This window comes from Stegostoma tigrinum, chromosome 21 (genome assembly GCF_030684315.1).
Source record: "Stegostoma tigrinum isolate sSteTig4 chromosome 21, sSteTig4.hap1, whole genome shotgun sequence".
NCBI classification, from domain to species: domain Eukaryota; kingdom Metazoa; phylum Chordata; class Chondrichthyes; order Orectolobiformes; family Stegostomatidae; genus Stegostoma; species Stegostoma tigrinum.
The window spans coordinates 55,222,558-55,294,646 of record NC_081374.1 but is presented as its reverse complement, the minus strand read 5'-3'; the positions used below and the strand labels follow the sequence as shown (position 1 = coordinate 55,294,646).

Sequence of the window (72,089 nt, the reverse complement as noted above, 5' to 3'; positions counted from 1 at the left end):
GGCCAAGCAACATCGGAGGAGCAGGAAGGCTGACATTTCGGTCCGAGATCCTTCTTCAGAAATGGGTACTCTGCTGTTTATGATCCACCTAAATGACTCGGATGTAGATGGAAATGTGTGGGTTATGAAGCTAATGGATCAGACAAAGATCAGTGAACAAAAAGATACAGATGCATGGGATCCGCGGTGACTTGGCCACGTGGATTCGGAATTGGCTTGTCCACAGAAGATATAGAGTAATGGTGGACAAACAGAAACAGAAGTTGCTTGAGTTACAAAGTCTTACACTGAATTCCTAGCTGGGCAGGAAGCTTCAGGGCAGTGCCTGCATCCCTATGTGTAGGCAGATAAAGGACATTAATTGATAGAAATATAGAAATCAATGGGATATTATCCATAACATCTCACTATCAGATCTGTTCTTGCAGTGTAGTGGATCTGCATTAATATCTAAGATGTTGGTTCAGAGTTAGAGTCGATAATTTATTCCATATTAATTCCATAATGAATTCACAGTCAGTTAACCTGATGGAGACTCTCATCCTGAATTGTGGTTTCTTGAAATCTATCACCTCTTACCCAATGGTAAATGCAATGGTCTGTGTTGTGTATTTCAGATTGAACTGAAGCATCCCAACTTATTCCAGATTTATTCCTGAATTGTATGCCAACACAATATTCTTAACTCCTTTACTTTGTTGTCACATAGTATCATGTTTTGGTGGCTCATTTTCACTTTTACCTTTGATTGATTTGAGGCTATTTGTTGTCAGAAGCTGAAAGCAACATATTGCACTCAGCAAGTGTCAGGACCTAAAGAAGAGAGGGTCGGGGTCGGGGTCGGGGTTGGGGAATGGGGGTGTCCATGAACCCAAACGGCCCTTCAACAATGACTGGGTTTTCTTTGGAGCAGTGGAGACTGAGCAGGGACATGGCTGAGATCTATATAAAAATCAGGGACACGGATATGTTACACAGGAATAAACTTCTCCCCTTTGTGTACGGATCAAAAATGGCCAGCACAGATTGAAGGTCACAAGTAGGAAAGTTTAAGAGGAGAGGAGTTTGAATGTTGTCTTCAATGGGAGTGTGGAACTCACAGCTTCATTGAGAGGTTTAGTCATAAACTTTGTTATATGAAGAATTATGTAAATATTATATCTGTTGTCCCACTGGGCAATGGGCCAGAATGTGGAAAATGTGTTGAGGGTAGTCAGATCGTTGTCGACCAGCAGATGGGCCAAATGGTCAGGGTGTACGCTGTGAAAGCCTATGCATCTCCCAGCAAGAGCTGTTAGATTTATATGACATAAACAGAGGCCTGAGCATTAATCCTCTCATCACCCAAACTCCCTTTGTTCAGCAACTGTGATTAATACCAGTCTCCATGGATTCTAATTCTGACACTGGAGGGTTTCCCTCTTCTCTTAAAAAGGAACTGTTCTCATCATGTTATCCCATAGTGTCAGCAGGAGCCACACCTCCAACAGGGATCAGCAGGTCCAGAGAGAGGGACATGAGAGATCAGAATCTGAAAACAAGGGATTGGAATTTAGGCTTACAGTGTGTTAGGTTTTATTGGTAGAGGGATTGAGATCTGGAGCTGTGATGTCATGCTGCAACTGTATAAAACGCTAGTGCGGCCTCATTTGCAATATTGCATACAGTTCTGGCCGCCCCATTACAGGAAGGATGTGGAAGCATTGGAAAAGGTGCAGAGAAGATTTACCAGGATGTTGCCTGGTCTGGAGCGCAGGCCCTATGAAGATAGGCTGAGGGACTTGGGTCTGTTTTCGTTGGAGAGAAGGTGAGAGGGGATTTAATAGATACGTACAAGATGATCAGAGGATTAGATAGGGTGGACAGTGAGAGTCTTTTTCCGAGGATGATGACTTCAGCTTGTACAAGGGGGCACAGCTACACATTGAGGGGTGATAGATTTAAGACAGATGTCAGAGGCAGGTTCTTTGCTCAGAGAGTGGTAAGGGTGTGGAACGACCTGCCTGCCAATGTAGTTAACTCAGCCACATTAGGGGCATTTAAACAGTCCTTGGATAAGCACATGGATAATGATGGGATAGTGTAGGGGGAGGGGCTTAGATTAGTTCACAGGTCGGCGCAACATCGAGGGCCGAAGGGCCTGTTCTACGCTGTGTTGTTCTATGTTCTATGTTCTATAAGTAGTCGCCTTACACTCAATGCAACCTGAAAACTGATGATGACTTTCCTTACAAACAAGGCAAAATCCAACTGCCACATTGATCACCCAACTTACCCTTAGGAATAACTGTATGTTCTTGCAAAAATGTAAATCTATCCTTATCCAAACCCAGCTGTCAACTAAGCCACTGTGCTCACTGTAACTGAAAATCTAAGTTGAGCCTGATGCTAACCTAATATTAATTGTAACACTGCCCCAAAAGCAAATGCTGAATTTCATGGTTAAACTGGTCAAGGATTGTAAAGGGAATTTGTGAACAAAGCCTAAGGAGATAGGAGAGGTCCTTAATGAATACTTTTCTTCGGTATTCACAACTCAGAGGGACCGAGTTGTAGAGGAGGACAGTGCGAAACAGGTTGGTCAGCTAGAGAAGGTCGATGTAGTAAGGAAGATGTGCTAGGAATTTTGAGGAAGTTGAAGATAGATAAGTCCCCTGGAGCTGCTGGGATTTATCCAACGATTTCATGGGAAGCAAGGGAAAAGATCACACGGCATTTGGCGATGATCCTTTTGACCTCACTGTCCACGGGTCGAGTGCTGGAAGTTTGGAGAGAGGCTAACGTTGTTCCCTTGTTCAAAAAAGGGAATGGGAATAACCCTGGAAATTACAGACCAGTTAGTTTTACTTCAGTAGTGGGCAAATTGTTGGAAAAGGCTCTGAGAGACAGGACTTATGATCACTTGGAAAGACACAGTTTGATTTGTGATAGTCAGCATGAATTTGTGAGGGGTAGATCATGCCTCACGAATCTTATTGAATTCTTTGAAGAGGTGACCAAACACATGGATGAAGGTAGAGCAGTGGATGTGACCAAACACATGGATTAAAGTAAGGCGTTTGATAAGGTTCCCCATGGTAGACTCATGCAGAAGGTAAGGAGGCATGGGACAGGGGGAAATGTGGCAGATTGGATTCAGAATTGGCTGACCCTTAGAAGACAAAGTGTGGCAGTGGGTGGAAAATATTCAACATGGTGCTCGGTTATGAATGATGTGCCACAAGGGTCTGTCCTGGGTCCTCTTATATTTGTGATTTTTGTAAATGATTTGGGCAAAGGAGTGGAAGGGTAAATGTTCGGCACAACATTGTGGGCCGAAGGGCCTGTGCTGTGCTGTACTGTTCTACGCTCTAAACCGTAACCTAAAAATGAACCAAAAAACCAATCAAACAACATTCCTAATTGTGATTATATCCAAAATCCGAAATATAAAAACTCATCCCAACTCCTGCCTGACTCTCAAGTTAATGATGACATTTATCCCACTGACAATTCTAAATCTCTGTCAAAAATTTTGTTAAGCTTGAACAGTGTCCATGCAGAACTCTCCCGCTAAACCTAGGGTATTTTATTGTGAATGCTAATTGGAACCCTAACCAAGATGGAACACTAAGCTTAGCTATTAACTACCTTTCACCCAATCTTACCCAAACTCTCAGTGATCAAACTGTCAGCCTGGTCTAACAGCAAAATTAGACTTTAGGACAAAGTATCCTCTAGTGAGGTATTGAATCGGTGCCATTTAGATTAACCCTGAGAACTTCCGTCTTGAAACCGTCCCTTGTCTTGTAAGGCCAAGTGGGAGGGATGGCCGATGGTGGAGGCTATGAGGGGCACAGCTGGAGAAAGCATAAACTGTCTGGGCTTCACATCCTTAGGTCAAATCACATTGCACAAATTAAACACACTTTGCCCCACACTGCCACTTGAGTCCCTGGTTGGTCGTTGTCTCAGGAAGCTATGATGTGTTGAATGTGGATCCTTGACAGATGAAGCACCTTCAGTGAAATATCTGTCTATGGAACAATGATGAGGGTGTAAAAATCTGATGTACATGGAATAGCTGGGGGATTTGGAGAAAGGAACAGTCCGCGAGATTGAAGGCAATTGAAGAGCTTTTTAGGTGAGTGGCTGAATGAGCGTGAGATTTGACTTGAACGTCTGTGAGTCAGTTGTGGAAGCAACCCTTTTCTTTACGATAGTTTACATACTTACAATGGGAGAGGGGCGATTGAAAATGTAACGTTTGTGCTGATTCCACTGTGGGCACGTGAAGGGCTTAGTTCCAAGGCAGAAGTTCACTTGTCATTTCTACTGTTATGGACAAGAGAAGCCCAGACTCCCACCACACCCTCTCCCTCAGCCCAATAAAATGTATCTAATGGAGATAGCATAGAGCCTAACTTGTATATTTTTTTACAGGCAATTATAAGCTGCTATGTTCCAAGTCTGATTCTATTTGTCCAGCACTAAGTATATATAAAACACATGGTATTCTGATTATACAATTAAAACACATCAAAAAGATTTAATATTGCTTTACCCTATTGAAATACTTAATAAGAGAATGTGTTATTTGACCACTAATCACGAACTAAGCGGCATCATTTAGGCAGTGTGTAATAAACACAACTGCTGGCAAAGGGAATTCACCAGCACAGCCATTATTCTCACATTTTGTCTCCATCCAGTGGAGTCGAAAGAAACACCAAAAGAAACAATCTGCCCCTTGTGATTTCTAAGAGGAAGCCTCTCTGTCTAAGCCCTCAAACTCTAGCAACAGGGAACTGAAACTTTAAGCTCCAGCAGCCAGCAGAAACCAACAACTTACTGACAGCAAAACCAAACCGCCTCACCGTGCTCACCCATGATTCTAACCCAGGGAGAACTCAAAGCTCTTTACCAACTGCCCGTCTGAAGGAGGCATTTCGACACCACTGCGACAACACGCCTCTACACGAGGAACAGCACATCTCTTGAAGGCACAGTATCAGCACACTATTCCAAGCTGTCAAGATGGGAGTGTTGACCAATGAGGATTAAGTAAAAAGAATTAGTCAGCGATTTGTGGATTGTGGAAAAAGAAAACATGATATGTTCTTTTTTAATCACTGTAACTGGCATTTACAAAACAACAGAAATTGCTGGAGAAACTCAGCAGGTCCTTTGAAACGTGTTCAACATTGATTCTAAGAGTTTTGCTTGCTGTTAGCAGGATAATCTTGACCTTGGGTGCTACATTGAGGGGTCAGCAAATATGGGCTGAGGGAATGATAAATTTCTTCGTGCAGATTAGTGTTAGTACTTAGGATTTGTGGACACTGAGAGATTTTGCGTAATTTTGTTGTAGCTTTCTGGGAAGGGTCATATTCTGTTCATAATATTGACATGAGGTAAAATCTGCATCAAATTTAACGGCACTGCTTATTATTTTGAGGCACAATCATTTTTATAACAGAGAATCCATGGGATCAAATATTGGAAGAGGAGAATCCCAAAACAACTCAATGAGGTAACAATGAAACAAACAGTTTTCCTTTTCAGATGATGTTAGTTTTGCAATAAGTAAGGGTGGTGACACCGATGAGAACTCCCCTCTGTTATTCAGTTCAGTGTGACCTCAATTTTGTTTTAGGACTGTGAATGATATTAATGCATTTGTTGGGCAACTAAACTTCAAGTTGGCATTTCCCTTCAGTTTTAGTGCATGGTAATGATGAGGATTTCATGATGTAGTAAAAGGTACGTGAGACATCAACTTTGACTGACATGAGTGAGATTAATCCATGAGCTGTACAAAATGTCACATGTTTTGTCTCAATAATGCTTGTAGTGGAGCAGTACAGTGTTTTCCATTTGTGGCCCAAAGAAGGTATATTGATACTGACCTCGAACAATGATACAGGTGCAGGCCTAATGGAAACAGCTGGAGACTGCAATGGTGCACAGAGCACCAGGTATTAGGAAATAACACCCGTCGCAATAATATCCTATCTGAACTGTAAGAAGAAATTACAAAGCGCTTAAAGACAGCATAAGGAATAAAATAATTTGAAACCAAATTACACAGGCTGTTATCAGAAGGAAGTGACTGAAGTGCTCTCCAAACATTTCTATTAAAAGACCCATCTAAAAAGGTTGGAGAGCTTGTCAAGTGGGATTGTAGAGGAACTTGCACAGCTGATAGCGCCATGAAGCAGAAGGTACCAACTTCAATGATGGTTTGTCCAACATCGTACAATATCCTTGAAGTTGCGTTTGATTGATTGGGAAGTTCTGATTTCTTGAATTTTTTTCCTGCTTCAAATAGTTAAGTGAAGGAGACAGTCGAAACCACACTGAATTTTGTGAACAATATCTAAAATTAGCATATGACATCCCTGAGAGACATCCTGTCAATTGGAATTATGATGTAATGAAGGATGGTGTAGATCCTTTGACATGGAATGATTTTAATGAATGTAATCTTGATTTGATTTGATTTCACTTATTACTGTCACGTGAACTCAGGTACGTTGAAAAGTGTTGTCTTATATGCTTTACAGACTGTACATTACAAAAGCATCAGGGTAATAGTGCAGTGTGCAGGATAGAGTGTTACAGCAGCTGAGAAGGTGCAGACAGAGACTAACATTAATATTTAACAGGTCCATTCAAAAGTCTGATAACAGCAGGGAAGAAACTACTTTAATTTGTTTGTATATGTATCAAACTTTTATATCGTATGCCCAATGGAAGTGGCTGGAAGGGAGTATAAACGGGTTGGGAGTAGACTTTGATTATGTTGGTTGCTTTCCTGATGTAACAGGAAGTATAGATGAAGTCAATGGACGGGAGACTGGTTTGTGTGATGGATTGGTCTGTGTTTACAACTCTCTGCAGTTTCTTGTGGTCTTGGGATACGCAGTTAACATATCAAACTCTGATGCAACCACTTGCTTTCTGTTGTGCATCTTAGGCATGCCAAATTTCCTTAGCCTCCTGAGGAAGTAGAGGCGTTGTTGTACTTTATTGACCGTGGTGTAAATGTCGGTTGACCAGAACAGATTCTTGGTGATTGTCACTCCCAGCATCTTGATGGTCTCAAACACTTGCATCTTCCGACACATGGAACTGATCTGTGACCCCCTTCACTCTCCAAGAAAGAACTGAACGGCCTGTAATCTGCTCAATTCATTCTGTCAGATCCTCTGAAAGAAGAAAAACACAATTATTATTTACACAAGTAAGGTGTAAAATGACAGCTAGCAGATAAAACAGTTAAATATGAACTGCAAAAATGAAACAAAGAACTGTAAATGCTCAAAATCTGAGGCTAAAACAGAAATTGCTGATGTTCCTGGACCTAATGTATTAACTTGGTTTCTCTCATCACAGATCCTTCGAGACCTGCTGAGTTTCTCCAGCAATTTCTGTTGTTTTGTAAATGCCAGTTACAGTGATTTTGCATATGTTGCATTATGTTTGACACTGAGTTAGTAAGAACGAAAACATTTCACACTAATCACCAGCAAAATGCACCAGACACACAGATAACTGCCAGAATCAGATATTAAATTTATTTTAATTGCACAATCGCTGGTTGGCCCATTTTCTGTGACTGTAGAAGAATTCTGTCACAGTTAAAGGATTTATGCATGGCCGACCGTTTATCAATCTTTTTTAGATTGCCTTCCTCACAATTGTCAGTGGAAATAATTATACTGGACTTCATCAAGGTTCTGCATTCAAAGTAAGAAATAAGCCTCTCCCTGAGTTAACTCACTTCCCAATATTGTGACACCCATTGACGCAGGGTATAACATTTTCATCATTATGTCAGCTGACATAACATGCTTCACAGACCGTCTACAGCAATCATCTTTGCAGCTTCTCTCTATCATTCACAAAAGCTGCAGGATGAAGTGATGACTTGCTTCTAACTATGGTCAAGCAGGTGTGTAGGCAAAGAACCTATTCAGTTCTGAGATGTATTGGTGATGTCAGAAACTTTCTACTTTCGGAGGCAATAAATTCCCGCAGGCATTTTCTAATTCCGATCCATTCAACGTGACTTTTTTTTTAACAAGTGACACAAAACGGCACAACTGCAAAGCAAAATTTCAGACAGCTTGAATAATCCATGATCTGCAACACATCAGCTGAGCAGCTTTTGCTTTTGTACCACGTTAAATTGTTTTTGGAATTCGTAGAAAAATTGCCTTGTGAACCAAACAGAATAATCTACAAAATATGCACTTGCCACTTTTGGCAGTTGGATAGATGAATTTGAAAGATTTACTGATGGCTGTTGCAAACGCAGCGGGAAAACCAGAAATATTGTTCTTTGTTACAATAGTGCTCACCATAGAAATAGTGACATCATGAGCATCAAGATAGCACACAGCCTGATGGGTGACTCGTTGATACAGCATGGTGTTAATAGGCCTGTGGACCTTGGGTTCAACACTCATACAGACCAATGAGCCTGATTTTATTTTTATTTTTTCTCCTTTTCATTCAGCCATACTTTTGACTCCTTGGCATCTATTTCCTAATATCCATGCAATTAGTACTGGTGTACTAGTGGCCACAAAACACTCTGCTTTATTTTCTTTTTAAAATCATGCACCTTTATCTTTTTCTGGTTGGGGTACATTACTTCATTTTCTTGGAACATCCAAGTTTGTTGTGAGAAGACTGGAAGCCTGGATAGACTGAATGTAATTCAGCGCACATTCAAATGCAAATGGCACAGGATTTTGATAAATTACTGAGCAAAATATCTGTGAGCTGTAATAAACTGTGCTCTGTGACCTTTGAAACTGCCAGTATAAGGATCAATGACATATCCATTAGCTGACCAGGTGGTGTTTTTTGCTCAATGCCTCCACTGATGAAGGTCAGTTTGCGAAATGACTTTTTCACCACCTTGTCCACCTGTGACACGACTTTCAATGAACTACTTACTTGTACTCCTTGGTTACTCTGTTCCACAACACTCCTCAGGACTATACCATTTACTGCATAAGTCCTACCTTGGTTTGACTTTCCAAACTGCAACACCTCATATTTATCTGTATTGAACTTCATATGCCAATTGTCATCCCACTTCCTCATCTGATCAAGATTTCTCTGTAATTTTTGATAATCTTCTTTACTATCAACATACCTCTTAATTTTGTATCATCCGCAAACTTACTAATTATGTCTTGTACATTCACACCCAGATATTTATGCAAATAACAAATAATAAAGGCCCCAGCACTGGTCATGTGGCACACCACTAGTCACAGGCCTCTGCAATTTCTTCCCTAACCTCTCACAATATCTAAGGATGAACTTGATCAGACCCAGGGGATTTATCCATCTTAGTGTGCTTTAAGGCTGCAAACACCTCCCCTCTGGTAATGTGCATGTGATCCAAAACATCCCCACTTGTTTCCCTTATTTCTACAAAATATGCACTTGCCACTTTTGGCAGTTGGATAGATGAATTTGAAAGATTTACTGATGGCTGTTGCAAATGCAGTGGGAAAACCAGAAATATTGTTCTTTGTTACAATAGAGCTCACCATAGAAATAGTGATATCATGAGCATCAAGATAGCACACAGCCGGATGGGTGACTCGCTGAGATACAGCATGGTGTTAATAGGCCTGTGGACCTTGGGTTCAACACTCATACAGACCAATGTCTCTGGATCCCATGTGACCTAACTTTCATAACTAGCCTGCCATGCGGGACCTTGTCAAAGGCCTTACTAATGCACATATAGGCAACTTCCACTGCCCTACCCTCATCTATCTGCTTGGTTACCTCTTCAAAAAACTATAAATGATTTGTCAGACATGGCGCCCCACGCACAAATCCATGCTGACTATCCCTAATCAGACCTTGATTATCCAAATGTTGGCTGATCCTATCCCTCAGAATCCTGTCCAATAACTTGCCAACCACTGATGTCAGGCTCACTGGCCTATAGTTCCCTGGCTTGTCTTTGCAATCTTTCTTAAGCAATGGAACAACATCAACCACCCTCAAGTCTTCCAGAACTTCACCAGTGGCTAAACAAGAAGCAAAAATCTCTGAACAGGCCTCTGCAATTTCTTCCTTAACCTCTCATAACATCTGAGGATGAACTTGATCAGACCCAGGGGATTTATCCATCTTAGTGTGCTTTAAGGCTGCAAACACCTCCTCTCTGGTAATGTGCATATGATCCGAAACATCCCCACTTGTTTCCCTTATTTCCTTAACATCACTGCATAATTACTGAGGAGATTTATTCATTAAAGATCTCCCCTATCTCCTGTGGCTCCCCGGTGGCCGGGGTTAAAAACAACCATGCTATCTTTAAGGGACCAGTTCTCTCCCTTGCCACCCTTTTGCTCTTAATGTAGCTAAAGAACCTCTTGGGATTGTCCTTAACCTTATTTGCCAGATCCAAATCATACCCTCTTTTTGCTCTTCCAATTTTCCTTTTCATTGTGCTCCTACGCTTTTTTATAATTATCTAGGGATAACACTTGAGCCCAGTAGCTTAAACGCAATGCATGCCTTCTTTTTTTCACCTGGCCAGACCCTCAATATCCCACATCAGCCAGACATCCCCAAACATACCAGTTTTTCCCCCTCACCCTAACAGGAATGTACAGTCCTTGGACTCTTGATATCACACTTTTAAAAGTCTTCTCTTTTGCCAGCAGTTTCTTTTCCTTCAAACAGACTGACCCAATCAACCTCTGCTAGATTATGTCGAATGGCTCCAAAATTGGCCCTGCTCCAGTTTAGCCCCTTAACCTGTGGATCTGCCCTATCTTTTTCCATAACTATCAAAGCTAAGAAAATTATGGTCACTAGATCCAAAATGCTCTCCGACTGACACTTCAGTCACTTGCCGGACCTTGTTTCCAACTGAGATGTTACTGGGATAACATCCCATTGATTTCTATACTTCTATAAATTAATGTTTTTTATCTGCCTACACATAGGTATGCAGGCACTGCCAAGCTAGGAATTCAGTGTAAGACTTTGTAACTCCTTATCTTCCCACACATCGGTATGCAGACACTGCCTTAAGCTTCCTCATTGAATAAAATTAGAATTAGACTGTCTCAGATAAGGTTAAGTGAGGAACATTTGTAAGCATGTGAGTCTTCTGAAGTATGTATCTTCTGTCTCTAACAAAGGGGCCAGGGCACTGACTTTGTTCCAGCCAGACACATCGTAACTTGAAATCATAATCTGTCCCAATAACAACTTGAAATCGCCTGCTGCCATTAGCAGCCACTTAAGAACATAGAACATAGAAGAGTACAGCACAGTACAAGCCCTTTGGCCCACGATGTTGTGCCGTGGAATAATCCTAATCCAAAAATAAAATAACCTAACCTACATTCCCCTCAATTCACTGCTGTCCATGTGCATGTCCAGCAGTCGCTTAAATGTCACCAACGACTCCCCTGTATCCTGTCTTTGTCTGTTGTAATAATTGTTTCATGTATCATGTCATTGTGAGATGTGAAATTGTTTTATGTATTATATACATAGTAAAGTATAAAAAGCGGGGACTGTCCGCTGCTCGGGGAGAATTACTTACGAGACTCAGCAATCTGTGCCGGGTTAAGTACAGTGATCCTCCACAGCTTGTACTTGCTTTGTAATAAAAGGATTTGTGTTTTTCCAAACAGGTCAGTGTCTTGTTATTGCATCAAGTTCGTGAGGGTCTCCGAGAACGAACCTGACACTAAGAGGGGGTCCAGTGTTGCACCCTCCTGAATAGGATAAGCAGACATTATAAACAGAGGCCAAAGCAGCAGCTACACCTGAATACTTACCCTCATTTTAAAAGTCTGATGTGTTACTGACTAAGCTCCCCAGGCTCCCTGATCTTCGAAAGTGTCTGTCAAAGACCCCATCCAGATGTCAAAAATCCTGACCAGAAGGCCCCCATCTGACCTGTTTAAAACTCATTTGTGTCTTCTCACATCAACTTCCACAGTGATGAAACTGCACACCTCTGGATCTGGCGGGACATGACCAGAGGGCTCCTGGTCTCGGGGTAGGGACATAACCGCTTTGCCTGATCCTGTCTGTCAAAATGCCCCTATCCTGCGATACAAGCATCTAACCTCTGAAAATAGTCACTATTCAGGCTGACAAAGCCCCATGTCTTGACTGTCAAAGGCCCCCATTTGGTCTGTCTACCCTTATAATGACACCATCGGAACTGAAAAAGACCACCATGTATAGTTTGGCAAAGGCCCACAGACATCTGTCAAATGTTCCTGTCTGTTCGGCCATGTGTCAAAGCCACTGAACTGGTCTGTCAAAGCCACTAGCTGCATTTATAAATTTCACTTTGAACTGGCGAAGGCAACTACCAGCTCTGTCAATGGACCAACACATCTGTGAAGCGTCCCGATCCTGTCTGTAAAAGGCCACAACGCAGCTGAAAATGTCACTTTCATGTTTTGACAAATGATCCTGTTCAGTTTTCTGAGCTCGGGTCCGTATCCAGTCTGTCAAACACAACTCTCTTGTCAGACAAAGACTCCGAGCTGCTCTAATAAACACCCATATTCAGTCTGACAAAAAATCCTGTACAATTTTTCAAGGGCACCCATCCAGTCTGTTAAAGATCCTGACTCGTTCCATCAAAGTCCTCTCTATGGCTGGTAAGACCGCAAGAAGTCGGGGCAGAATTATGTCATTCTGCTCTGTCATTTGATCATGGCTGTTATGTTTCTCAATCCCACTCTCCTTCCTCCTCTCCATAACCCTTGATCCCCTCACAAATCAAGCATCCAGCTATGACTGTCTTAAATACACTGATTGACTTGTCCTTCACAGTTGTATACAGTGGTGAGTTCCACAGATTAACAAGTCTCTGGCTGAAGAAATTGTCCTCATCTCAGTTCTACAGTGTTGTCCCTTCATTCAGAGACTGTGCATTTGGGTCCTAGCCTTCCTACCACTGGAAATATCTTCCACACGTCCACTGTAGCCAGGCCTCCCAGTATTCTGCAAGTTTCAATGAGATCCCAATCTCATATCTTTCTAAACTCCATCAAGTACGACACAAAGTCCTCACTTTCTCCCCATATGACAAGCCCTTCATCCCAAGAATCATTCTTGCAAACATCCACGAGACTCCCTCAAATGCCAGCAGATCCTTCCTTAGATACTGAGCCCAAAATTGCTCACAACATTCCAAGACTGTTCTGACCATAGCCTTATACAGTCTCAGCAGTACATCTTGTGTTCTAGCCCTCTTGAAATTAATGCCAACATTGTATTTGCCTCCCTATCCACCAGCTGAACCTGCATGTTAATCTTAAGAGAATCTGAACATGGACTTACAAGTCCCTTTGTGTTTCAAATTTCTGAAGCCTCTCCCATTTAGAAAATAGGCTATGCCGCTATTCTTCCCACCAAAATGAATAAACTGGAGTAGGAGAGTCAACATTCTGGGGCTACCCCCTTCATCGTGCCCGGGATTTCGACTATCCTCCTTCTCTCGTGCTGCCTGGCCTGCTGCGTTCCTACAGCTCCACAATGTCTCGACTCTGACTCCAGCTTCTTACTATCTCAAAGTGGGTTAACTCATATTTCCACACATTATATTCTATTTGCTTTTTATTGCCCACTATCCTAGCCTGTCCAAATACTTCTGCAAACTCGCTGGCTTCTTCAACACTACCTGCCCCTCCACCTGTCTTTGTGTCATCTGCAAACTTAACATCAAGGTCCTCTCTTCCTTGGTCTACCTTGTTTATGTATAATGTGAATAGTTGTTGTCCATATACTGACTCCTACGGTAATCCACTGTTACTTGTTTCCAACCTGAGAAAAACATCTTTTCCTTCTGCCAGTCAGCCAATATCAAATTTATGCCTATACCTTCCCCTAACACGATGGGCTCTTATCCGACTGAGCAACCTCTTGTGTGGCACCTTGTGGAGTCCTTCTGGAAATCCAAATATATCATGTCCACAGGCTCTCCTTTGTCCAACTGCTCATTACATTCTCAAAAAATTCAATAGAATTTGTCAGGTATGAAGTCCCGTTGATGAGGTCACGCTGTCTTAGCCCTATTTTTCCATACACTTCCAACTATTCTACAAACTCAGCCTTAAAAGTGGATTTGAAAATCTCTCCATCAAACGAGGTCAGGCTGACCGATCTATAATTTTCTGACTTCCTCCTTTCTTAAACAGGGATGTTAGATTAGTCATTTCCAATTCTCTGGGATCCTGTCTAACTCAAGTGATTTCTGAAAGATCACCACCACTGCGATTACAATCACCTCAGCTATGTCCTTCTGAATTCTGCAGTGTAATCCATCCAGTGCAGCTGACTTATCCACCTTCAGACCTTTCAGTTTCCCAGCACCTTCTTTCTAGTGAACCACTTCATTCAGTTCCTCCACAATTTTTTGATCCCATTGCTACTTTGCTGATCTCATTTTCCAGTGGTGTAATGTTGTCTCTTGGCTTTCTCTTACTTTGTGTATATATAAAGAACACTCTTTCAATCTTCTGCTCATGAAAACTAATTCCTACAGTGTGGATGCAAGCCATTCAGCCCATCAGGTCCACACAGACCCAACCTCCTACCCCTATCTGTAACCCTGTATTTACCCATGGCAAATCCACGGAGCCAACGCATGTCTGCATACTATGGCCAATTTACCACATCCAATCCACCTGACCTGCACATCTTTGGTCTGTGGGAGGAAACCCACGCAGACATGAGTAGAATTTGCAAACTCCGTACAGACAGTTGCATGAGGCTGGAATCAAACATGGGTCACTGGGTACTGTGAGCCAGCAGTGCAAACGACTGTGCCACCCTATTAGATAGCATAACAAATCTTTCATCTTCTCCCCCGTTATAGCTTCTTTCTTTAGTTGTCCTCTGCTGGTTTGTTAGGGTTTCCCAGAACTTTGGTTTCACACTAATCTTCACCATATTGTATACTTCTTTCTTTCACTTTTATGCTGTCTCTGATTTCCCTCAGCGACAGTTGCATCATCATTTTCTTCATTTGTTTCCTCTTCCTTGAGTGAATTTCGGCTGTGCTTCCTGAATGACCCCAGAAACTGCTGCCATTACTACTCCACTGTCTTCTGCTTGACTTCCCTTTCACTCAACTCTGTCCAACTTCTCATTCATGTCTTTTGTAGGTCGCTTTCCTCAATTGTAGTACCATTACTTCTGATGTCAGTTTCTCCCTCACAAATTGCAGGGTAAATTCTACCATATTTTGGTCACTGCCCACTCAGGGCTCCTTCACCTAAAGATGCTTAAGCCAGTTATTTATCACTGAATCCAGAATTGCCTGGTCCCTAGTGGGGGCCACCACCACCTGCTCCAAATACCATCTTGTAGACACTCTGTGAATTCCTTTCCTTGAGGCGTGCTACAAAACTCATCTGCCCATCCACCAGCAAATTGAGGTTCCCCATAATTATAACATTGCCTCTCTTACGTGCCATTTCTGTCTCCTGATTTATTTTCTTCCCAACATCCTCATTACTGCTAGAAGGCTAATACACAGCTCCCATCAGGGTCATTTTTTCCTTTGCAGTTCCTCAACTGTTCAGTTATGAATGAGAGCAAACGTATAGGGAGCACCCCATAAACGCAGCCTTTGGCAAAAACGCGATTCAGCAAAATAGTTATGGTTCACACTTTCTGTCTCTCTGCAATCCAGAAGAAAGAAATTATCTGCTCTGTTTGATTTTTAAGAAGAGGCCTCTCTGTCTTAGACTTCTGTCTTGCAAATTTCAGCAGTCAGGAATTTAAGGTTTAACTCAGCAGTCAGCAGAAGTGTTTTCATTCACTGAAAATAAATCTGACAACCTTCCTGGGTCTGTGTGAGCTCTGGGAGCACCCAGTCTTTTGTCTCATTTGAAAAAAAACACTCAGGGAGAAGTCAAAAGCAGTGTTCCAACTATGTATCTGAAGGACACATTTCAGCACTTTTGTGGCAATATCCCTCTGTAGTACTGAATAGTACTGAAGAATTGTGCTCCAGAACTTGCCACTAGCCAAGCTGTTCGAGTCCAGTTACAACATTAGTATTTACCTAACAATGTGGAAAATTAACCAAGTATGTCCTCCACATAAAAAGCAGGACAAATCCAAACTGGCCAATTACTGCCTCATTAGTTCACTGTCAATTAGCAGTAAAGTGATGGAAGGTGTCAGTAACAGTGCTATCAAGCAGCACCTGCTCAGCCATAACCTGCTCAGTGATGCCCAGTTGTGTTCTGCAGGACCACTCAGCTCCAGACCTCCTGAGCCTTGGTTCAAACATGGACAGAAGAACTGAGTTCTAGAGGTGAGATGAGAATGACACTCCTTGACATCAAGGCTGCAATCGACTGAGTGTGGCATCAAGGAGCCCTAACAAAATTGGAATCAATTGGCATTAGGGAGCAAACACTCAGGTGATTGGAGTCATACCTATATAGGAAGATGGCTGTGGTTGTTGGAGATCAGTCTTCTCAGTTCCAGGACATCTCTGCAGGAGTTCCTCAGGATAATGTCCTCTGCTGAAACATCTTCGGCTGCTTCATCAATGACCATTCTTCCATCAAAAGGTCAGACGTGAAGATTTCCACTGATGATTGCACAACATTCAGCACCATTTGCAACTCCTCAGGCACTGAAGTAGTCCATTTTCAAATGCAACAACATCTAGGCAATATCAAGACTTAGGCTGACAAGTGGCAAGTAATATTCACACCACTCAAATGTGACCATCATCAATAAGAGACAATCTAACCACCGCTTCTTGGTAGTCAACAGTGTTACCATCACTGAAACCCCCACTATCAAAATCCTGGCGGTCAACATTGACCAGAAACTCAACTGGACCGACCATATAAACACAGTGGCTACAAGAGCAGGTCAGAAGCTAGGAATACTGTGATTATTAACTCACCTCCTGACTCCTCAAAGCCATCAACAAGACACAGTCAGGAGTATGATGGAATACTCCCTACTTCCCTGGGTAAGTGCAGGCCCCACCAACACTCAAGAAGCTTGACACCATCCGGGACAAAACAGCCAATTGATTTCCACTACCTCTACAAATATCCACCCCCTCCACCTCTGATACTCAGTAGCAGCAGTGTGTGCCATCTACAAGATGCACTGCAGAAATCCACCAAAGCTCCTTAGACAGCACCTTCCTAATACGTGACCATTTCGATCTAGAAGGACAAGGGCAGCAGATAAATGGGAACAGCACCACTTTCAAGTTCTGCTCCAAGCCACACACCATCCTGGCTTGGAAATATATTACCATTCCTTCACTGTTGGACAGTCAAAATTCTGGAATTCCCTCCCTAAAGGCATTGTGAGTCAACCCACATGAATTAGACTGCAGTAGTGCAAAAATGCTGTTCACCACCACCTTCTCAAGAATAGTTAGGGACAGGCAATAAATACTGGCCAGCAAGCAACACCCACATCCCACAAAATGAACAAATAAAAAAAAAGAATAAGAGCTGAAAGCTAAATACTGCACTCAGGAAATGACAGAACATGCAGAAAAGAGGGGTGCGGGTGGTTGGAGGTGCTGAAGGGTATTGGGTGTGTGTTGAACAGTTCCTTAACCATCACTGAGTTTTCTTTGGAGTAAAGGAGATTGATCAGGCGCTGAGATACATTCAAAAATGAGGGGCAATGATACGTTACACAGGAAGAAACTTTATCCTCTTGTGGAGGAATTAACAATGGGCAGCACAGAATTAAGGTCACAGATAAAAAGATTGAAGACGAGAGTTGTTTGAGTATTCTTTTTACCTAAAGGGTTGGGGGAGTGTGGAACTCACAGTTTGATTGAGACATTTAGCCATAAACCTTGTTATATGAAGGAGTATTTGAATGTTTAACTGCTGTCCAACTGAATGATGGGCCAAAACCTGGAAAATAGGATGAGGGTAATCAGATCATCGTTGACCAGCAGATAGACTGATTGGTCTGCTTGTATGTGGTGAAAGTCTGTGAATTTCTCAGTAAGAGTTCTTATGATTGTTTGAAGTACATAGAGACCTGAGCAGTAATCCTGCCTGAGTTCAAACTCCCATTGTTCAGTGACTGTGATTGATGTCAGTCTCCATTGATCCCAATTGTGTCACTGGAGGGGTCCCTTATTCTCTCAATTCTAAAGAACGGTTTTCAGCATGTTATCCCATAGTGACAGCACAAGCCTCACCTCCAACACTAACAGGGATCAGCAGCTTGATAGACAGGGAGAGGAGATGTTTGAATCTGAGAACATGAATTTGGAACGTTCTAACAATGGATCAGAATGTGAGAACAATGGACTGGAATGATAAAATGATAGACAGGGATTTAGAGATAATGGGAACTGCAGATGCTGGAGAATCCACGTTAACAAAGTGGATGAACACAGCAGGCCAAGGAGCATCTTAGGGACACAAAAGCTGACATTTCGGGTGTGGAGCTGGATTTATCCTGGTCTTGTTTCATTCTATTTTTGGTGCCTGTGTCAGCATATTGGATAGAGAATCTGATTTTTGTGAACCAACAAATTTACTATCCCATCCTGGCTGTTGTTGGAGTCCCTGGTAAGTCTCCCCATTCAGTTGCTGATTATAAATACCTTGTTTAACAGTACTATTGTCCTGGTCGCTCCTTCTGCCACTATCCCTGCTCATGTTGTTCCTGCTGTGCCTCCTTGAGTTATTCAATGTCTCTCTCTTCTCTCCTGGCTCTGCATTGAACTCATCACACAAGCCATTGAAATTAACGAAAGCAAAATTAATTAGATTGACAATTCAGTTGAGTCAATTAAACTTTTAGATCAGTTACAGCTTTGGATCAAATACTCTGCTGCCACAATTATAATTTTAGATCAATTACAGATTTGGATCAATTGCATGTTGAGACAATTATATCTTACATAAATTACAGTTTTGGATCAATTACACTGTTTGGATAAATCACAATTTTGGTTCAATTACAGTTTTGGGATGGGCCTTGTGTGATGGGGACATGCTGTGTGGTGCAGGCTTTGGTCAGAGTATTAAGACTTCTCAGATTATTCATGACACCTTTGTAAAATCACGGAAACCAGTCAGCAACAACTCTTCATCTTGGATAACAAGGTGTGGAGCTGGATGACCACAGCAGGTCAAGCAGCATCAGAGGAGCAGGAAAGCTGATGTTTTGGGTTTGGGCCTTTCTTCAGGGCCCAGACCTGAAACAGCAGCTTTCCTACTCCTCTGATACTGCTTGGCCCGCTGTGTTCATCCAGCTCCACACCTTGTTATCTCAGATACTCCAGCATCAGCAGTTCCTACTATCTCTTCATCTTGGAGATTGTTTTACAGCATGGTCTTCTTTATAATGAAATTTCCCTGTCTCCCCTCATTACCAGATCTACCATGACTCTCAGTGCCATTACCGCTTCACAATTACTTCTGCCTCCTGCATCACTCTCCCCTCTGCTTTTCTTCATCTCTGTTCTGCCATTCCCAAATCCCTTGGTTCTTCTGGAGGCTTGTTTTTCCATACTCACACTGTCACTGCCAGAGATCTGTTAGTGTTGGCTCCTATATTTCTCTAATCTCCAAAACAGCACTGAATCCCGTATAGCACCAGGTTCCTTCGTCTCTCAGCTATGCACTACTCCTGACAGCTGGGCAACCCTCACAAACTCATCAGTGCAGCACTTTGGTCACTCCAAGCTCTGTTGTCACTCTGAACTCCCCTTTCACTCTGAACTCCCCTGTAATTTCTGGCCCTGCTGTCACCTCATGCACAGCTGTTACTTCTAATTCTGTTGTCACTCCATACATTTGCTGTCACTCCACATTTCTCTGTCACTCGACACAGCCCCTCCTCTCCTTACTCTCTCTCATTCCATAATCCCCTGTCACTCCAAACTCTATATGATTCCATACTCCTATGTAACTCCATACTTCCTTATTACCCCATCACTGCCAGGTTTGCTGTCGTTCCCTACTGCCCTGGCACTTCCAGCTCAATTATAACTCCATACTCCTCCACCACTCCCAGTTCAGTTGTAACTTCATTCTCCCTGGCACACCCGGCACTCTCAGGGTCCCATCTGAGGATCATTGTGACACCAGACCCTCTGTCGCTCCCTGTTCCATTGTCAATCCTAGCTTCCAATCAGTCCGAAGTCCCCCACCTCTAAGCTCCTCTGTCATTCCTGTTGTCACAATATCCTTCGCAGATTCCCTGTTAGCCCCAGCTCTCAACCCTCTCTTCTGTATTATGATGTCGTCATTCAATGTGAATTATTCTACATATCATTCCTTGTATTGTGTACACAATCCTGTCTCTCTCTCTCTCTCTCCCACCCCCTCCCTATCTCTCACACACACAGCTGGGGTGCTTTGGGGTGGGTATTGGAGATCTAATGGCCCTTTGTTTGTTTGGTAACATCAGCTGACAATGGTCTCCAGTCTATGGTGCAATCGAGTTCCTCCATAACATCCTAAATTCATGTGTTCCATTTGTCCTGATAACGCTGCTTAATATTTTTACGGTCAGACACATTTAGCGACCAGCAGAGCCTGCAGGAGACTCTGGGCTCACAGCAGCAAAGAGACTCCCAGAGATCAAGGGATTGAGAGTCGAAGAAAATCCCTGATCTTGCTGTTTCTTCTCTCAGCCAATTACATCCTCTTATGGCCATTGTTTATGTTTTAATCTGTGTGGTGGTGGATGTATTCTCTGGGCTTTCAGTCTTTGTATCTTCACAATTTTGTGCAGGAATTGGGCTTCATGCTGCAGCTCCTCAGTTGTTGCACAAACACTGCAATTTATTCCATGGTCCAGACTAGATTCAGAGAGCAGTTGAAGAATGTGCTGGCATATCCATTTGCTCAGATTTATCTATTAATTAAATGCATTCATTAATCTATCTTTTCAGGATTCTCTTACTTTGTTTCACATTTCCAACAGGTAAACGGTTTGATGCTATGGCAGCAGATTGTAGATGGAACCTTTTTCTAAGGGAACAGTACAGGGTGACTACCTCGTCAGTGGCCAAAATTGGTTAATCATTGACATTCAACATAAAAGCAAAGTGTTGCAGATGCTGGAGATCTGAAATAGAAGAACTGACGGATGGAGAGGGACTGGACTGGTCATGTGGGTGTTGGCTGGAGTTTCGAAGGGTGGTGTGGGATGAAATAGAAAACACCACATTCCAACTGGAATAGTCAGGATAAAGGCAGGAAGGATGTCCTGGGTGACCAGGAAGTTCAGAATCAGGGTCTCACAGACTTTTTGGGTAAGTCATTTAGGAATGAGCCGAGGAGAACTGCCTTCATCCAGAGACTGGTGAGTCTGAGGAATTCACAGCAATAGAAAGCACTTGAGAACAAGAGACACACCCGCATTTTCATCAAAGAGATAACAGGAACTGCAGATGCTGGAGATTTCCGCGATAACAAGGTGTGGAGCTGGATGAACACAGCAGGCCAAGCAGCATCTTAGGAGCAGGAAAGCTGACATTTCGGGATGAAGGGTCTAGGCCCGAAACGTCAGCTTTCCTGATCCTAAGATGCCGCTTGGCCTGCTGTGTTCCTCCAGCACCACACCTTGTTTTCTCGCATTTTCATCTATCTTATTTATGTACTTAACAACCAAAAAGTGTCCCAGTATTGAACGTTGTGGTATACTGCTGGACACTGGCTTTCAGACACTCAAACAGCCTTCTCCCACTACCCTTTGCATCCTTTTACTAAGCCAGTTTCTGACCCATCTCGCTGGTTTCTTACTTCTGTGTGCTTTAAGCTTCTTAATCAGTCTCCAATGTGGGAACTTGTCAAAAGCTTTGCTAAAATCCATATAAGCTGCACCAACTGAACTTCCTTCGTCAACACACTTGATCACATTTTCAAAAAAGTCTAACAAATCTGTTAGTGATAATGGGAACTGCAGATGCTGGAGAATCCAAGATAATAAAATGTGAGGCTGGATGAACACAGCAGGCCAAGCAGCATCTCAGGAGCACAAAAGCTGATGTTTCGGGCCTAGACCCTTCATCAGAGAGGGGGATGGGGTGAGGGTTCTGGAATAAATAGGGAGAGAGGGGGAGGCGGACCGAAGATGGAGAGAAAAGAAGATAGGTGGAGAGGAGAGTATAGGTGGGGAGGTAGGGAGGGGATAGGTCAGTCCAGCGAAGACGGAGAAGTCAAGGAGGTGGGATGAGGTTAGTAGGTAGGAGATGGAGGCGTGGCTTGGGGTGGGAGGAAGGGATGAGTGAGAGGAAGAACAGGTTAGGGAAGCAGAGACAGGCTGGACTGGTTTTGGGATGCAGTGGGTGGTGGGGAAGAGCTGGGCTGGTTGTGTGGTGCAGTGAGGGGAGGGGACGAACTGGGCTGGTTTTGGGATGCAGTGGGGGAAGAGGAGATTTTGAAGCTGGTGAAGTCCACATTGATACCATTGAGCTGCAGGGTTCCCAAGCGGAATATAAGTTGCTGTTCCTGCAACCTTCGGGTGGCATCATTGTGGCACTGCAGGAGGCCCATGACGGACATGTCATCTAAAGAATGTGAGGGGGAGTGGAAATGGTTCGCGACTGGGAGGTGCAGTTGTTTATTGCGAACCGAGCGGATGTGTTCTGCAAAGCGGTCCCCAAGTTTCAGCTTGGTTTCCCCAATGTAGAGGAAGCCACACCGGGTACAATGGATACAGTATACCACATTGGCAGATGTACAGGTGAACCTCTGCTTAATGTGGAAAGTCGTCTTGGGGCCTGGGATAGGGGTGAGGGAGGAGGTGTGGGGGCAAGTGTAGCATTTCCTGCGGTTGCAGGGGAAGGTGCCGGGTGTGGTGGGGTTGGAGGGCAGTGTGGAGCAAACAAGGGAGTCATGGAGAGAGTGGTCTCTCCGGAAAGCAGACAAGGGTGGGGATGGAAAAATGTCTTGGGTGGTGGGGTCGGATTGTAGATGGTGGAAGTGTCGGAGGATGATGCGTTGTACCCGGAGGTTGGTGGGGTGGTGTGTGAGAACGAGGGCGATCATCTTTGGGCGGTTGTGGCGGGGGCGGGGTGTGAGGGATGTGTTGCGGGAAATGCGGGGGACGCGGTCAAGGGCGTTCTCGACCACTGTGTGGGGAAGGTTGCGGTCCTTGAAGAACTTGGACATCTGGGATGTGCGGGAGTGGAATGCCTTATCGTGGGAGCAGATGCGGCGGAGGCAGAGGAATTGGGAATAGGGAATGGAATTTTTGCAGGAGGGTGGGTGGGAGGAGGTGTATTCTAGGTATCTGTTGGAGTCTGTGGGCTTGAAATGGACATCAGTTACAAGCTGGGTACCTGAGATGGAGACTGAGAGGTCCAGGAAGGTGAGGGATGTGCTGGAGATGGCTCAGGTGAACTGAAGGTTGGGGTGGAAGGTGTTGGTGAAGTGGATGAACTGTTCGAGCTCCTCTGGGGAGCAAGAGGTGGCGCCGATACAGTCGTCAATGTGACGGAGGAAGAGGTGGGGTTTGGGGCCTGTGTAGGTGCGGAAGAGGGACTGTTCCACGTAACCTACAAAGAGGCAGGCATAGCTGGGGACCATGCGGGTACCCATGGCCACCCCCTTTGTCTGTAGGAAGTGGGAGGAATCGAAAGAGAAGTTGTTGAGGGTGAGGACGAGTTCGGCTAGGCGGATGAGGGTGTCGGTGGAGGGGGACTGGTCGAGCCTGTGGGACGGGAAGAAGCAGACGGCCTTGAGGCCATCTGCATGCGGAATACAGCTGTAAAGGGACTGGGCGTCCATGGTGAAAATGAGGTGTTGGGGCCCAGGGAATTGGAAGTTCTGGAGGAGGTGGAGGGCGTGGGTGGTGTCACGGACGTAGGGAGGGAGTTCCTGGGCCAAAGGGGAGAAAATGGAGTCCAGATAGGTAGAGATGAGTTTGGTGGGGCAGGAACAGGCTGAGACAATGGGTTGACCAGGGCAGGCAGGTTTGTGAATTTTGGGAAGGAGATAGAAACGGGCCGTGCGGGGTTGGGGAACAATGAGGTTGGAGGCTGTGTGTGGGAGGTCCCCTGAGGTGATGAGGTCATGAATGGTGTTGGAGATGATGGTTTGGTGCTCGCGGGTGGGGTCATGATCGAGGGGGCGGTAGAAGGAGGTGTCGGAGAGTTGACGTTTGACCTCGGCGATGTAGAGGTCAGTGTGCCATACTACCACTGCGCCACCCTTGTCTGCAGGTTTGATGGTGAGGTTGGGGTTGGAGCGGAGGAAGCGGAGGGCTGCCCGTTCTGCGGGGGAGATGTTGGAGTGGGTGAGAGGGGTGGAGAGTTTGAGGCGGTTAATGTCTCGACGGCAGTTGGAGATGAAGAGGTCGAGGAAAGGTAGGAGGCCTGGGGGTGGTGTCCAGGAGGAGGACTTGTGTTGGAAGCGGGCGAAGGGGTCAGTGGAGGGAGGGTTAGATTCCCAGTTGAAGAAGTAAGTGTGGAGGCGAAGGCGGCGGAAAAGCTGCTCTATGTTCAACCGTGACTGGTATTCATTGATGTGTGGTTGTAGGGAGACAAGGGTGAGTCCCTTGCTTAGGACTGACCGTTCGTCCTCAGTCAGTGGGAGGTCTGGGGGGATGGTGAAGATGTGGCAGGGCTCAGTGTGGCTGTCTTCTCTGGGGTTGCTGGCTGTGGAGGTTGTGGGCGGAGCGATGAGGTCGTCGGCCGTGGGCGGGGTTCCGTCCGTCTTCCCTGGACTGACCGATCCCCTCCCTACCTCCCCACCTATACTCTCCTCTCCACCTACGGTCCACCTCCCCCTCTCTCCCTATTTATTCCAGAACCCTCACCCCATCCCCCTCTCTGATGAAGGGTCTAGGCCTGAAACGTCAGCTTTTGTGCTCCTAAGATGCTGCTGGGCCTGCTGTGTTCATCCAGCTCCACATTTTGTTAACAAATCTGTTAGGCATGACTTCCCTCTGAATGTCTGTCATTAGCCTATGCCTTTCCAAGTAGGTATTAATTCATTCCTCCAGACGTTTCTCCAGTAGTTTCCCTACCACTGACATGAAATTCACTGGTCTGTAAATTCCTGGTTTATCTCTATCACCCTTCTTGAAAAGTGGAGCCACACTAGCTGTCCTCCTGTCCTCTGGCACTTCCCCTGGGGAATTTAACATTTGTGTCAATGTCTCTGCAAGTTTCTGCCTCACCCCCCACAGCAGTCTGGAATGCAATTCTTTCGGGCCAGGGCATTTATCTGTTTGGTAGGCTGACAGAGCCTCCAATAACTCTTAGTTTCCTATGTCAAACACTGCACAAGTTCCTCACAGTCCCTTTTCCTGAATTTAATCCTTATGTACTCTGTTTCCAGTGTGAAGACTTAAGAGAAGCATTGATTCAACACCCTTCCAATATCTTCTGGCTTTACACACAGTAATGATCACATTGAGAGGCACAGCAAGATTGATGGACCGAATGCCCTACTGCTATTCCTATTGTCCACGTTTCTCAAAACTATGTAGAAATGAAATATAGGGTTTAATGGTCAGCGTTAATCACACAGAATGGATTCCTGTAGGCAGACAAATGAACCATTTGGAGTGGAGGGCATGGAATTAAATCAGAGGTTAGAGTCTGTTGAATGGGGCAGACCATTAACATTGTCCTTGATTTTGATCATACCCTGAATCTTGTTCTATTTTTACTGACATTTATTCTCGACTAAACCCATCATCACTCCCATTCTCCAATCAGGCACCATATCGACCATCACTCTCCACTCCTGCTCCAACATCTCTCACATACTGTGGGCCAATCTCCATGTCCATCATCGCTCTCCCCTCCCAATTCACCATCTCTCATACACAATAAGCCAGTCACCATCTCCATCAGCATTCTCACCGTGCACTCCACCATCTGTCACATGCCGTTGGCCAATCTCAATGTCCATCATTTCTCTCCAATCCCATTCTAATATTACTGCCATCTCATGGGCCAGTCACAATGTCCACCATCACTCTTCCTCCACCACCCTCATCACTACTATCCTATTGGCTGGTCCTTATGTCCTCCATCACTCTGCCTTATGCTCCACCATCCTTCACATTCCATTTGCCAGGTTCTATGCCCATCATCTGCCTGCCATCCAGATGATCATTCCTATCCCTTTGGCCAATTACCATGTCCGGTGTCTCTTTCCATGCCCACAAAAAATGCTATACCATTAGATATTCCCCCAAGTTCATTAAACTCTGTCCTCCATCCTCTCTGTAACTCCCATCCTCCTGCGACCCCACCGTTTTCATTTTATTCATTCATGGGACATGGGTGTCCCTGGCTTGGCCAGCATTTATTATCTGTCCCCTAGTTGCCCTTGAGAAGGTCTTGGTGAGTTGCCTTCTTGAACTGCTGTAGTTCACTTGCTGAAGGCTGACCCACAAAGTTATTAGGGAGGGAAATCCAAGATTTTGCCCAAGACAGAGTGAAGGAAGGGCGCTATGTTTTGAAGTCAGGCTGGTGAATAGCTTTGAGGGGAGATTTCAGGGGGTGGTGCTCCCACTTATCTGCTGCCTTTGTCCTCCTGGATGCAAGTGATTGTGGGTTTGGGAGGTGCTGATTAACAAGCCTTGGTGAATTTATGCAGCGCATCTTGTAAGATTGTACACACTGTTGTTACTGACCATCTGTTGTGCAGGTGGTGATATTTATGGATCTGGGCAATCAAATGGGCTGCTGTGTCCTGGAAGGTGTCAAGTTTTTGCTTGATGCTGCAGGCAAGTGGGGAATATTCCATCACACTCCTAATTTGTGCCTTATAGATGGTGGGTAGGCTTTGGAGAGTCAGGAGATGAATTACTTCTGGCAGTACTCCCAATCTTGGCCTGCTTTTGCTTTTGTGGCGAGTCCTGTTGAAATTCTGGTCAATGGTAACCCTCTTAATCCTAATTTCCTCTTCATTCTCCAATGTCATTTGCTGGTCACCACCTCCATCAATACAGTCCACCATAATAGCATAACTCAAATCCCAGTTTGCACTCTCCATGTCTAACTGCATTCTCCCAGACAGACCCTATGTCCATCATTACCATCCCTCATCCATTCCTGACTCCCATGCCTGTGGCCAGTCCCCATCACTTCCATCCCATTGACTAGTGTCTACGTCTATGATGACACTATCTTCCCAAGTCACCATCACTACCCCTTCCATCAACAAAATAAGACAAAACATTACAGAAACTGGCAGTCTGGCCCAAGAACAAAAAGTGCTGGAGAAACTCAGCAGGTCTGGCAGCATCTGTGGGAAGAAAGCAGAATCAATGTTTCAAGTCTGGTGACACTTAATCAGAAGTCATCGTAGCTCAGAAAAAGTATTATTTATGCTGAATGGAAGCAGGGAGGAGAGGGAAAGTATGAATGGGTGGATGCGTGGTGGTGGAGCCCAGGTAGAGAGAGAGAAAGAGAGAGAGAGTGAGAGGGGCAGAGGGGGATGGAGAGAGAGAGAGGAGAGAGAGAGAGAGATAGAGAGACAGAGAGGGAGGAGAGAGCGAGAGGAGAGAGAGTGAGTAGGGGAGATGGGGATGGACAGAGAGAGAGAGAGAGAGAGAGAGAGAGAGAGAGATAAAAGGGTTAAACAAACAAGATTATTATGGATTGCAGGCCAGGACAGAAGAAAAATTGACCAAGTGACTATGAGAGTTGGGATTAGGGGGTATATGAGCTGTACTGAATACAACCCATATGATGTGATAATAGAGCTAGGAGCATGAGAGAGTGGGTGACAATGCTAAAAACATTCATGTCATAACAGGATGGGTAAAAACGGATGAAATTTGGCTCCAACATTATTATTTGCACATTCAATGTGGCACAGTGGCTCAGTGGTTAGCACTGCTGTCTCACAGTGTCAGGGACCTGGGTTCGATTCCACCCTCAGGTCACTGTCTGTATGGAATTTACACATTCTCCCTGCGTCAGCTTGGGTTTCCTCTGGGTGCTGTGGTTTCCTCCCACAGTCCAAAAGATGTGCATGTTAGATGTAGGGATTCTATGATTATTGAACTCAATGGTGAGTCTTGGATGCTGGAAGGTCCCCAAGCAGAAAATTACTTGCTGCCCTTTGAGCTCAATTGAACACGGCAGTGTGCCTGAGACAGAAATGTTGGCATGGGAACACAGTGGAGTATTGAAGTGACTGGTAACTGGAAGGTCGGGGTCATTTTTTGAAGATAGAACATACGAGTTCTGCAAACTGGTGGTCCAGTCTGCATTTCGTCTTTCCAGTGTAGAGAAGGCCTTGTGAGCATCAATTACAGTAGACTAGATTGAATGATATAAAGGTGAATCACTACTTCATTTGGAAGGTGTGTCTGGGGCCTTGGGAAGTGAGGAGGGAGGAAGTAAACGGGCTTGTGTTACACCTTCTGCAATTGCATAGCAATGTTTCATGCGGGAATGAGAAGATCTTTGGGATGGTGGGTAAGTAGAGCAGAATGTCTCAGTCAGAGGGAATGGCTCCTGCGGAATGTTGACAAGGAAGGGCAGGGGTAAATGAGTCTGGTTGTGGCATCTTACTGGAGGTGAAAAATGTGTCTTCTGATCCTTTGTTTGGGAGGCTGGTAGGGTGGTACATGAGGAAATTCGAAGTAAATTTGTTCAAATTTTCCAGTTCAAAACAAGAGAGGGAACAGCACTTACGATGTTATCTATGTCCCAGAGAAAAAGTTGTGGGGAGTGACTCAGGTAAGGTGGGAACAAAGAATATTCCATATACCCTACAAAGACACCGTATAACTGGGGCCTATGCAGGCCACCGATTTGATCTAAAGAAAGTGAGAGGAGTTAAAAGGAGAAGTTGTTGAGAGTGAGGACAATCCCAGCCATGCAGTGGAGGGTTGCGGTGGATGGGGTGGGTTCAGGCCTTTCTTTCAGTTGGAAGCAGAGAGCCCTGAGACCATCCTGATGTACAATGGATGTGAAAAAGAATTGTATGTGCATGGTGAAGTGGTGGTGGCTGGAGCCCATGAACGAAAAATTCAGAAATTGAAGTAAGGTGTCACCCTGCCCTCACAATTTCACCAGTACTCTCATCCCATTGGCCACTCTCCATGTCCATCATCACTCCCTTCCTTTCCACATAAAGCTGTCATCACATTAGTCTGTCTCAATGTGCAACATCACTTTCCCTGTTCCCACTACACTGCTCCCAACGCACTGGCCAGTCTCCAAATCTGTCACTGAAAGAACACTGTCAATCAGAAACAAAAACAGAAATTGCTGGAAAAGCTCAGTAGGTATGGCAGCATCTGTGAAGAGAAATCAAAGTTACCCTTTCAGGGTCACCACACCTGATGAACATTTCCAGCAATTTCCATTTTTGTGTCCATGTCCCTCATCCCTCTGTCCACCCACCTCTCAACTCTTCAATGCCATTGGCCAGTCACCATCTCCATAATCACTCTCCTCTCCCAACTAAATAGACGCTCCCATCTGTTCATCCAATCTCCATGTCCATCACTCTATCTCTCCCAACCTAATGGGAGGTCACCATGTCTATCAACACTTTGTTCTTCCATCCAAACCATCACTCCCATTTCATTGGCCAGCTCCATGTCCTTCACCTTGATCGCCTCCATTGCTCACTAATACTCTCATCCCATTGAGAAGACTAGAAATCATTCATTACTCTCAATGGTGCAATCTGGTGGTAAGGCATGGTCTGCTTGAAGGACTGAGGGTGCTGAATTTTTTTCTCTAACTTATTCCTAAATTTTGTACCTAGGCACATTATACCTAATACGCTAAGCTGAACATTTTATTTCTTTATTTTTCTCATTTATCCCTCAGATCCTGTACCTAGGTACCTTTGCACCTAAGATGGCACCCTAAGTGGCAACTTGTAAACTTTTCACTGCACTCATGTGAGAGCATGTGACAATAAACCTAATTCTAAACTTCCTTCATGCCACTATCTCTGCTACTCCATTGGTCAATCCCTATTCCAATCATCATTTGCACTCATACCCCTCCATAATTGTATCCTATTGACCATTCTCTATGGCAACCACATTTCCCCAAGACCCTGCCATCATCATTCTCACCACACCCAAGAACAACTTTCCTCCTATTCCTTTTCACGGGGCATTGGCATCAGTTCTAGGGCAGGAGGGATCTATACCGCTGGGCTGGACTCCACCTGAACAGGGCCGGGTCCATTGTTCTGGCAAGAAAGGCAAATAGGGTGATCAATAGTACTTTGAACTATGAGTGGTGGGGAGAAGGGAGAAGTGAGCATACAGGAAGTATAACAAGTAATGGAAAGTAAAGCAGCAGGTTAGCAGGTGACGAGGAACCTTCAACTCCATTGAACATTCGGAAAAAAGTTAAAGAGAAGGATAACTCAAGGGCTGTTAGTAATGCAGGTGATAGGACTCAAACAGGAGGTGCAAAAACTGGCATAAGGGCACTTTATCTGAATGCTTAGAGCATTCAAAACAAGGTGGATGAGTTGACGCTGCAAATCATGGCAAATGGGTATGATTTAGTGGCCATTATAGAGACATGGTTACAGGATGGTCATGACTGGGAGTTAAATATCCAGTGTTTGGAAGGACAGGCAGGAAAGTAAGGGAGGCGGTGTTGCTCTCATTTTTAAGCATGATATCAGGGCGGTAGTGAGAGATGATATCGGTCTACTGAACAAAAGGTTGAATCCATTTGGGTGGAATTAGGAATAGAAGGGAGAAGAAGTCACTGGGTGTGGTCTATAGGCACCACACAATAAACATAGAAATAGCTAAGGTATGTAAAAATGGTACAGCAATTATCATGGGGGATTTTAATCTACACATCGATTGGTCAAACCAGGTCGGCCAGGGCAGCCTTGAGAAGGGATTCATGGAGCGCAGCCGCGATAATTTCCTGGATCTAGTCCTGTGTAATAAGACAGGAATAATTAATGATCTCACAGTTAGGGATCCTCTCGGAAGGAGTGATCACAATATGGTCAAATTTAAAATAGAGATGGAGTGTGAGAAGGTTAATTCCAGTACCTATGTCCTGTGCTTACACAAAGGAGATTATGATGGGATGAGGGAGGAGTTAGCTAAGGTGGAATGGGAGCAAAAACTTTATGGTGGGTCAATTGAGAAACATTGGAGAGCTTTCAAAATGATGTTCACAGTGCCCAGCAGAAGTATATTCCAGTGACAAGGAAGAACTGTAGGAAAAGAGATAGTCAGCCATGGATATCCAAGGAAATAAAGGAAAGTATCAGATTAAAAAGAAAATACAAAAAAGCAAAGAGTAGAGGGAAACTAGTAGACTGGGAATTTTTTAAAGGCCAACAGAAAGCTACAAAAAAGTTATAAAGATAAGTAAGATAGATTATGAGAGTAATATAAATGAGAGTAATATAAATGAGAGAATATAAAAACAGGCAGCAAAAGTTTCTCTAAATATGTAAATTGTAAAAGAGTGGCCAAGATAAACATTGATCCTTTACAGGATGAAAAGGCCAATGTAATAACTGGGAATGAGGAAATAGCTGAGACATTAAACAGTTATTTTGTCTTGGGCTTCACTTTGGAAGACACAAATAACATGCCAAAAACGGATGGCATGAAAGTTATAGCATGTACGGACCTAGAAACTATCATTATCTCAAAGTGAGCAGTGCTGGGCAAGGTAATGGGCGGAAAGTAGACAAGTCTCCTGGCCCTGGTGAAATGCAACCCAGGGTCTTAAAAGAGGTGACGGGGGAAATAGCAAATGAACTTATAATTATTTACCAAAATTCACTAGGCTCTGGGGTGGTTCCTGCAGATTAGAAAACAGCCAATGAGTTGCCACTGTTTAAAAAAGGAAGTAGACAAAAAGCGGGTAACTATTGGCCAGTTGCTTAACTTCAGTAGTGGGGAAAATGCTTGAATCTATCATTAAGGAAGAAATAGCAAGACATCTGGATATAAATTGTCCCATTGCGAACAACCAGCATGGGTTCATGAAGGGTAGGTCATGTTTAACTAATTTGGTGGAATTTTTTGAGGACATTACTTGCACAGTGGGCAATGGGGAACCTGTGGATGTGGTGTATCTGGGCTTCCAGAGGGCATTTGACAAAGTGCCACACCAAGGCTACTACATAAGATAAAGTTGCACAGTATTACAGGTAATGTATTGGCTCAAGGATTGGTTGACCAGGAGAAAGCAAAGAGAAAGGGTAAATGGGTGCTTATCTGGTTGGCAGTCAGTGGCTAGTGGTGTGCCTCGGGGATCAGTGTTGGGACCTCAATTGTTTACAATTTACATGGATGATTTGGAGTTGGGGACTAAGTGTGGTTTGTCAAAATGTGTAGATGACACTAAGGTGAGTGGTACAGCAAAGTGTGCAGAAGACACTGAAAGTCTACAGAGGGATATATACAGTCTAAATGAGTGGGCAAAGGTCCAGCAGATGGAGTACAATATTGATAAGTGTGAGGTCATCTGATTTTGTTGGAATAACAGTAAAATGGACTATATTTTAAACGGTAAAAAATTGCAGCACGCTGCTGTGCACAGGGTCTTGGGTGTCCTTGCACATGAATCGCTAAAAGTAGGATTGCAGGTGCAACAGGTAATTATAAAGGCAAATGGAATTTTGTCTGCCATTGCTCGAGGGATGGTGTTTAAAAACAGGGAGGCTATGCTGCAGCTTTATAGGGTCCTGGTGAGGCCACACCTGGAGTACTGTGTGCAGTTTTGGTCTCCTCACTTGAGAAGGGATGTACTAGCACTGGGGGAGGTGCAGAGGAGATTCACTCGATTGAATCCAGAGTTGAGAGGGTTGGATTATGAGGAGAGACTGAGTAGGGTGGGATTGTACTGATTGGAATCAGAAGAATGAGGGGAGATGTTATGGAAATCTATACGATTATGAACAGAATAGATACGGTGGAGGCAGGGAGGTTGTTTCCGCTAGCAGGTGAAACTAGGGCTTGGGTGCATCGCCTCAAAATAAAGGGAAGCAGATGTAGGACTGAGGTCAGGAGTAACTTCTTCACCCAAAGGGTTGTGAATCTGTGGAATTCCCTGCCCAGTGAAATGGTTGAAGCTATCTCACTGAATGTTTTTAAGGCAAGGCTACATAAATTTTCGAACAGTAAAGGAATTAGGGGTTATGGTGAGAGGGCGGGTGAGTGGAGCTGAGTCTCAAAAAGATCAGCCATGACCTTATTAAATGGCGGGGCAGGCTCAAGGGGCCAGATGGCCCACTCCTGCTCCTAGTTCTTATGTTCCTATTTGCCAGTCCCCACTTCTCTCATGCCGTCAACCGGTCTCCATGTCCCTTAACAATCTAATATGACTATCAAAGATATCAAAGTGTGGAGCTGGATGAACACAGCAAGCCAAGCAGCATTTCAGGAGCACAAAAGCTGACGTTTCAGGTTTTGTGCTCCTGAGATGCTGCTTGGCCTGCTGTGTTCATCCAGCTCCACACTTTGTTATCTTGGATTCTCCAGCATCTGCAGTTCCCATTAACACTAATATGACTATCAAACCATTTTCGATTTACAATTAAAAATTGTCAATTTTTTAACAAAATTTAATTTTTTAAAAAAATTTTTACAATTAAAAATCATATCTCTCGTTCCCACGCTAGCGTTATACACATCCCATTGGTCTGCATGTGTCAATCATCATTGTACCCGCTCCTGTAGAATCACTACCATCCCATTGGCTGTTTCCCTTTTCATCCCATCTCAACCCGCCCTCTTCCCCATCACTCTGCCAACCAAGGCTTGTATCCATCACTCAGTCCCACCACCACACAACTGTTCCTATCGCATTGGCCAGTATCCACATCCATCATCACCCAGTCCCACCCCTACACAGTTATTCCTATCCCATTGGTCAGTATCCGTGTCCATCATCGCTCAGTCCCGCCGCTGCCGAGCTATTCCTATCCCATTGGTCAGTATCCGTGTCCATCATCACGCTGCCCTCGCCCCCCCCCCCACACCGGTCCTTCCACTCCCAATGATTAGTCGCCATTTCCATCATTGTCCAGTCTCCATTGTTCATTATCCATTCTCCCTGTTTCAAGACCATCTCTCCCATTTCATCGACTTGTCTTTTCCTTGACCGTCATTGACCTCTGCCCACCCACCGCAGCGTCATTCCTGTCTTATTTGCCAATCTCCATGTCCATTATCGCTCTGTTAGCTCCCCCCCTAGCTCGTCAACATTCCCATTTCATTGGCCGTACTTCATGTCCATCATAATTGTTTGCATCCACCATCACACAGTTCCCGATGGCCAGACTTGAGACCATTGTGAACCAGCAATCCAACCCGAAAGGGCCGCGGATGCAGTAAATCAAGAAGAAAAACAGAAGTTGCTCGAAAAGCTAAGCAGCGTCTGTGAAGAAAAATTTGCTTTGACACATGCATTCACACACACACTCTCTCTCTCCCCCTCCATCCCTTCCGCAGACACACATTGTCTCGTCCCTCACACAAACACTCCCCCCTTTCACACACATTCTGCCGTCTCTCACTCACTTACATTCTCTTTCCCACCGCCCTTGATCTTTGTGTCACACACACGTGAATCTATGGGGTGATTTTATGTTTGCAGATATATTTTATTTTGTTTAACAAGCACATTTTATAGACAGTCACTATGGCATTTTATAAATTCTTACTTTAAAAACAAAACGAGTCTGACTCCAAACTAAAACACAAACAGATTCTAAACCAGGTCTCACACCTAACGTGCATTGTCTGACCTAAAATGGCACTTCTTTACACTGTTAAAACCATTCGTTCTTCAGGACCTGACGAAAGGAATTCAGGGATTTACATATACATATTAATTAATTAATTGTAACATTCTAACTGATTAAAAATGTAACATCATCTTAAGTATGTTTAGTACATCCTCATCAATGTGAACCTTTGATCTTTTGCTTATAAATTCTGTGTCTGATACTACCTGTCTCACTAACACCTTAAGAAGGACTGAGGTTCTGAAAGCTCTTGTTTTCAAATAAACCTGTTGGGCTATAACCTGGGAGAACAAGGTGTGGAGCTGGATGAACACAGCAGGCCAAGCAGCATCATAGGAGCAGGAAAGCTGACATTTCAGGTATAGATGAGTGATAACTGCAGAACTCTGCTGAAGCGTCTAGGCCCGAAACGTCAGCTTTTGTGCTTCTGAGATGCTGCTTGGCCTCTGTTCATCCAGCTCCACACTTTGTTATCTTATATAGATAACAAAGGGTATAGACCCTTCTTCAGAAAACCTGATGTTGTATGATTTCTGACCTTATATATGAACAAATACATCTCCCACCACAACATCTCTGCCATTGCATTGGCCAATCTCCACGTCCATCACCACTCTCACATACCCCACAGTGACTGCAACACAAAAAGTACGCCAGCAGGGAAGACAGGAGGACAGAGTTATAGAAACTCAGTCAGAGGACTGGGAGTGAGCAGCTTGCAGGAATCGGGACAAAGATAGAAGGAAACAGAGAGAAACATGGTGACAGAGAGAAACAGACAGATTAACAAAGAGAAAGTAAGCAAGAGAGAGACAGAATGATGAAATGGCAGATAGATACACTGTGAAACAGAGGGACAACAGAGGAATAAAACACAATTTATCTCAATTTCCGAGTAATAAATGTGCCATTAACCATTGGATAGAAGCAAAATAATGCAGATGCTGGAAATCTGAATCAAATACAGAGATTGTTGGAGAAACCCAGGAGGTTTGGCAGAGTCAGTGGTGAGAGAAACAGAGTTAATATTTCGAGTCTGACATGAGTTTTCTTCAGAACTATTTACAATTGAGTTGTTCAGCAGTCACAACCACCTCTTGTGGAAGCCAATGAGAGACGAGGCGAAGTAGATAGAGAAATGATTGAAAGCAAGGACATAAAGGAAAAGAACACAGATAGAGCGAAAGAAATGGCCAGACAGTGGGACAGGGAGAGCGAGCGACAGACAGAAAAATAATGAACTGATTGAGGGTCAGACAAGAAAGGCAGAGTAAGAAAGATGGTCAGAGGCAATAGAAAGAGGGAAGGGTTGAGACTGTGATAGAGAAGAGAATTATGGAGGGACATAGAGCTAGGATCATAAGACACAGAAGCAGAAGTAGGCCATTCAGCCCAATGAGTGTCTGGGACCGGCATTGCTATGCCGACGGTATTCTGCTCAAACTGAGCATAGAAAGCATTGAGCATGTCAGGGAGGGATGTGTAATTGTGTGCCATCTTACACTGTTTCATTTTGTAACCCATACTGTCGTTTAGGCCTTGCTACAGATGGCAGGAGTCTGATTGGTAGATCTGGGCTTCTAACTTGGATTGGGACTGCCTCATGGCTTACCTTTGCAGCGGTCATATTTGGATTTACTGTATAGGTCTGGGTCACCCGACTCAAATGCTGCCCATCTGGTCTTTCAGTCGGGAGGGGAATTCCTGATTCATCCTAGGTTTACGGTTGGAGAACACTTGGACTGACTTCTTTGGCATGCATTCCTTCATACATTTGCTAATGAAGTCCATGACAGTAGTGATACACTCATCTAGGTTTTCCTCTGAAACGGTTCAGTCCACCAATTCCAAACGGTCCCGGAGAGGGTCTTCCACTATCGCAGACCAGCACTGTATTTCTTTTCATGAAGGATTATCCCATTTCAGCTTCTGCTTGTAAGCAGGGAGGAGGAACACAGCGCCGCGATCTGACTTTCCAAAGTGTTGGGGGAATGGAGCTTCTGCGATGGTTGCATAGCAGTGGTCCAGAATCTTTGATCCCCTGGTGAGAGAGGACATGTGTTGCCGGTACTTCTGCAACACTTGCTTGAGGTTAGCTTGGGTGAAGTCTCCAGCCAAAATGAATACGATCTTGAGGAAGTTTGGCTCTGGAGTATTTGTGGCAGTGTAAATCTCGTCTCGGGCATTCTTCACATCTGCATGCACAGGACATCAAGGAAAAGTGTGGCAGAGCTATAGTAATAGAAAATTCAATGACAAGGGGAATATATAGGCATTTCTGCAGCTGCAAACGCAAGTCTAAGATGGTATATTGCCTCCCTGGTGTCGTGGTCAAGGATGTCTTGGAATGGCTGCAGGACATTCTGGGGAGGGCGGGGTGGTGCTGAGGTTGAACAGCCAGCTGTCATGGTGCATATAGGCACCAATGATATTGGTAAAAAATAAAGGGATGAGATCCTACAAGCTGAATTTAGGGAGTTAGGAGTTAAACTAAAAAACAAGACCTCAAAGGTAGTAATGTCAGGACTGCTGCCAGTGCCACATGCTAGGCAGTATAGGAATAGCAGGATAGATAGGATCAATATGTGGCTTGAAAGGTGCTGCAAGAGGGAGGAATTAAAATTCCAGGGACATTGGAACCAGTTCTGGGGAGTGTTGAGACCAGTACAAACCAGACAGTTTGCAACTGAGCATGCCTGGAACAAATGGCCTGGAAAAGTGTTTGCTAGTGCTGTTCCAGAAGGTGTAGCCTAATATTGGCAGGGAGATGGGAAACAATGCAAGAAGTTGAAGGGTAGTGAACTGGGGACAGAAACAGAGGACAGTAAGGGGAAAAATGAGAGTGGAAGGCAGTAAAACCAAAGACAAAAATCAAAAAGGGCCACATTTCACAATGATTCTAAAAGCGCAATAAATATTAAAAAAAAACCTGAAGGCACTGTCTCCTAATACAAGGAACATTTGTAAAAAGGTGGATGAATTAACTGCACAAAAAATTTTTGAATGGCTATGATGTAATTGGGATCACCGAGATCTGGCTCCATGGTGAAAAAAGATAGGAACTCAACATCCAGAGTTATTCCATTTTCAGGAAAGACAGACAGAAAGGGAGGTGGTGTAGCATTGCTGGTTAGGGAGGAGATGAACACTATAGCAAGGGAGGACATTAACTTGGATGATGTGGAATCAGTGTGGCTGGATCTACAGAACACCAAAGAGTAAAAGATATTATTGGGAGTTGTGTACGGACCATCAAACAGTCATTCTGATTTTGGGGACTGTATCAAACAGGAATTAATTGATGCTTGCAGTAGGTGTACAGCAGTTATTATGGGTGACTTCATTCTACATATTGATTGGACTCACCAAACTGTGATGGAGGAGAATTTCCTAGAACATATGAGGGATAGTTTCCATAATCAATATGTCAAGGAACCATCTAGAAAGCAAGCTGTTCTAGATTGGGTATTGTGTAACAATGTGGTGTGAGATCCTTTGGGAACGAGTGTCCATACTATGGTCGAATTCTTCATTAAGGTGGAGTGACACAATTAAATCAGAAACTGGTGTCCTGAACTTAGAGAAAGCTTACTTTGATGGTATGAGCATGCATTGGCTAGAATAAACTCGCCAAGGATACTTAAGGGATTGATAGTGGATGTGAAATGGCAGACATTTAAGGAACATATGGATGCGCATTAACAATGTACACCCCTATCTGGCGTAAGGGTAAAACAGGGAAGGTGGCTCAACCATGCTTAACAAGGGAAATCAGGAATAGTGTTAAAGCTAAAGAGGAGGCATATAAATTGGCTAGAAGAAGCAGCAAACCCAAGGACTTGAAACAAATTAAAATTCAGCAGAGGAGGACAAAAGGTTTAATTCACAGGGCAAATAGAATTGAAAGTAACCTTGCAGAAAGCATAAAACTGACTGCAAAAGCTTCAGTTGACATGTGAGCAGAAAAAGACTGGTGAAGACAAATGTAGGTCCCTTGCAGATAGAATCAGGTGTATTCATAATAGACAATAAAGAGATGGCAGACCAGTTAAACAAATACTTTGGATTTGTCTTCACTAAGAAGGACACTAATAATCTTCAGGAAATGTGGAGGGACAGAGGATCAAGCATACAGGAGGAACTTAAACAAATTCTTATTAGTCAGTAGATGGTATTGGGAAAATTGATGGGCTGAAAAGCCAATAAGTCCCCAGGGCCTGATGCTCTTCATCCCACCATACTTAAGTGGCCCTGGAAATAGCAGGTGCAATGGGGATCATTTTCCAGCGTTCTGTAGACTCTGGAAGAGTTCCAATGGATTGGAGGGTAGCTAATGTAACTCCATAATTTACAAAAAGGATGGAGAGAGAACATGAGGAATTATAGGCTGGTAAGTCTGACATTGGTGGGTAGGGAAAATGCTACATTCAATCAATAAGGATGTAATAACTCAACATTTGGAAAGCAGGCACAGAATTGGTCCTAGTTAGCATGGACTCACTGAAGGGAAATCATGCTTGACAAATCTTCTGGATTTTTTTGAGGATGTGACCAGTGGAGTAGATAATGGTGAATCAGTAGATGTTATGTATCTGAACTTTTAAAAGGCTCTTGACAAGGTTCCACACAACAGATTTGTTAGGAAAATTAAAACTCGGGGTATTGGAGGTAATGTACTGACATGGATAGAGAACTGGTTGGAGACAGGAGGCAGAGAGTTGTAATAAATGGGTTATTTTCAGAGTGACTGGCAGTGATGAGTAGGATACTACAGGGTTCAGTGCTGGGACCTCAGCTATTCACAATATACATGAATGATTTGGACAAAGGAATTGAACACAATATTTCCAAATTTGCAGATGACACTAAGCTGGGTGGCAGTGTGTGCTGTGAAGAGGATGCTAAGAGGCTACAGAGTGACTTGGACAGACTGACTCAGTGGCCAAATACTTGGCAAATGCAATGTACTATGGAAAAATGTGAGCATATCCACTTTGATCAAACAGGAAGGTAGATTATTATCTGAATGGTGGCAGTTTAGGAAAAAGTGAGGTGAAATGAGGACTAGGCGTCATGGTGGAATGATCATAGAAGGTTGGCATGCAGGTACAGCAGGCAGTGAGGAAAGCTAATGCTGTGCTGGCCTTCATAGCGAGTGGATTGGAATTTAGGAGTCAGGATGTTTGCTGCAGTTATACAATGCCTTAGTGAGGACACACCTTGAGTATCATGTGCAGTCAAAAAGGAAAAGGAAGCATTTGTCAAGGCGAGGGTGGAATAGAAGGAAAGTTGTAAGAAACTTAAGCAAGGAATCAGGATGGCTAAAGGGGTCATGAAAAATCATTGGCCAACAGGATTAAGGAAAATCCCAAGGCTTGCTATACATATATAAAGAGCATGAGGTTAGGCCGAGAGAGGGTTGGCCCACTCAAGGACAGGGGAGGGAGTTTATGTGTGGAGCCAGGGGAAGTGGGGGAGGTACTAAATGAGTACTCTGCATCAGTATTCACCATAGGGAAAGATTTAGTGGATGATAAATCTGGAGAAGGGTGTGTAAATTGTTTTGGGTCATGTTGAGATCAATAGGGAAGATTAACATTAAGGTATACAAGTCCCCTGAGCCTGATGGTTTATACCCCAGAATACTGAGAGAGGCCAGGGAGGAAATTGTTGGGGCCTTGAGAGAAATCTTTCTATCCTCACTGGTTACAGGGGATGTCCCAGAGGATTGGAGAATAGCCAATATTGTCCCTTGGTTTAAGAAGGGTGGCAAGGATAATCCAGCTAATTACAAGCCGGTGAGCTAATGTCAGTGGTAGTAAGAATTTTTCGAATGGATTCTTTGAGACAGGATTTACTCCTGCTTAGAAATAAGTGGGTGTATGTGCAAGAGGCAACATGGTTTTGTGAAGAGGTGGTTGTGTCTCACTGACTTCATTGAATTTTTAAGGAAGTTACAAAGACGATTGATGAGGATAGGGCAGTGGATGTTGTCTACGTGGACTTCAGTAAGCCCTCTGACAAAGTCCCTCATGGCAGACTGGTACAGAAGGTTAAGTCACACAGGGTCAGAGGTGAGCTTGCAAGATGGAAAAAAAAATGGCTTGGTCATAGAAGACAGAGGGTAGCAGTGGAAGGGTGTGTTTCTGAACGGAGGGCTGTGACTAGTAGTATTCCTCATTGATCAGTGTTGGGACCTTTACTATTTGTAATATATGTAAATGATTTGGAGGAAAATGTAACTGATCTGATTAGTGAGTTTGCAAATGACACAAAGGGCAAATATTGCAGATAGCGATGGGGATCACCAGAGGAGATAGCAGGATATAGGTCAGTTGGAGACTCGAGTAGAGAAATGGCAGATGGAGTTTAATCTGGAAAAATATGAGGTAATATATTTCAAAAGGTCTAATCCAGATGAAAAATATATGGTAAACGGCAGAATCCTTAGGAGTACTGATAGGCAAAGGCATCTGGGTGTACAAGTACACAGGTCACTGCAAGTGGCAACGCAGATGGAGAAGGTAGTGGACAAGGCGTATGGAATGCTTGCCTTCATCGGCCAGGGCATTGAGTTTAAAAATTGGCCGGTAATGTTGCAGCTTTATAGAATCTTTGTTCGGCCATTGGAATATTGTGTTCAATGCTGGTCGCCACACTACCAGAAGGATGTAAAAAAACAAAAGAACTGCGGGTGCTGTAAATCAGGAAGTAAAACTGAAATTACTGAAAAAGCTCAGCAGGTCTGGCAGCATCTGTGAAACAAAAAAACAGAGTTAACGTTTCGGGTCCGGTGACCCTTCCTCAGAACTGGGGAACTTCTGAGGAAGGGTCACTGCAAGCGAAACATTAACTCTGTATTTTCCTTCACAGATGCTGCCAGACCTGCTGAGCATTACCAGAAGGATGTGGTGGCTTTGGACAGGGTACAGAAAATATTTAGTAGATGTTGCCTGGTATGGAGGGCATTAGCTATGATGACAGGTTAGAGAAACTTGGCCTTTCTCACTGGAATGACAGAGGTTGAGGAGTGATAGAGGTCAACAGGATAATGAAGATCATGGACAGAGTGGACAATCAGAAACTTTTTCCCAGGTTGGAATCAGTTACTAGGGAGCATAGTTTTAATGTGCTAGGGGCAAGGGTTAAAGGTGATGTATGAGGCAAGTTTTTTACTCAGAGGGTTGTGGGTGCCTGGAACTTACTGCTGGGGCAGTTAGTGGAAGTAGATGTGATAGTGACTTTAATAGGGCATCTTGACAAATACATGAATAGGATGGGAAAAGAGGGATTCGGCCACTGGAAGGATAGTGGGTTTTAGTTGTGACGGGCCACATGTTGGTGCAGGCCTGGAGGGCCAATGAGCCTGTTCCTGTGCTGTAATTTTCTTTGTTTGTTCTTTGTTTTGGTCTCCTAGTCCAAGGAAGGACATTCTTGTTATTGAGGGACTGTGGCCAATCCTCACCATACTGATTCCTGGGATGGCAGGCCTGAAATATGAGGAAAGACTGGATCAATTGGACTTGTACTCACTTGAATTTAGAAGAATGAGTGGGGATCTCATACAAATTCCTGATAGGACTGGACAGGTTAGATGCAGGAAGAATGTTCCTGATGTTGGGGAAGTACGGAATAAGGAGTCACAGCCTAAGAATAAAGGGTAAACCATTCAGAACTGTGATAAGGAAGAGTTTCTTCACTTAGAGAGTTGTGAACCTGTGAAATTCTCTCCCACAGGAAGTTGTTGAGGCAAGTTCATTACATTTATTCAGGATGGAGCTGGATGCAGCCCTTGTGTCTAAACGGATGTGGAGATATGGGGAGAGGGTAGGAATAGGATACCAAGATTTCTTGATCAGCCATGATCGTATTGAATGATGGTGGAGCCTCGAAGGGCCGAATGGCCTACTCCTGCGCCTAATTTCTAAGATGTCTTAACTACTCTATTAGCCTGCCACCGCCGCCCCCCGCCCCCAACGGTCAGTGATCCGAGATCAAGCCTCCTCAGATCCCTCTTTTCATCTGAGCCATTGTCATGCCATTCATTGAATAAACTCTTGTTCCTTCTTCCAAAGTGTCAGTTCACATCCATCAGGGTTAAATTCCATCCACAGATTTTCCCCCACTTGTCGAACCTCTGGTACTTTTAAAAATGTTCAACTCAAACCCACAGATTCAGGCACAGGGTCTATGCAAGGCAGCATTTGCACATGCGGCACAGCTCCTAGCCACTGTGTCTAAATGCAGCGTGTTTTGCGGTTCCTACTCTCTCTCTCTCTCTCAGTCTCTCTCTTGGCAGAGCTGCCATGTTCCGTGCAGTCTGTTCTTGCTCCGGTTTGCAGCCTCTGTGTCGGTTCCCGCGGCTCTGCCGGCATCCCTGCGAGATATCTCCGTCGAAATATACGCAGGAACCCTGTCAACAGAGAGACGACAGGATAAAGAGAGGGGGCGGGGGTTGGAAATAAACAGAAAATGCTCGAGGATTGAAGGTGAGGGTGTTGCCAGTCGGGAACTAATGGGATGGCAGTAACATTTTTTGTTGTTGTTGGTCTTCTGTCGTGAGAGATTTCAACTCCAAACAGGGGAGCTGTCATTGTGCGGTGAAAGCACCGATTTCAATGAATAGTGGGGGAACAGGAACACACTGACAGTTGGAGAGATTCACTGCTTTTATTTTGGATTTTATACTAATTCAGTTTTTTTTAACAGTGGGCGGGCGTTCTCATTCTCTGATCGTGCTCAATTTGCAAGACAATTGCAGTGGTCTCTTTGGTGGGGAATACAATGATTCAGACTGTCTCTGCCTCACACACATGCAAAGATAACAGAAAGACTCTTACTGGGAACAGCAGGGTCAGTTTGAGAGTGGGGAGTAAGGCTGAGAGATTCCGAACAGTAGTGGTGGGGGATGGGGGGAGGTTGTTGGTGGAAGGTGGATGAAGACAGTCAGGGAAGGGGATGGGATTGTAGAGAAAGCACGGCAACCACACCCAAAAAGAGATTCTGCAGCAGAGATGGAGGTGGGGGAAGGGGATTTAAAGGAGGGTATTTGAAAGCATCACTATGCCGCTCCCCTGCTACACAGACAGTCAGGGATCATTCACAAAAACGCAGGAGAGAAATCAGAGCAGGTATAGCCCTTTGACAGTGCTCCTCCATTCAATCTCATCATGGGTTGACCAACTCCCTTCTTCCGACTCCACCCAATATCCTTTGTTCCCGTTCACCCCCAGAACTGTATCTAACTCCTTATGGAGTCATCCACCAAAGATGAGACCCTTCAGGCCAATGATTCAGTGCCAACCCATTGATATGTATCCTACTTTCAAGCACTTGGCCCAGAGCCTGGAATGTTATGATATTTTCAAGTGCACATCAAAGCACTTCCTAATGAAAACATTCAGTGTTTCGGCCTCAATTGCTTTCTGTGTTAGAGAATTCCACGGGCTCCCCGTTCCCTCTGTGAAGGTATTTCTCCTCTCTCAGTCCTAATTCATTTTGTTAGACTGTGACCTCCTGGTTCTAGACCCCTCCCCCCCCCGAGACTTTGGGCACATCCTTGATGCATTAACCCTCATTAGTCCTGTTAGAATTCTGTAGATTTCTATGAGATTCCCCCTCATTCATCTCCACTCCAGTGAATTTAGTCCTAAACAATCCAGTGTCTCTTCATACATCAGTCCTCCCATCTCAGGAATCAGTCTGGGAAACTTTTGCTGCACTCCCTCAATCACCAGAACATTCTTCCTCAGATAAGGAGACCAAAGCTGTGCACACAATACTGCAGGTGACGTTTTAGTAAGGTCCTGTACAATTGCAACGAGATATCCCTGCTCCTGTTTTGGAATCCTCTTGCTATGAAGGCCAACATACCACTTGCCTTCTTCACTGCCTGTTGCTCCTACAATGCTGACTTTCAGCAACTGGGATACAAGGGACACACAGGACTTTTTATTTTAATATAGAATCCCTACAGTATGGAAACAGGCCCTTCGGTTCAACAAGTCCACACCGACCCTCGGAACATCCCACCCAGACCCATCCCCTTGTAAACCCCCTAATCTACACATCCCTGAACACTACAGCTAATTTTCCATGGCCAATCTACCTAATCTGTACATTTTCGGACTGTGGGAGGAAACCGGAGCGCCCAGAGGAAACCCACACAAACTCAGGGAGAATATGCAAACTCCACACAGACAGTTGCCCGAGGGTGGGATCAAACCCGGGTGGCAGCAGTGCCATTTGTTGCACCTCCCCCATCTCCCAGTCTGTCTCCATCTGGATAATAACGTGCCTTTCCTTTTTTGCTGCCAAGAAGAATAACCCTGCATTCTATTACATCTGCCATAATTTGGTTTGCTCAGTTGACTGGAAGGCCGGTTTATAATACAGAGTGACACCAACAGTGTCGGACTGATTCCTGAAACAGCTCAGGTTACCATGAAGAGTACGGCTTACCACACTCACCCACCATGTTGACTGAGGCATGGTGACCCTCAAATTAAACCACCTGAGAATGAAGCAGCAGCCCAATGGGACAAAGTCAACTTTACATTTAATTGCAATGCAGACTGCAGCTATGGGACTGGTTGTAACTGGAACACAGACTGTAAATGTGGAACTGACTTTAATTGTAGCATAGACTGCAACAGTGTGACAGGCTGTAACTATCACAGACTGTTGCAGTGAGACTGGCTGTAACTGTATCACAGACTGTGACTGTGGGACTGGCTGTAACTATCACAGACTGTTGCAGTGAGACTGGCTGTAACTGTATCACAGACTGTGACTGTGGGACTGGCTGTAACTATCACAGACTGTTGCAGTGAGACTGGCTGTAACTGTATCACAGACTGTGACTGTGGGACTGGCTGTAACTATCACAGACTGTTGCATTGAAACTGGCTGCAACTGTATCACAGACTGTGACTGTGGGACTGGCTGTAACTGTATCACAAACTGTTACAGTGGGACTGGCTGTAATTGTATCACAGACTGTGACTGTGGGACTGGCTGTAACTATCACAGACTGTTGCAGTGAGACTGGCTGTAACTGTATCACAGACTGTGACTGTGGGACTGGCTGTAACTATCACAGACTGTTGCATTGAAACTGGCTGCAACTGTATCACAGACTGTGACTGTGGGACTGGCTGTAACTGTATCACAAACTGTTACAGTGGGACTGGCTGTAATTGTATCACAGACTGTGACTGTGGGACTGGCTGTCATTGTTGCACGAACTGTGTCCGTGGATTAATGTGGTGCCACCATTTAAGAAAAGTGGTAAGGGAAAGGTATAGACTGGTGAGCCTAACATCAGCAGTGGACATGTTATCTGAGGGGATCCTGGGAGACAGAATTTACATGTATCCAAATACAAAAAAAAGCAAGGACTGAATAGGGATAGTCAACATGTCTTTGCGCATGGGAAATCATGTCTCACTAACTTGATTGAGTTTTTTGAAGAAGTGAAGATGAGAATTGCTGAAGGCAGAGCAGTGGACATTATATGGACTTCAATAAGGTGTTCAACAAGGTTAAATCAGATGGAATACAGGGAGTACTAGCCATTTGGATACAAAATTGGCTTGAATATAGGAGATAGAGAGTGCTGGTGGAGGATTGTTTTTCAGACTGGAGGCCTGTGACCAGCAGTGCACTGCAAGGATCAATACTGGGTCCACTGCTTTTTGTCATTTATATAAATGATTTGGATGTGAATATAGGAAACATGGTTAGCAAGTTTGCAGATGACACCAAAATTGGTGGTGTGGTGGACAGCAAAGACTGTTATCTCAGAGTACAGTGTGCCTTTGAGCAGACGGGCTGAGGAGTGGCAGATGGAGTTTAATCTAGATAAAACTGAGGTGCTACATTTTGGTAGGGCAAATCAGGGCAGGACTTATACACTTAATAATATGGTCATGGGGAGTGTTGCTGAACAAAGAGACCTTGGGTGTTCATAGTTCCTTGCGAGTGGAGTCGCAGTTGGACAGGGTAATAAAGAAGGGTCTGATGAAGGTCTCGGCCCAAAACGTCAGCTTTTGTGCTCCTAAGATGCTGCTTGGCCTGCTGTGCTCATCCAGCTCCACACTTTGTTATCTCGGATTCTCCAGTATCTGCAGTTCCCATTATCTCTGTAATAAAGAAGGTGTTTGGTATGCTTCCTTTATGAGTCAGTGCATTGAGTATAGAAGTTGGGAGGTCAAGTTATGCTTGTACAGGACATTGGTTCAGCCACTTTTGTAACACTTCATTCATTTCTGATTTATCTGCTATAAGAAAGATGTTGTGAAATTTGAAAAGATTCAGAATAATATTTACAAGAATGTTGTCAGAGTTAGAGGGAGAGGCTGAACAGGGTTGGGGTTATTTTCCCTGAACTGTCAAATGCTGAGGGGTGACCTCTGGAGGTTTTTGAAATCATGAGGGGCAGGGATAGAGTGAATAGCTAAAGCCTTTTTCACAGGGTAGGGGGAATCCAAAACTGGAGAGAATAGGTTTAAGGTGAGAGGGAAAGATTTAAAAGGGTTTGAGGAGCAATAGGTGGTGCATGTATAGAATGAGCTGGCAGAGGAAGCGATGGAGGCTGGTACAACTACAGCATTTAAAAGGCCTTTGGATGAGTATATAAATAGGAAGGGTGTGGAGGGATATGGGCCAAATGCTGGCAACTGGGACTAGATTAATTTAGGATATCTGGCTGGCATGGATGGGTTGGACTGAAGGGTCCGTGTTGTGCTAAGATTCTATGTATCACAGACTGTGAACGTGGAATTGGCTGTCATTATAGCACAGACTGTATCAGTGGGACTGGCTGTAATTTAGCTCAGATTGTTACTCTGGAATGAGCTGTAACTGTGCAACTGACTCACTGTAACACAAACTGTGACTGTAACACTGGCTGCAACTATGAGACTGACTACTAATATAACACTGACTGTAACTGTGGGACTGGCGGCAATTGTAGCATTGACTGCATCTGTGGGACTGACTGTCACTGTAACATAAGCTGTAACACTGGCTATCACTGTAACACTATTGACAACTGGAACACTGGCTGATAATTGTGGGATTATCTGCTACCGAAACACTGGCTGCCAGTGCAACACTGGCTGATTGTAACACAAACTGTCACTGTAACACCAGGGTAATTGTTAACCATGCACTGGATCATGCTAGATAACAAAGTGTGAAGCTGGATGAACACAGCAGGTCAAGCAGCATCCCAGGAGCAGAAAAGCTGACGTTTCGGGCCTAGAGTGTTCATCAGAAAAGGGGGATGGGGAGAGGATTCTGAAATAAATAGGGAGAGAGGGGGAGGCGGACTGATGATGGATAGAGGAGAAGATAGGTGGAGAGGGGAGTATAGGTGCGGAGGTAGGGAGGGGATAGGTCAGTCCGGGGAGGACGGACAGGTCAAGGGGGCAGGATGAGGTTAGTAGGTGGGAAATGGAGGTTTGGCTTGAGTTGGGAGGAGGGGATAGGTGAGAGGAGGAACAGGTTAGGGAGGCTGGGACGAGCTGGGCTGGTTTTGGGATGCAGTGGGGGGAGGGGAGATTTTGAAGCTGATGAAATCCACATTGATACCGTTGGGCTGCAGGGTTCCCGAGCGGAATATGAGTTGCTGTTCCTGCAACCTACGGGTGGCATCAATGTGGCACTGCAGGAGGCCCAGGATGGCCATGTCGTCCAAGGAAAGGGAGGGGGAGTTGAAATGGTTTGTGACTGGGAGGTGCAGTTGTTTACTGCGAACCGAGCGTAGGTGTTCTGCAAAGCGGTCCCCAAGCCTCCGCTTGGTTTCCCCAATGTAGAGGAAGCCACACCGTGTACAGCTGATGTAGTATACCACATTGGTAGATGTGCAGTTGAACATCTGCTTGATGTGGAAAGTCATCTTGGGGCCTGGGAGGAGGGTGAGGGAGGTGGTGTGGGGACAGATGTAGCACTTCCTGCGGTTGCAGGGGAAAGTGCTGGGTGTGGTGGGGTTGGAGGGGAGTGTGGAGCGGACAAGAGAGTCGCGGAGAGAGTGGTCTCTCCAGAAGGCAGACAAAGGTGGGGTGGGAAAAATGTCTTGGGTGGTGGGGTCGGATTGTAAATGGCGGAAGTGTCGGAGGATGATGTGTTGTACCCGGAGGTTGGTAGGGTGATATGTGAGGACTCGGGGGATTCTCTTGGGGCGGTTGTTGGGGTGTGAGGGATGAGGTGCAGGAAATGCGGGAGACATGGTCGAGGTCGTTCTCGACCACTGCTGGGGGGATGTTGTGGCCCTTGAAGAATGAGGACATCTGGGATGTGCAGGTGTGGAATCCCTCATCCTGGGAGCAGATGCGGCGGAGGCGAAGGAATTGGGAATAGAGGATCATGTGGGGATCATGCGTGCCCAGTTTCCAGAGTGTGCATTGATCAGGAATCTGTTTGCATTCACTTCCAGGCCAGGAGGAGCCTGTCATACTGATAATGCCTCGAGAAGAGAGTGACGTGCGACGGAATGACTCGATCATCCCATGTTTCATCTGTGTTGAGGTGCGTTTGATAAAGAAAATGAACCGCCCTGAGCTCTGGGTGGATTTCAATCAGATGCAGAAGTCCTTGCACTCTGTAGCTCCCTTGAAGTGAGACTGGACCTGTTAAGATTATATTCACTGGAGTTAAGAAGAATGAGAGGGGAGTCTCAGAGAAACTTATCAAATTTTAACAGGGACATAGAACATAGAAAAGCACAGTATGATGTTGTGCCAAATTTGACACCAAATTAGACAAATCCCTTCTCCCTGCCCTTGGTCCAAATCCTTCTATTTCTTGCATATTCATGTGCTTATCAAAAAGTTGCTTAAAAGACCCTATTGTATCTGCCTTCACCACCACCCCTGGCAGCACATTCCAGACTCCTAGTACTCTCTGTGTAAAATCTTGCCCCTCACATCTCCTTCGAACTTACTCCCTCTCACCTCAAATGCATCCTCCCAAGATTAAGACATTTAAACTCTGCGAAAAACATTCTGACGTTTAACCTTATCTGTGCATCTCATAATTTTATTGACTTCTATCGAGTTTCCCCTCAACCTCGACTGCTCCAGAGAAAATAATCTGAGTTTTTCTAGCCTCTCCTCATAATTCATACCCTCTAATCCATGCAGCATCCTGGAAAACCTCTTCTGCACCCTCTTCGAAACCTCCACATCCTTCCTGAAATGTGACCAGAATTGAACGCAATACTGTAAATGGCCAAACCAAAGTCTTATAAAGCTGCACCATGACATCCTGACTCATGCACTCAGTTCCCTGACTAATAAAGGCCAGCATGCCATATGCCTTCTTTACCACCCTATCCACTTACATGGCCACTTTCAGGGAGCTATGGACTTGATCCCCAAGATCCCTCTGTATATCAATGCTGTTCAGGGTCCTGTTATTAACTGTATACTTTTCCTTCACATTTGATCTCCCAAAGTGCAGCACCTCACACTTGCCCAGATTAAATTCCATCTGCCATTTCTCTGCCCATATCTGCAATTGATCTATATGCCACTGAATCCTTTGAAAACCTCCTGTACTATCCACGATTCCACTGATCTCCACTGGACTAGATATGGTAAACACAGGAAGGATTACCAGCGGCAAGCCCAGAACCAGGGGAGCACAGTCTAAGGATATGAGGTAGGAATGAGATGAGGTAAAATGTTTTTCTCCAGAGAGTGGGGAGCCTGTGGAATTCTCTGTCACAGGAAGGGCAGCATAGTGGCTCAGTGGCTCATTGGTTAGCACTGCTACCTCACAGTGCCAGGGACCTGGATTCGATTCCGCCATTGGGCGACTGTCTGTGTGGAGTTTGCACATTCTCCCCATGTCAGTTTGGGTTTCCTGCAGGCGCTGTGGCTTCCTCCCACAGTCCAAAGGTGTGCCAATTAGGTGGATTGGCCATGCTAAATTGCCTGTAGTGTTTAGGGGCTGTATAGATTAGGTGGGTTATAGGCAGATGTGTCTGGGTGAGATGGTTTGAGGGTTGGTGTGGACTTGTTGAGCCAAAGGACCTTTTTCCACACCATAATGTTTCTATGATAATCTAAAGTGGTTGGGGCAGAAAAATTGAATGTTTTCAAGAGGAGTTGAATATAGTTCTAAAGGCAACAGGGATCAAAAGGGGACAGGGGACTGATTTGTACAATCTACTACAATCAGCTTTAATGTTGGTAGCTTCGAAGGACCTAATGGCCTAATTATACCCTTATTTTCTATGTTTCTGTGTTTCTTTCTTTCTGCTAAAACAGTCGATCCTGCGATAAGGAGACCAGATCTGTAAAAATGTTGATGGATTTCTCTGAGATTCCCCCCTTATTCTTCAAAACTCCATGAATATAATCCTAACTGATCCAATCTCTCTTCATACGTCAGTCCTGCCATCCCAGGAATTTGTCTGGGAAATGTGTGTTGTGCTTCCTCAATTGCCAGAGCATCCTTCCTCAGATAAGGAGACCAAAACCGCATACACAATATTCCAGACTCTGGTCTCACCTGTAAGGCTGCAGAACAACATCCTCCTGCTATATTTGAATCTTCTGGAGATGAAGGCTAACATCCCATTTGCTTCTTCACCACCTGCTGCCCCTACATTGCAGTGACAGGACACGCGTGTCTTGCTGTACTTTCTGCAATGTCTGATAACTCTCAGCCTGTTCTTTTATTTGCAGTTGGTGATTATGGTCGGGACAGTCTTGCTCACCTACTACCTGGAATTCACAGACATCTTCTCAGTCCATCGTCAAGGTTTCTTCTGTTTTGACAGCACCTACACAAAACCGTATCCAGGACCAGAGGAAACCAGCCTGCTACCCCCAGTCTTGCTCCAGTCCCTGGCCTCTGCTGTCCCCATGACAACAGTAAGGATAACTTCCATTAGTTACAGCTCCTCTCTACTTACCTGGCCAAGCACTGCCTGGTCCTGGGAGGGAGGTGGGGGCCACACATCCTGGTCCTTGACCATGAAAGGGACGGAGTCACCAGTCTTGGTCCTCGCAGGGAGGGAGGCACGTATTCTGCTTTTCAGAAGAAGGGAGTCACAAATCTAGGTCTTTGGAGGGAAAGTATCACAGATCCTGATCATTAGAGGGAGGGCATCACTATCATGGTTGTGGAAAGGAGGATGTCACTTATCCTGGTCTGAGGAGGGAGGGGTTCACACATCTTGGTCATCAGCTCAGGTGGGAGTCACTATCCTATCCTCTAAATGCGAGTCATTAATCCTGCTCCTTGGAGGGAGGGAGTCATTAATCCTTTTGGAGAGAGGGAGTTACAGATTCTGCTTTTCTGAGGGAGAAAGTAACAGATTGTGGCCTTCAGAGGCGGGAGTCACAAACCTCGTTGTAAGCAGGGTGTCGGATATCCTCCTTCTTGGAGGAGGGGGGGGTCACAGTTCCTGATCCTGAGGAAGGAGGGAGTCACATATTCTGAGGCCGATATTGATCTCATTAAACGGTCTGCTGTGTGTCTCTATGTGTGTCTGTGTGTGCGTTTATGTGTCTGAGTATATGTGTGAGTGTTGGGGTGTGAGTGTATGTGTGTGTCTGTATATGTCTGTGTGTCTATATGTGTGGGTATGTGTATCTGTCTGTGTGTATATATAGATGTGTAAGAGTGGACCTCAGCAATATTGGCCGGTGTGCTGATTGATCAGATTTTACCATGATAAATTCTGTCTCGAAACATAGTCCACTGAGTTCGGAAAGTGCTGAAAGAGCACTCACCAGACTGGCAAATGCTTTGAAAGTCGCTTCATTGATTTGGAAGTAAATCCCAGCACCCTTTGTTTTTCTTCCTTTCCAGATTGCTTTCGGCGAGTTAGCGGCGTTTGTCTTTCAGGCAGAGTTAGTTCGTGAGGAGAGAACGATTGTGACCGCAGACTGCTGCTCCCTCAATCCGCTGCTTCGCAGAGTCGTCAGGTTTTTGGGTCTGTCCAGTTTCCCTGGGATTGAGAAACATATGGTTGAATGACAGAGCAGACTGTATGTGCCAAATGGACTCATTCTGCTCCAACGTCTTATGGTCTTATGGGGATGAGGATTGGATGGGCGCCGTACCTAGCCTGGGGCAAGGGTTGAGGCTAGAACTGAGACTTGGGCTGGACTTTGGGATGAAGCTAGAACTGCGACAGGGACCGGAACTGGGGCTGGGGAATAAGGCTGGAAATAAGGCTGGGTCTGGGACTGGGATGTGGATAATGTGGGACTGAAACTGAGACTTGGACTGGGGCTGGAGTGAGGACTGCGACTGGGATACAGCTTACAGCTGGAACCGGATCTGCACCTGGAGTTGGGGCTGGGGATGGAGCTGGGCCTGTGCATGGCAATCAGTGACAGTGGAGCTCCACAACTATTCATCTTACATATTAATGATCTTGACAAAGGAACTAACAGCATATTGTTCCTAAGTTTACAGATGGCACAAAGGTAGGTTTCAAGGACATGTAATGTTGAGGCAGCTGATGAAAGGCTTGGAGAGCGGACAAGAAGTGGCAAATGGAACACATGTGAGAAAGTGTAATATTATGCACTTTGGTGGGAGGAAAATAGGTAAAATAGACTATTTTCTAAATGGGGATAGGCTTTTGAAGCACACAAGAACTTGGGAGTCCTAGTTCAGGATTCTGTTGAGGTTAACATGCAGGTTCAGTTAATGGTTAGGAAGGCAAATGCAATGTTAACATTCTTTTCAAGAGGGTTAGAATATAGGAGCAGCAATATATTACTGAGACGGTATAAAGCTCTAGTCTGACTGCATTTGAAATATTGTGATATAGTTTTTGGGCCCCATATCTTGTGAAGGATGGGCTGACATGGGAGGGATTGCACAGAGTTAGGGGGCTGGAATTCAATCTGTGGCTGAAGATAGGAATGCGGCTGGGCGTGGGTTGGGCTTGACAGACAGGGTCTGGGATTGGGAGTTGGGCTGGGACTGAGACGAAGTATGGGGATGGAGATGTGACAGGGTCTGGGTCTGGCATGGGGAAAGGAGAGGGGCAGGATCTGGTGCTAGGACAACGACTGGAGCTGGGGCTGGAGCTGTGACTGATCCTGTGGTTGGGAATGGAGCTGGAGCTGAAGCTGGAGCTAGGACTTACACTGGGATTGGGGCTGGGTCTGGAGCTGGAGTGGGACAGACACTGGGATTGGGAATGGGGCTGCAGATGGGACTTTCACTTGGATTGGGAATAGAGCTGGAGTTTGAGGATGGACTTTGGCTCAGACAAGATCCTAGTCTAGTGTTGGGACTGGGGCTGAGTCACAGTGTTGGGCTGGGTCCAGAGCAGGGCTGAGACAGGGACTGATCCTGAGCTGATCACACACACAAACTCATGCTGTCACACATTATTCCACACACACACACACGATACCAAACAAACATTATCCCACCCACACCCACTCACTCACACAATGCCACGCTACCCCACACACACTCACTCTTACAATCCCAGACAAACACTCATTCACATTACCTCACACATACACTCACACACAGAGACAACACACACACACATTCTCTCTGTCTTGCACACAAGCTTTCACTGGGCTGGGTTTCAGGCAGTGTCTGAGGCTGGGGCTAGAACTAGAAAGGGATGGTGCAAGTGCTGGGTTGGGGGCTGATGTAGGGGCACAGGCAGAGATAGGATCAGGAGTTGAGATGGGATTAGGACTGAAACTGGGTCTGGTTTGGGATTAGAACTGGGATTAGAGCAAGGTTTGGAGGTGGAGCTGGTACGAGGGTTGAAAATGTGCCTGGGACTGGGACAGGGACTCACTCTGTGATTGGGAATGCGCCTGGCGCTGGGATTGAGTCTGGGATTAAGGCTAAGGATGGGCTGAGGATAAAACTGAGGTTGGAATATAGACTCGTCCACACACATGGATTTGCACTCACACACTCATTCCTTGTCCCACATACACACTCACGCTGTCTCACATACACTTACTCTATCCTGCACCCCTGCGCGCGCGCGCACACACACACGTACACACTCAAACTATCCCACTCATGCTTGCACTCGTACAATCCCACACACACTCATTCACACTGCCCTATGCACACACTCACTAAGACTATCTCACACATGCACTTACACAATCCCAAATACTCACACATAATGCCATATAAGACACTCACTCACACTGCCCCATAGACACACTCTCTCACACTACCTCACACACATTCACATACTACCCTCCCCTCACACACTCACACTACCACACACACACACACACACACATACACACACACACACACACACACACACACACACACACACACACACACACACACTCATGCTATCCCATGTATTCATTCATTCATTCACAATCTCAAGCAGGTAAACACACAAACCGTCACACATTCGCACTTCCCCATGCACACACTTACACTCACACTCTCCCCTACATTCACTCCCACACTCACTCCCACTCGTGCTCATTCCCAACTTCTTCTCTCAAAGGGGAGTGAACCTGTGGAATTCTTTACCACTGAAGCCAGTTGAAGCTGGGTCCTGAATTACATTCTCGGCTGACATGGACAGATTTTTAATTAGGAAGGGAATCTAGGTGTTACAGTAAAAAGGCAGGAAAGTGGAGCTGATGATCAGGTCAGCCAAGATTTCATTGAATGGTGGAGCAGACCCAATGGGCTACCTCTTCTCTGATGTCTCATAACATTACTGGCCTTCTCCTGATGGAGTCATCCAAAAAAGGACTGTCTCGTGAGAGAATTTTGAATGAGGGTATGTAATTCAGTCTTTAGCACTGCTGCCTCATTGCACCAGGCACCCAGTTTCAATTCCACCCTCAGGCAACCGACTGTTGCACATAGAGGGTTTTCCCTCAATATAGCCAAAAGACCTTTAGGATTGGTGCATCTGAAAATAAATCCTGCACTCAGTGGAGACTTTCAGTGGGAGGACATGAGGATTAGAAACCAGAATAGACCATTCAAGACCTCAAGCCTGTGTCTCCATTCCATGGGTTTCAAGCTATGTGTCCTCCCTCCTCTTTAAATACTTCCATCAATCTAGCCACCACACCTCTTTGCAGTAGAGAATTCCAGATATTTCCTCGCCTCTGGGAGAAGAAATTGTTTTGTATCTCTGACTTAAATGAGTGTTTCCCCTTATCATAAAATTGCTGCAATGTGGAAGCAGACCTATAATGTTCCCATCAAGCCTCCAAAGAATCCTAGCGTCACACCCAGATCCTTACCCTTTCCTTGTAACCTTCCATTTCCCATGGCTAATTCACCTAGTCTGCATATGCTTGGACACTATTTACCATAGCCAATCCAGCTAACGTGTACATCATTAGCCTGTGGAAAGAAACCAAAGCACCTGGTTGAAACTCATGCAGACAAGGGCAGAACATGTGAGAATGTTCTCCAGTAGGAGTTGGATATAAGTCTCAAAAAATTGGTGCACAGAGAGATCTGGGTGTTCAGGTCCATTGTACCCTGAAGGTGGCAACGCAGGTCGATAGAGTGGTCAAGAAGGCATACGGCATGCTTTCATTCATCAGATGGGGCATTGAGTACAAGAGTTGGCAGGTCATGTTACAGTTGTATAGGACTTTGGTTCGACCATATTTGGAACACTGCGTACAGTTCTGCTCGCCACGTTACCAAAAGAACATGGATGTTCTGGAGAGGGTGCAGAGAAGATTCACCAGAATGTTGCCTGGTATAGAGGGCACTAGCTATGAAGAGAGGTTGAGTAGATTAGAATTACTTACAGTAGAAAGACACAGATTGAGGGGGGACCTGATTGAGGTCTACAAAATCATGAGGGGTACAAACAGGATGGATAGCAAGAAGCTTTTTTCCCAGAGTGGGGGACTCAATTACTAGGGGTCACGATTTTAAGGTGAGGGGGAAAAGTTTAAGAGAGATATGCGTGGAAAGTTCTTTATGCAGAGGGTGGTGGGTGCCTGGAATGCGTTGCCAGCGGAAGTTGTAGAGGTGGGCACGATAGTGTCATTTAAGATGTATCTAGACCGAAACATGAACGGGCAGGGAGCAGAGGGATACAGATCCTTGGAAAATAGGCAACAGGTTTAGATAGAGTCTTGGAGGGCCGAAGGGCCTGTTCCTGTGCTGTAATTTTCTTTGTTCTTAGGGCTGAAGGGATTGTAGGGACAGGGAAGAGGGGGTTGGAATGGGACCAGGAGACTGAGTTGCATGATAAAATCAAATGGGCAGGGCAGGAGTCAAGAGTTGAATTGCCTCCTCCTACTGTGCTTTCTCTCTAACTGCAGCATATGGGTAAGTGAGTGGGTAACACGGAAAAGTGAACGGTAGAATAGAGAGCCAGTGCAGAAGGGTGGCGGGTGGAAAGTGAAGTCTCACGCCATGCCTTGTCCTCCTCGCAGGTGTCTATGCATTCGGCCTGTGTACCACTGACATCTTCGTGAACGCTGGGCAAGTGGTGACAGGCAGCCCCGCGCCGCACTTCATGACGGTGTGCCAGCCGAACTATACTGCCCTGGGTTGCCAGCTCTCCACTCAATTCATCAGCTCGGAGAACGCCTGCACGGGGAGCCCAGGCGTCGTGTCCAGTGCAAGGCGTGCCTTCCCTTGCAAAGACTCTGCCCTCACAATGTATGCAGCGGTGTACACTGTGGTAAGACCCTTTTGTGGTGCCGGTTACCAAACTATTCTGATCCCTTTCTCTTTACCGTCAGCTGAGTCTGCCATGGCACCATTTCTTCCCACCTAACCTACCTATGTTCAGCACCTCTCTCACCCACTCAACCCCCACCCCACACCCCCATTACCCCCGAGGCCAAATGTCAGATATTTCCAGGGGCACAATTGAACCCAGTGTCATGTTGGATTGAGGGAGTTCAGGCCCAACCACTGCCTCAATACAGAATGGTATTCAGACCCAAACAAGTGAGACCTGAGTGGGAAGAAGTCAAAAGGTGCACATATATTGTAGTGTAGAGAGGAACCAACATATGCGTGGCACTGAGGGACCTGGGAGATCTTTCACAAGAAATGCAAAATGTCAGCATACGAATACAGCAGTAGTTAACAAGGCAACAGGATCCCTATCTGCTCCAGAGATGTGTCAAAATATCTCTGAACAGGCTGATTCAATGAATAAATAAGTTTTTAAAAAACTAAAAAGAAAGCATACCCAAGAGGGCTCTGTTGTGGTAAAGTATTATTACACACTTATGGACCAGGAGTCCCAGGCCCATTTCCCACCACCTCCAGAGATGTGTAATAATATCTCTGAACAGGTTGAATAGAAAAATAGGTTAAAGAGGGCAACTAGAATATTGACCTTTATTCTGAGAGACTTGGAATTTCAAAAGTGGAAAGTCTTGTAACAGCACAGGGTGATAGTGACGTGGCAACCGGAGCTTCTGTGTACAGTTTGTGTCCCCACATTTTAAGAAAGGGTTTATTGGCATCGGAAGCTGTTTGAAAAAGGCTTGTTCCTGGTTTGAACAACACGTTAGCTTTTCGTTTGTTCCATTTGTTGTCGGTAAAATATTACCAAGTGCGATTCTACAGTGAGTCAGACACAGCTTTATTAACAAAACCTTTTGGGAGGAGCAGGGACCTCAAGGGGCCTCACCAAACTTCTCAGCTATTACAGATGATTTCAGAGCTGTTACTCGCTACCGTTCCCCCCTCAAGCCATGTACACAGTTCTTTAATCTGTTCCCAGCGTCATGCAAAGCAGGTGACGGTTAGCACTTCAATTGTTGTCGGGACAGGATTTGTTGTTTCAGCGGATGTTTCATCTTGGTTGTGTAAAGTTCTATCTAAAGGTCCTTTGTGTTGTTGATCTCTTTACTTTCTCCTTCAGTAAGTTAATGTCTTTAAAAGGTAATGTCTTTACTTCTTCCTTCGGCAAATCGCTTTACTTATCCCTTCAGTAACTCTTGCACAGTTTAGGAGAATGAGTGGTGATCTTATGGAAACTGACAACACCTGGGCCAGGGATCACGATAGTGTAGATGTTGAGGAAATATTTGCCCCGGGTGGAGGAGTCTCAAAAGAGAGGACAATGTTTCAAGACTCGTAAATCAGAGACACAAAGGAATTTCTTCTTCCCCAAAAGGGGAGTGAAAGCCCAGACTTTCAACCCCCCCAGTGTTCAGTGGTTAGCACTGCTTCCTCACAGCACCAGGGACCCGGGTTTGACTCGGGTGACCGTCTGTGAGGAGTTGGCACATTCTGTCCGGTGTCTGCTTGGGTTTCCTCCGGGTGCTCCAGTTTCCTCCCATAGTCCAACGATGTGCAGGCTAGGTGGATTGGCCATGCTAAGTTGCCCATAGTATTCTGGGATCCTTACGTTGGGTGGGTTAGACATGGCAAATGCAGGGGTAGGGAATTGGGTCAGTGTTGGATGCTTTTCAGAGGGGCGGTATGGACGTGTTGGGCCAAATGGCCTATTCCACACTGTAGGGATTCTATGATTCTGTGAACCCCAGATAGTTGTGGAGGCTAGATCAAAGAACAAAGAACAAACAAAAAAGAAAATTACAGCACAGGAACAGGCCCTTCAGCCCACCAAGCCTGTGCTGATTGAGATCCTCTGTCTATCCTGTCATCTATTTTCTAAGGGTTTGTGTCCATTTGCTCCCTGCCCATCCATGTACCTGTCCAAATATATCTTAAAAGACGCTCACGTGTCTGCGTCTACCACCTCCGCTGGCAACGCATTCCAGGCACCCACCGCCCTCTGTGTAAAGAACTTGCCACGCATATCTCCCTTAAACTTTCCTCCTCTCACTTTGAACTCATGACCCCTAGTAATTGAGTCCCCCACTCTGGGAAAAAGCTTCTTGCTATCCACCCTGTCTATACCCCTCATGATTTTGTAGACCTCAATCAGGTCCCCCCTCAATCTCTGTCTTTCTAATGAAAATAATCCTCATCTACTCAACCTCTCTTCATAGCTAGCACCCTCCATACCAGGCAATATCCTGGTGAACCTCCTCTGCACCCTCTCCATAGCATCCACATCCTTTTGGTAATGTGGCGACCAGAACTGTACACAGTACTCCAAATGTGGCCCAACCAAAGTCGTATACAACTGCAACATGACCTGCCAACTCTTGTACTCAATACCCCGTCCAATGAAGGAAAGCATGCCATATGCCTTCTTGACCACCCTATTGACCTGCGTTGCCACCTTCAGGGAACAATGGACTTGAACACCCAGATCTCTCTGTTCATCAATTTTCCCTAGGACTTTTCCATTTACTGTATAGTTCGCCCTTGAATTTGATCTTCCAAAATGCATCACCTCACATTTGCGCGGATTGAACTCCATCTGCCATTTATCTGCCCAACACTTCAATCTATCTGTATTCTGCTGTAATCCCTGACAGTCCCTTTGACTATCTGCTACTCCACCTATCCTAGTGTCATCTGCAAACTTGCTGATCAGACCACCTACACGTTCCTCCAGATCATTTACATATGTCACAAGCAACAGTGGTCCCAGCACAGATCCCTGTGGAACACCACTGGTCACAGGTCTCCAATTTGAGAAACTCCCTTCTACTACTACTGTCTGTCTCCTGTTGCCTAGCCCATTTTTTTTATCCATCTAGCTAGCATACCCTGGACCCCATGTGACTTCACTTTCTCCATCAGCCTGCTATGGGGAACCTTATCAAATGCCTTACTGAAGTCCATGTATATGACATCTACAGCCTTTCCCTTATCAATCAACTTTGTCACATCCTCAAAGAATTCTATTAAGTTGTTAAGACATGACCTTCCCTGCACAAAACCATGTTGCCTATCACTGATAAGCCCATTTTCTTCCAAATGGGAATAGATCCTACCCCTCATGAAAGTATTGGAAGAGGAGCAAGATAGGCTCTTGAACAATCAAGTAAGCTGTGGGCAGACATGTAAAAGAGTCGAGGCCTGGGGTGTATCAGCTGTTGATCTTCTTGAAGGCAAGGTGGATTGAATGGCCTACTCCAATTCCTCGTTTGATGATCAGAGCAGGGTCTGAGCCAAAGTTCCTGACTACATCTGACAGGGGCCATACAAAGAGTGCTCAGGATCACAATGCACACTGAAAGAGAAAGGGTGGGGCTCGGAGGGTGGGGACGGAGCACAGGAAATTCAGGGATGGATAATAAACACTGGCCAACACAGGGGCAAGTTCATCTCATGAAATAATCTCTTTTTCTTAACAATAACAGTGGCATGTGTGCTTGCTTTCTGTGGCAGAAAATTCCGTATGCTTATCACTGTTTGGGTGAAGATTTTCAAGTCATAGAGTCTTACAGCATGGAATAAGGCCCTATGCCCCAACTCATCTGCACTGATCAGGTTTCTCAAACTGAACTACCTGTAGCCCCCTCATCCTTCGTTTGGCCCGTGTCCCTCGAAACCTTTCCTGCCCATGTGCCTGTCCAAGTATCTTTTAAATGTTGTAACTGCACTCACCTCTACATGTTCCTCTGGCAGCTCAGCTATGAACCACCCTCTGTGTGAAAAAGTGGCCCCTCGGGTCACTTCTAAATCTTTCCCTTCTCATCTAAACCTACTCCCCATAGTTTTGGACTCCCTTATACTGGGGGAAAGGCCTTTGTTATTCACTTTATCTATGTCCCACGTGATTTTATAAACCTTTATACAGTCACCCCTCACCCCTATGTTCCGGAAGAATGTTGCAGCCTATTAAGTTCGGGTAAAAGCTCGGCACAACATCGTGGGCTGAAGGGCCTCTACTGTGCTGTGCTGTTCTATGTTCTATGTTCTATCCAGCCTCTCCTTCTAACTCAAATCTTCCAGCCTTGGTAACATCACTGTAAATTGTTTTTGCACTACATTTCTCCTCATCTCAGCCTCACCCCGTTTCCTTAGCCTGTGACCCCTGATTCTGGGCTCCCCTTGCAGACATTAGGAATGTCCATCCTGTTGTGGTCGGTTGGCTCACTGAGCTGGTTCGGTGCTTTTCCACAGACGTATCATTACCCTGCTGGATAACATCATCAGTGCAGCCGCCGATGAAGCACCGTTGTATTTTCCTGCCTGTTATTTAAACTCTGGAGCCCACTGAGCTGGATTGCCCCATTTCTGGCTTTCCTTCACAATGGAGTGTATATGGGGTCGAGCACTATGTGTTTATTGATAAATTTCCTGGAATACCAGTTCTCTAGGAATTCCCATGCTTGTCTCGGCTTCGCTTGTCCCAGGATCCTGGTGTTGTCTCAATCAGATTGTTGGGGTTCTCCTCACCCATGAGGGTAGAGATGAGTGAGTATTGGTTGTGTCTTTTTGGAGCCAGTTGCTATCCTTGTTGTTCATTTCCTTCCTGTTTGTCACAGTCTCTGCAGGGAACCTTGTGTATGACATTGGTCCTGTCTATACTGAGTAGTGGGTCTTTGGTTCGGGTGAGCAGTTAACGAAGAGTTGATGTGAGTTTTTGTGCTACTCTGGCGCCCAGTGGCCCTAGGAGTCTTGTGGTCAGTTCAGATGTATTCCTGATGTAAAGTAGCGTGATGAGTGTGTCGGGAGTGTAGTATCTTCCTGGTGTCGTTCGTTTGATAGGCATCTTCTGACCCAGTTTTTCAGGTATGCATTGCCTTTGAAAACCTGCAAGAGATACTCTTCTTCTTTTTGGCCTAGATCTGTACTGCTGCACTGTGCTGTTGCCCTTTTAAATAATGTTCTCACGCAACATTTCTAGCCACATGGATAAGGAGAACCACCAATTCGATTGGGACAACACCATGATCCTGGGACAAGCAAAGCAGAGACAAGCCCAGGAATTCCTAAAAGCCTGGTAATTCAAGAAGAAAGTCATCAATAAACACATCTAGCTCAACTCCATATACACTCCATTGCAAAGGAAAACTGGAAATGTGGTAATCCAGCTCAAAGGACATCAGAGTTCAAATAACAGGCAGCCAAACACAACGGCATTTCATTGGAGCCTGCACTGATAATGTTACCCAGCAGGGCAATGAGGAACAACGAACCAGCTCAGCAAGCCAAACAACCACAACATCCACAACCCGAGCTACAAATCTGCTTTAAAATCTGAGACCCCTACCGATGAAGCATGGTAAAATTGGCATGATAATGACCTTCCTATGTTTACCATGTCAAATCTTGGTGGAATTTTGTAGGCTTCTATGAGAATCCGCCACAATTCTTTGAAACCACCTCTTCCTGTGTTGGCGTCCGTTTGGAAAACCTTTGAGGAATTCTCTGCCACAGAATGTGGTTGAAAGCCAAAACATTGACTCTTTCTCAGGAAGGAGGTAAAGATCATTCATGGTACTAAAGGAATCGGAATGGCGGAAATGGTACTGAGCACAAAGATAGGCCATTATCTCATTGAGAGGCCTGGTTAACTTATTTTGATATTTCTTCATGTCCAATCCCTTTCTCTTGCCTTTAACATGAAATGTGCATGTTTATTTTCCTAGATGTATGTCACAATTATGTTCCAAGCCAAGGGTACACGTCTAACCAAGCCCATGCTCTGTCTCACAATCCTATGCCTGACCTTTTTAACCGGAGTGGTGCGCGTGTCGGAGTTTCGGAGCCACTGGTCCGACGTCCTGGTGGGATTCCTCACCGGTGGGGCAGTGGCAGTGTTTCTGGTGAGTGGCAGGCTGTGGAATTCCAGCCAGGATGTGTCTTGGAAGACCCAGGGCCTGAAGCCAAAATTGACCGACCACTGACCTGACTGATGCTGATTTAATTTGATTTGTTATTATCACATGTATCAAAATACTGTGAAAAGTATTGTTTTACTTGCTATCCAGACAAATCAAACCTTACATCAGTACATCAGGGAAACAGAACAGAATGTAGAATATAATGTTACAACCACAGAGAATGTACAGGGAAAGGTAAACTGTAATATATGAGAGAAGTCCATTCATAAGTTGGATAGCAGCGGGGAATAAGCTGTTCTTGAATCTGTTGATACGTGTTTTTAAACTTTTATATCTTCTGCCCAGTAAAAGAGATTGGAAGGAAGTATAATGGGAAGGAAGGATCTTTGATTCTGCTGATTGCTTTCCTGAGGCAGTGGGAAGTACAGATGGAGTCAGTGGAAGGAAAGCTGGCTTTTGTGATTGTCTGGGCTGCATTCACTGCTTTCCATAATTCCTTACAGCTTGAGCAGAGCAGTTGACATACCAAGCTGTGATGCATTCGAACAGAATGCCATCTGAAAAAAATTGGTGAGGTTCATTGTAGACATGCAGACTTTCCTCAGTCTCCTGAAGAAGAGGCATTGGTTTATGGACCAGGATAGATTGTTGGTGATATTTACTCCTTGGAACCTGAAGCTCTTCACCATCTTCACCTCAGCACCATTGATACACACAGGGGCATGTCTTCCACTCCACTTCCTGAGGTCAACAATCAGCTCCATTGGTTTCTGATATTGAGGGACAGATGGTTGTCTTGACAGCACTAAGCTGCCTATCTCTTTTCTGTAACTCTGTCTCATTGCTTGAGATCCGACCCATTAGATTCCCTCATGATCAGCTCCCTGAAATTCCATGCGAGCTCAGACCAGGTCTTTTGAGCCGTTACCAGTTGTACAACAAATCACAGAATTGTCACAGGACAGAAGGAGGCCCATCGTGCCTGCACCCCAGTTCTAGCCCCCTAGTGCCCAACTGTTTGCTTTCTCCCTGTTTCCTTGCACACCGTTTCTATAGAAATACCCATCCAATATCCCTCTCCAATGTCGTAATTGAACCTGCCTCCACCACATTTCCAGGAAGGGCATTCCACAATCTAAAACACTCACTAGGTAAAAATGGTTTTTCTGACATTGTCCTTGCTTCTTTTGCACACCACTTTTATACTATCCCCTCTCATTCTTGTTCCTTTCACAAACAGGATTAGCTTCTACCCATTGACTCTGTTTAGGCTGCTCATGATTTTGACAAACATCTCTCAGCTCTCTCCCTCTCAGCCTTCTTCTCTCCAAGAAGGACAGTCCCAGCTTCTTCAATCTATACCCAGAACTGAAATTCTCATTCCTGGACCCATTCTTCTAAATTGCTTCTGCATTCTCTCCAATGTGTTCACATCTTTCCTATAATGTGTTGCCCACACATGTACACAGGACTCCATCTGAGATCTAACAAGTTTCTTGTGTGAGTTCAACATCACCTCCTGCTCTTGTACTCTATGTCCCTGTTAATTAAGCTGAGGACACCGTCTGCCTTATTAACTGGTCTGTCCATTCATCCCGCTTCCTTCAATAATCTATGTACATTGACACCCTCTGTTCTTGCAGCCTCCTTCCAATTCTATCCGCAATTTTGTACTGTCATTCAGCACATTCAAGGCTGAGATAGACCTTTTTATCATCTGTAAAGGGATCATGGGTTATGGAGGTAAATTAAATCAGGAAAGTGGAACGAAGGACAAGCAGATCAGCTAGGATCTCATTGAATGGTGAGTAGACTTGATGGGCTGAATGGCCTACTTCTTATTTCTTCACTGAAGACAGTGGTTGGTCTGTGGAAATCTCAGCTACAAAAGGCCAAGTCACTGAGTGTATTCAAGAATGAGATCAGTAAGGATCTGAATATTAAAGTCGTTGAGGGGTTTGTCGGGGGAAGGCAAGAATATAGCATTGAGCTAAAAGGCATGATCAGATTGAAGGACAGAGCAGGCAAGAAGGTTTTCCAGCAATACGTTGGTCACCCTCTTCAGCAGCGTGCAGTATAAAAAGGGACAGAATCCCACTCAGTGTGGTAGGAATTGTTTGCTGTTGAATGTTTAAAGACATTAGTGGTATGAAATTGGTACCAGCAATTTTCCAGTGACAGGGAGAGCTGTAAGTTCTATTTTCTTTTCTGTACCACAAGAGAGCCCTTGAGTCTTGTTTTTATTTATTTCCTTTTGTGAACGGGCCCAGTAATATCTTTTGTTGAGAAACTGTAAGTTTTAAGGCTGTTCCAACAATCTCTTGCAGGTGTGCTGTGTTCTGCATAACTTTAAAAGCCTGAATTCATCCCAGGAGAATCCAAGGAACGTGCGGGAACCGGTCTGTGTGAAGCTCGCACTCCCGTGTGTGGAGAGTCCACTTGAAAAGTTAAGTGTCATTCAGGTAAGAGGTCGGGCAAGACCCAAAAGACAAAAGGCAGGCAGGGGGCGCGGTCAACTTTGCCCGATCTCACTCTGAGTATGTGGATGAAAAACACAGGCAGGGAATTCACGCTCAAATCTTCTGAAAGAGAGAACTGGCCTGTAGCAGCAATCAAACATTATTTATTGACTGTTAGACAGTCATCAGATTAACTGCCATCAAACGTTAAGAATTTTGGAATGCAATTACCTTTCCAGCTACAACTGTCAAGTTTCATCATCTTAAGCGGTGACTCACTTGCAAATGCATGATAATATAACGTGAAATGATATGAGGTTGTACACTTTGTGAGCAAAAACTTGCAGGGGGGATTATTACCTGAAAGGCAATAGTTTGGGAAAGTTGGGGGTGAGGTGCAATGAGACCTGGGTGTCCCTCAGACATCAGTCACTGAAAGTCAACATTACAGGAGCAGCAAACAGTGATGACCTTTATCGGGAGAGGATTTGAGTGCAGAAGCGGGGAAGTCTCACTGCAGTTGGACAAGGTGAGGCCATTCCCTGGAGTATTGTGTGCAGTTTTGGTGTCCGTACCTGAGGAAGGATGTTCTCGTGATGGTGGAAGTGCAATAATGATTTACCAGACTGTATGGCAGGTCTGCCATATGAAGATTGGGAGGATTATGTTCACTGCAATTTAGAAGAGTGAGGGGGTTATCTCATATATATTAGTGAAATTTTAACAGGCAAATGCATCACCTCGCATTTGTCTGGATTGAACTCCATCTGCCAATTCTCTGCCCAAGTCTCCAATCTATCCATATTCTGCTGCATTCCCCGACAGTCCCCTTCACTATCTGCTACTCCACCAGTTCTGGTTCTGGTTTCCAATTAAACCAGGAGAGCTGATCTAATTGATGGGGAAGTGATGACCTCATGGTATTATCCCTGGATTTTTCAATCCAGAAACTCAGCCAATATCCAAGGGATCTGGGTTTGAATCCGCTATGGCAGATGGTGGAATTTGAATCAAAGTGAATTGAATTGAAGAAAAGATCTAGAATTAAGGGCCTAATGATGACCTTGAAACATTTTTATTTGTTGGAGAAAAGCCCATCAGGATTCCTTTAGGGATAGGAACTGCCATCCTTCCCTGGTGTGGCCTGCATGAGACTCCAGACCCACAGAAATGTGGTTTACACTTTGCTGCCACTGGGCAATCAGGGATGGGCAATAAATGCTGGTCTACCAGAGACACCGATGTCCTGTGAATGAATATGAAGCAAAAAGCAGAATGTTTTCAGCCTCAGTTCTTTTATGTAATGGAGCTCCTCCGTCTCTTTTTCAGAATCGCTCAGTTGCATTCTCAGAAGGTACGTGACCGAACTTCTGGCATCTTCCCGTCCACACCGGATGTCCTGATCGCCACTCAGTCTGTGATGAGCGAAGTCTGAGCGACAGACCAATCAGCAGGGCTGCATGGAGTGTGTTTTGCATGGTTTCCCTTCGTACAGCAGCAGTCTCATCGTTTTAGAATGGAGTCTTGTGATTGTCAACTTTGTAGGAATGTTTGCCTGGAATATTATCTGTCTATTTTTCTGGTTGGTTTTCAAACTCCCCATTTTTGGAAATTCAATGTTGGCAGCTCATCCACGGGGCAGTTGCTAACCCCAGTACAAACAGCTGGTGCACGTGTTTATGTGTCAGACATCACTGGAGTTAAAAACCAATAGAGTTTTATATAAAATCATGAGGGGCATGGAAAGGGTGAATAGCCAAGTTATTTTTCACAATGTAGGGGAGTCCAAAACTTGAGAGTACAGGTTTAAGGTAGCAGGGGAAAGATTTAAAAGGGTCCTGAGGAGCAACGTTTTCACACAGAGGGTGGTGCATGTATGGAATGAGCAGCCAGAGGAAGTGCTGGAGGCTTTTACAGTTTCAACATTTATAAGGCGCATGGATGAGTTTACAAATCAGAACGGTGTAGAGGAATATGGGCTAAATGCTAGCAAATAGAACTAGATCAAGTGAGGATGTCTGGTTGGCATGGATGAGTTGGACTGAAGAGTCTGCTTCTGTGATGTACAACTCTGGGGATCTGGGTTCGATTCCCTTCCTGGCAGATGATGGAATTTGATTTCAATTTTAAAAAAAATTCTGGAATTAAAAGTCTAACGATGACCATGAATTGATTGTCAGGGTCAAAAACCCCTATGGTTCAATCATGTCCTTTAGGAATGGAAACTGCCATCCTTACCTGGTCCGGCCTACTTGTGACTCCAGAGCCACAACAATATTGACAATGAACACTGGCCTAGCCAGCAATGCCCACATTCCATACATGAATTTTAAAAAAAGCATGATCCCGAGTGGCACAACTCCAAATAAAATTAACTGCAGCTTCTGGGTTCAGAAATTGTGTAACATCAGGATAACAGAAAGCAAGGTTCTGAGGAGAACGTGTATGATGTGGGGCAGTGCGGGATCACAGTGAGACTTAATGTTTTCACCTCAACCGCTTTCTGTGTCAGCGAATTCCACAAGCTCCCTACCCTCCTGGTGAAGACATTTCTCCTCATCTCAGTCCTACCCCATATCATAGACTGTGATCCCCCTGGTTCAGGCCTCCCCCCAGTAATCAGAAACATCCTTCCTGTGTTTACCTTGTCTCATCCAGTTAGAATGATGGGTTTCTGTGAGATGGCTCCCTCATTCTTCAAAGCGCCAGTAAATATAATCCTCACCAATCAAGCCTCTCATCATACTTCAATCCTGCCATCCCAGGGATCAGTGCACTCCCTCAATCGTCAGAACATCCTTCCTCAGAGAATTATCAAATCAGCCTTGGATTGTATTGAATGATGGAGCAGACCAGACGGTTAAAAACACCTACTTCTGCTCTGATGGTCTTATCCAGCTTTGGGCTGCAGATTAGAGACTGTCACATCAGGCACAGAGCCCACAATATTGGTTTAATTTTGTTTTTTTCTAACTGTTTGTACGTTAGCTTTTGGAAATGAATCCTTTGCACAAGCTGCCTCCTGATGGCAACAGTTCACAGCCTCACCAGCAGGAATGCACTCAAGGGCCACATTTTCCAACCTGGGTTTTTATGTGCTCTTGTGGTTTTAAATATCTTTGTTAATCAGTAAAGCTGCGAGGAATTTCGGAGAAGGGCAAAATCGTTTGTCCCGAAAAACAGGCCGATTGAGCCGAGTTGGCGAATCATGGCAGTGTATTAGATTGTGAGCTGTTGTGACCACTGTACAAAATAACTGAACAGGATAGGGCTTGTGGAAAAATGTCATTCAGAAGTGATTGTCAGCTCCAAATTCTTCCAGTTTTGGTGTGATCATCGCTAAGTCCTGTTCGGCTGATGATGTTTAATTAAATGTGAGTAAAACTATTTTTTTTGGAAAGTAATCTTGGTGTGTGGATGGATCACATTTTGGAAGATGTTAATTCTGTTGATGTTTGCACAGAGGTTATTTTGGATTGTATTCCACACATCAATATCTCTGTTGTGATGTTTCCTCCCTGACCTTATCAGAGCCAATCTGAATCACACTTCAAAGCTACACTCCTGCATATTCCCAATCATCTATTATCCCCTTGATCATCAAGACTCTACCTCCCTCTGCCTTAAAAATACTTAAATATTCTGCATTGGCTCCATTTTGAGGATGGGAATTCCGAAGTCTCACAGGTGTCCAAGAAAAATAACTATTTCCTCATCTCTGCTGTAAATGTGCGTGCCATCATTTTTTTAAATGCTGTCACCGCTAGTTCTAGATTCTCTTGACAAGAGGAAACATCCTTTCCATATCAATCCAGTCATATCCCCTCAGGATCACATATATTTCAATTTACTTGCCTCTGACTGTTCCAAACTCTTGAGAATACAGACACAGCCCTGTCTAGCTTTTCATCAAAAGGCCACCCACTCGTTCTAGGTCTTACTGCAGGTCTGAACTGTTTCCAGTGTATTAACATATTTCTGTAAGTATGGGAACCAGTACCGTACACAGTACTCCAGATGCAGTCATGCCACTGCCCTTTATAATTGATCCATGACCTCCTTACACTTGCTTTTACATGTGGTGGATATGGGTTCAATTGAAGCACTCAGGAGGTCACTGGATGGTCATTTGGAAAGTCATAGTTTACAGGGATATGGGAGAAGACAGGAGATGGGGACTATGTAACTGAACCACTGCAGACATAATAGGCCTCCTTCTGCTCTGGAATAACATTGTAACTCTCCTAGCCGTGAGCAAGGGGAGAGAGATAGAGAAAGTGAAAGAATGTGCATTTGTCAGTGGAGATTGTGAGCAAATGTGTTGTTCTGGTGATTGAGTGCAGATTTTGAGCATCAGTTTGGAAAGATAATCTGTGAATCACAGATTTTGTTACTGTTCCAGCTTCCATAATGCAGATTGAAAAGTTAACGACCCAAAACAGTCATTCTGTTTCGAACTTGACGAAGTTGCAGGAGTGATCAGGATGTGGCCGAGGCTAGAGAGATTCAGCCATTGAAGATAGAATGGATAGTATGGTGTTGTATTCCTCAGACCAGAGGAGAGAGAGGGGACATGATTGAAATGTCTAAAATGACAAGGTGCTCAGAAATAGTAGACGAGCAGGAACTTTCTCCCTTCATGGAGGGGTCAAAAATTTAAGATAAGGGGCAGAAGGTTCAGAGGTGATGTGAGGAAGTATGTTTTCTTCTAGAGGCTGGTGGAAATGATGTGCAGAGGGATCTGGGTGTTCAGGTCCACAGATCACTAAAGGTGGCAATGCAGGTAGATATGGTAGTAAAAATGGCTTCTGGTATGCTTGCCTCAGAATTTAATGGTCGAGACTAACAGTGAATTCCGGACTCAAGTGCACAGGAAGGCCATACACATGAACCAATTCCTTAACTTCAATAGCAACCACCCCACCGTACACAAACAGAGCTGCATCAAAACACTGTTTAAATGAGCTGCATTACACCACAACACCCAGAACACCAGAGAATGGAGGAGAAACACCTACACAAAGTTATCACCAACAACCATTAGCCGTGAAGTTTCGTCCACAGATGTTGACAAAACAAACAATAGTCAGAGGACACAGTGTGATAAAAGATCCGAGCAATGCTACCCTACATCAAAACTAGATCAGAAATAATTACCAGGATCCTAAGATTGCGTAAGGTCATGATTACACACAACCTGGAGCAACTCTGCCCCAAATATTATCAAAGACGAAACTACTCACACCGACAGTAAAGAAGACCAACAGGATATACAAAATACTGTGCAGCATCATTACATTGGACAAACAGGGAGGAAACTGACGACAAAGATACACAAACTGAAACTGGTAGTAAATAGACAAAACCAACATTCACTTGTCTCAATACACACAGACAACAACGGCCATCAGTTCAAAAGGAACAAAGTGACCATCCTAGGACAAATGAACGCCAGACATGCAAGGGAAATTCTGGAAGCTTGGTTCCCAACATGGGATTTCATCAACAAACGCACAGAAATAGACCCTGTCTAAAGATCATGCTGAAACAACAGAACTGGAAGTGACAAGACCATCGCACCAGAGGACCATATAAATCCAAAAGTAAGCAGAACATCAACACTTCGATTGGAGGTTGCACTGATGATGTTGCCGAGAAGGGTAACAAAATGTCTGCACGCCGCAGTACAACCAGCTCGGCTCGCTCATGAACAACTGCATTACAAGCCGAGCTACAAATTTTCTCTAAGACCTTAAAAACATGCTTGCCTTCATTGGAAGGGACATTGAGTATAAAAATCGGGAAGTGATGCTGCAGCTTTACAGAACTTTAGTTCAGCCACACTTGGAATATTGCATACAGTTTTGGTCATCACACTACCAGAAGGATGTGAATGCTTTGGAGAGGTTATGTTGCCTGATATGGGGGGTTTTAGCTGTGAAGAGAAGTTGGACAGACTGGGTGTGTTTTCACCGGAATGCAGGACATTGAGGGGCAAACCTGTTATAAGTTTGTAAGATTGTGAATGGATTGTGAGTGAAAGGTCTGAGGCTTTTGTTAATCAGGGTGGAGCGGCCAATTACGCGGTGATGTAGGTTCACAGTGCAGGAGGGTTAAGTTTAAAAGAGTGTTTTTAGAGTGTTTTAAAAGCGTGTTTTTCAAACAAAGCGTGGTGAGTGCCTGGAATGTGCTGCCAAAGGAGATGGTGGAAGCAGACACAATAGCAGGATTCACGAAGCACCCGAACGGACACCAGAATAAGA

General features: G+C 44.8%; 1 protein-coding gene across 3 annotated transcripts; it reads left to right on the top strand.

The window, feature by feature from the left end:
• The first annotated feature begins 42,988 nt into the window (after positions 1–42,988).
• LOC125462800 (phospholipid phosphatase-related protein type 5-like) lies at positions 42,989–69,221 on the top strand. 3 transcript variants are annotated; one of them, XM_048553192.2, is made up of 8 exons: positions 42,989–43,207; positions 49,159–49,250; positions 51,416–51,604; positions 52,548–52,671; positions 57,122–57,372; positions 63,173–63,349; positions 65,695–65,813; positions 67,156–69,221. In XM_048553192.2, exons 2-8 carry the CDS (start codon positions 49,185–49,187, stop codon positions 67,259–67,261), a joined length of 1,032 nt encoding a protein of 343 aa, XP_048409149.1. In that variant the 5' UTR covers positions 42,989–43,207; positions 49,159–49,184; the 3' UTR covers positions 67,262–69,221. The 3 variants fall into 3 exon arrangements, with proteins under 3 accessions (XP_048409149.1, XP_048409150.1, XP_048409151.1); XM_048553193.2 differs by having other exon boundaries at positions 65,695–65,829; XM_048553194.2 differs by lacking the exon at positions 63,173–63,349.
• Positions 69,222–72,089: the final 2,868 nt, after the last annotated feature.

Coding starts and splice junctions, on each gene's coding strand:
- LOC125462800 (XM_048553192.2), top strand. CDS start 49,185: ATGCCTCGAGAAGAGAGTGACGTGCGACGGAATGACTCGATCATCCCA. Junction 51,605..52,547: donor CTGCTGTCCCCATGACAACA/GTAAGGATAACT, acceptor CTTCCTTTCCAG/ATTGCTTTCGGCGAGTTAGC. Junction 52,672..57,121: donor CAGAGTCGTCAGGTTTTTGG/GTCTGTCCAGTT, acceptor TCCTCCTCGCAG/GTGTCTATGCATTCGGCCTG.